Below are 72,089 nucleotides of genomic sequence, written 5' to 3' on the forward strand. Positions count from 1 at the left end.
GGGCCCGATCCAGGCAGGGCCGGGGGAGAGACTGAGCTCCAAATATTGCTGGAGCAGGGCCCCCAGCCCTGAATATTGCTGGTGCTCGAGCACCGCAAACATATAGAACCTGCCCCCTACAAACCCTGGGCTGCTGGCTGCCGCGGCGGCGCCCTGACCCAGGGGACACCCTGGGCTGCCGGCTGCGGATGCTGCCGGCAGCTCCGAGTCCCTCTCGATCCCAGCAGCAGCGACCACTCAACCACTTAAAAAAAATTGGGGGGCGCTTTTTGGCGCCCCCAAATCTTGGAGCCCTAGGCAACCGCCTAGTCTGCCTAAATGCTTGCACCGGCCCTGAGGACAACACAGAAGATTCGGAGGAGATGAAGTGTGTAATAGAAATCTGTGGTCTATAAATTCCACTTAGAGTACGCTGGGGAGGCATAAAGTCTGCCTAGTATTGTTGACAATGAGTGCTTGCTGATCATGCTTGATTGGTTAAACACGGTACTGTAGGCACTAAAACTGGAGCAGGATCATATTTTGCCACTAATATTTCTTATGGCTTTTTAGGCTGTGGCAAAACTGACAGGCCTAGAGTTAAAGGCATATGCAAAAGCTGGTGCTGTGGCTGATGAAGTGCTGTCATCAATCAGAACAGTGGCTGCTTTTGGTGGGGAGAGGAAAGAAGTTGAAAGGTTTGTTCAGTCACATTTCTATGAGGTTTCTTATTTCTTTAGATTCAAACAATAGGTTTAAACTAAATAAATAAATAAATAGGTTATCATAAACCCGAAGGCCCTGGCAATTAGCCTGACAACTACAAAATAATGACCTCCCAACAGCATTCAAAAAACATACACGTAGCTAACCCATAAACTCAGCCTGCCAGCAACAGCATGCAGTCATAAACTTTGACACCTTATAACTCAGCCAGCCAGTGAATAACTCCTTTCCACCTGCCCACCACCTCCAGGACCATACTTACAGCCTTCCCCCAAACCCTGGTAAATATGTGGCTTTTTCAGGGTTCCTGGAAAGTCGTCAATGGCAAGCTATTTCAAGCCAAGCAGGGGGGCAAGTTCCAGCCACAGGGCCCTTGCAGAAAATGCCCTTCCAGCAGCCCTGTCTCTTCTATTTCTTTGAATTAACATTCCAAATGGATAGATATTGATGCATACTGGTACTGTTTCATCCACATTGCTCTAAATAGCAAAAGCCACTTTGCCAATACAACAGCCATTATCCCTGTTGTCATTCCCACTTAAAGACAGCTGTTTATAAAATAAGACTATATCTATGTCTTTAAAATGAGCTTTTCAAAAGAGATTTTAGAAATACAGTTACAATATCTCCATAAGATGGAGTAGTGTAGGTGTCTTTCAATGAGAAATGACTTGAAGGAAATGCAGCCTGTTTGAAAGACTGAAAACCCAGTATCTCAATATGTGAAAAAGGCAGCAGATTGATTGAGGTACTGTAAAGTACATTATATGATTGTTTAGAAATTAACAAGTTTTAATTACAACAGTGATCCATAGCAGATATGAGCCATTATTTAAAAAAATCAAGGATGCTCAGCTCAGTGTGCTCCAAAATAAGGGTTCTTCATCGAGTGCTTGCTCATATCCATTCCAATTAGGTGTGCGTGCGCCACGTGCACGTTCGTCGGAGACTTTTTACCCTAGCAACACTCGGTGGGCTGGCAGGTCGCCCCCTGGAGTGGCGCCGGCATGGCGCCTGATATATACCCCTGCTGGCCCGCCCGCTTCTCAGTTCCTTCTTACCGCCCGTGTCGGTTATTGGAACTGTGGAGCACGGCTAGCTGTTCTCCACCTCCCTAGCGATTCACTCCTGTGTAGTATCGTGTATATAGTTCTTTTATCGTAGTTATAGTTGTAGTTAGTGTTAAAATTAGTAATTTGTAGTTCTGTATATAGTTATAGGGGATCGGGAATTCGCCCCGTTTCCTCCCCCCGGTACCGGGGCCCATGCCCGGTTCACTGGGCTTCAAACCTTGTGAGGCCTCTCATCGGCCGATGCCCACAGGAGATCGCACGACTCCTGTCTGAGGTGCCTAGGCGAGTCCCACCTTGCGGACAAGTGCCGGATCTGCAAGGTGTTTAAGCCCCGGACAAAGAAAGAGCGGGACAGTCGCTTAAAGCAGCTCTTGATGGAGGCAGCGCTGACTCCCCCATCGTCGGCACCGACTCCGGCACCAGGACCAAGCGTTTCCTCCACTCCGGACCACCTGGCACCGACAAAGGCTTCGCTTTCCCGCCCGGCACCGGCCCAACACCCCAGCCGGCACCGCTCCCTCTCCCCGAGGAGCAAGAAACACAGGACTCCTGCGGCACCTACAACTGCACCGCAGTCGGAGCGTGCTTCCAAACCGGACCGCCTGGCACCGTCATCTGCCGCGGCACCGAGCACTGTCGCACCGTCGATTCCAGCTCCTCAGGAGCCGTTGAGTCTGGTGCCTCTCAGCTCCCCAGCACGACCTGCGGTTGAGCTCGTCGCACCCTCCACGCCGGAGACCTTCTCCGTGGCACGCAACCTCATCGCTCTAACAGAGCCCGAGCTGCCCCAACCCCCGGCACCGCCGGTGCAGGTTATTCAGTCGATGGGCAAGCCCACCATGGTGCAGCCGCGTTCGCCGGGCGCTACTGAGCACCGTCAGTCCCGCTCCAGATCGAGGGGCTACTCTCAGCATCGTCGAACAAGATCCCGGTGCCGCTCGCAGTCCCGGTACCGTTCCCCGCGGCACCGGTCATACTTGCGGCACCGCTCAACATCCCAGTCGCCGTCGTACTACTCCCGGCTACGGTCCAGATCGCGGCACCGACGCTCCTACCACAGCCGTTCCCGGCACGACAGCACATGGCACCGGTCGACTTCCCAGCACCGAGCTGGTAGCAGGTCCCGGTCCCGATCGAGATACCGCCACGACTCCCGGTACTGCTCACCGGCACCACGCAGAGGCGAAATCTATGGGCGCAGAGGCCTGGCACAGTCATCGTCAGCTCCTCCGTGGCCTTCACGTCACTCGTCCGCCTCTCCACACTCAGACAGCGCCTCCTACGGGGGTTTGGATGCACAGGCCCACCCGTACCATGGACCACCGCAATGGTCCTTTTGGACGCGTTGGGCATACCACCAAGCCCAGGGCGAACCATTGGGCCCAGCACGCTCCACCCATTCGGAGCACCATGCACCAGAGGCCACAGTCAGCCAGCCTCCCCCCTCAGGTATGGAGGAAGACCCTGCGCATCCCCTGGCACAGCAGGATGTCCCAGAGACGGAGGTCCCTCAGGACGAGGCTTCCGTACATGAACCACTCCTCCCTGGGTTATCTTCTTCCTCTTCCCCAGATGAGGCGGTAGTGGGCACATCATCATCGGGGCCCCCGCCGATTGATCTCTGGGCACATCAGGACCTTCTGCGGCGCGTTGCCCAAAATATAAACCTTCCTGTAGAGGAAGTCCCTGTAGTGGAGGACCCGGTGGTCAGCATACTTTCCGCAGAAGCGCCGACCAGGGTGGCCCTCCCCTTCATCAAATCCATCCAGGCGAAGGCGGACACCATATGGCAGTCTCCGGCCTCCATTCCACCCACAGCCCGCGGAGTGGAAAGAAAGTATATGGTGCCATCCAAAGGGTATGAGTACCTCTACGAACACCCCGCCCCCTGCTCGTTGGTGGTACAATCAGTCAACGAGCGGGAACGCCACGGCCAGCAAGCTCCTGCGCCGAAATCCAGAGAAGCCAGGCGCATGGACTTGCTGGGCCACAAGATTTACTCTGCGGGAGGCCTTCAGCTCCGTGTGGCGAACCAGCAGGCCCTCTTGAGCCGATACAGCCACAACACCTGGGCGGCTGTCGGCAAGTTCACTGAACTAATTCCCCAGGACTCACGCCAGGAATTTTCAACTCTCCTGGAAGAGAGGAAGAGGGTCGCCAGGACCACACTGCAAGCGTCCTTAGATGCCGCAGATTCGGCAGCCAGAACGCTGGCATCTGGTGTAGCCATGCGTCGGATATCGTGGCTTCAGGCTTCTGGACTACCGCCCAAGTTGCAGTATACGATCCAAGACCTGCCATTCGACAGATCCCAGGCTACAGATCCCAGGCTACAGAGCCTGAAGGATAACTGGGTTATCATGAGTTCACTGGGAATGCACACACCCCAGACTCAGAGACAGCCATTCCGCCCACACCCTCAACGTCCTTACCCCCCACCTCGACCCAGACAGGACTTTACCCGGAGACGAAGCCGCCCGAACCGCAGACGACAGTCGGGTCCTCAAGGGGGTAACAACTTGGGGTCCGCCAAACCACCGCAGGGACCCAAAGCAAACTTTTGAGGGTGCGCCCGAGAGCAGTATACCAATCCTCTCCCTGGATCCTCTTCATTTTCTCAACCGCTTCCACCCCTTCCGCCGGCGTGGTCCCAAATGACCTCGGATAGTTGGGTCCTGCGCATGGTGGAGTTTGGATACCATCTTCAGTTTATTTCTCCACCCCCCTCCCATCCTCCCTCCTCGTCCCTCTTCAGGGACCCCTCTCATGAGCAACTTATCATCCAGGAGGTTCGCAAGCTCCTATTCATCGGAGCTATAGAGGAGGTGCCGAAGGAGTTAAGGGGCAGGGGTTTTTATTCCCGGTATTTCTTAATCCCCAAGTCAAAAGGGGGCCTTCGACCCATCCTGGACCTGCGAGGACTGAACAAATTCATCAAGAAGTTCAAGTTCCGCATGGTATCCTTAGGAACCATCATTCCTTCCCTGGATCCCGGAGATTGGTACACCGCTCTCGACATGAAGGACGCATACTTCCACATTGCGATTTTTCCTCCGCACAGGAGGTATCTACGCTTTGTGGTAAATCAGGATCACTACCAATTTACTGTCCTCCCCTTTGGTCTCTCCTCGGCCCCTCAGGTATTCACCAAATGTATGGCGGTCGTTGCTGCTTCCCTGCGCTGTCGTTGTATCCACGTCTTCCCTTACCTCGACGACTGGCTTATCCGAGGCACTTCGGAGGCGCAGGTGATCGGCCACGTCACCATCATCAGGGAGCTGTTTGTGAGTCTAGGCTTGACCATCAACCCAGACAAGTCCACTCTGGTGCCTACGCAGAGGATAGAGTTCATCGGGGCAATGCTGGACTCCAGCCTTGCGACAGCCAGTCTACCCCTGCACTGGTTCCAAGCCATAGTTTCCCTAGTCAAAGGGCTACAAGCCTTTTCGACCACGTCAGCTCAAACTTGCCTGGCTCTCCTGGGGAACATGGCTGCATGCACCTTCGTCACGAGGCATGCAAGACTGCGCATGCGCCCGCTGCAGTCCTGGCTCGCATCGGTCTATCGACCAGGCAGGGACGCCATAGACACAATCATAACAATTCCACCGACTATTCTAGGCTCCCTCGACTGGTGGACGAAGTCCTCCCAAGTGTGTGCGGGCCTACCATTTCACACCCCCCAGCCCTCCGTGTCCCTGACAACGGACGCGTCATCGCTAGGCTGGGGTGCACACCTAGGGACCCTGCGCACACAGGGTCTCTGGTCGCCAAAGGAGCTAACGCTCCACATCAATGTGCGTGAGCTGCGGGCAGTCCGATTGGCGTGCCAAACGTTTCAACGCCATTTATACGGCCGTTGTGTTGCGGTGTTCACAGACAACACAACGGCCATGTATTACATCAACAAGCAGGGCGGGACTTGGTCCTCCCCGCTGTGTCAGGAAGCAATACGCCTGTGGGACTTTTGTATAGCCCACTCTATTCATCTAGTGGCCTCCTTTCTCCCGGGAGTGTGGAACACGCTTGCGGATCACCTGAGCAGGTCCTTTCTATCCCACGAATGGTCCATCCGTCCGGACGTCCTTTATTTGGTTTTCCGGAGTTGGGGGTTTCCCCGAATAGACCTGTTCGCCTCCAGATCGAACAGGAAATGCCAGGTGTTCTGCTCTCTACAAGATCGCTCCCCGGGCTCCCTGTCGGACGCGTTCCTGATCCTGTGGACGGGACGTCTTTGTTACGCTTTTCCACCCTTCCCTCTCGTCCACCGAGTCCTGATCAAGATCCGGAGAGACAAAGCCCGCCTCATCCTGATCGCTCCGGCTTGGCCGCGGCAGCCCTGGTACACCATGCTGCTCGACCTGTCCCTGGCGGACCCAATCCCCCTGCCTCCTTGGCCGGATCTGATCACACAGGATTTCGGCAGGATGTGCCATCCGGACCTACAGTCCCTCCATCTGACTGCATGGCTCCTGGCTGGTTAAGCCAGTCGGAGTTGCGCTGTGTTGCTGTGCAGCAGAAAACCTTCCACGCGTTCAACCTACCTCGCGAAATGGAAGCGCTTCTGCTACTGGTGCAACCAGCACCGCCACTCTCCACATTCCGTAGTAGTCCCCACTATTCTGGACTACGTGTGGTCTCTCAAGCAGCAGGGATTGGCGGTCTCCTCTTTACGGGTACATCTCGCGGCTATATCCACCTTCCATCCAGGCAAGGCTGGCAAGTCAGTTTTTTCTCACCCAATGGTGTCAAGATTCCTCAAGGGCTTGGAGTGACTACATCCTCAGGTCAAACGGCCTACCCCTACTTGGGACTTGAACCTTGTCTTAACCAGACTCATGGCGCCCCCCTTCGAACCTTTAGCCACATGCTCGCTGCTGTACCTGTCCTGGAAAGTGGCCTTCCTAGTTGCTATCACCTCGGCTAGACGAGTCTTGGAGCTTCGGGCTCTGACCGTGGACCCTCCATATACTGTATTCCATAAGGACAAGGTGCAGCTGCGACCACACCCGGCGTTCCTCCCTAAGGTCGTCTCCGCCTTTCATGTTAACCAGGACATCTTCCTGCCAGTCTTTTGCCCGAAGATGCATTCCTCCAGACGAGAGCAACAGCTCCATTCTTTAGATGTCCGAAGGGCTCTCACTTTCTACATTGAGAGGACCAAACCCTTCCGCCATTCACCTCAATTGTTCGTGGCAGTGGCTGAATGCATGAGGGGCATGGCAATCTCCTCCCAGTGTATCGCATCCTGGGTGACATCCTGCATTCGGGCATGTTACGACTTGGCCCACGTTCCGACGGGTCCTCTTACCGCCCATTCTACCCGGGCTCAAGCTTCATCTGCCGCGTTTTTGGCCCATGTCCCCATACAGGAAATCTGCCGCGCGGCCACCTGGTCTTCTGTACACACCTTTGCATCACACTATGCACTGGTCCAGCAGGCTAGAGACGATGCCGTTTTCGGTGCAGCGGTTTTACATTCTGCAACGTCTCGCTCCGACCCCACCGCCTATGTAAGGCTTGGGAATCACCTAATTGGAATGGATATGAGCAAGAACTCGAAGAAGAAAAGACGGTTACTCACCTTTGTAACTGTTGTTCTTCGAGATGTGTTGCTCATATCCATTCCACACCTGCCCTCCTTCCCCACTGTCAGAGTAGCCGGCAAGAAGGAACTGAGGAGTGGGCGGGCCAGCAGGGGTATATATCAGGCGCCATACTGGCGCCACTCCAGGGGGCGACCTGCCGGGCCACCGAGTGTTGCTAGGGTAAAAAGTCTCCGACGAACGTGCACACGGCGCGCGCACATCTAATTTGAATGGATATGAACAACACATCTCGAAGAATAACAGTTACAAAGGTGAGTAACCGTCTTTTTTTGCTGAAGACCCAATAGAAACGATTCCATGATTTTTAAAAAATTCTGTATGGGTTGCAAATGATGTAAGGACTGTATCTGAAAACACATACATAGGTTTCTTACATTGCTTGCAAGCCAAAAATAGCTTTATGGTACCTGAGAAAGGGAAAGTGAAATTGATTACAAGCAATTGTGAAACTGACTAATCTAATTTTGTTGACCAAATTGGGAAAAATGAAAATAGTAAATGAAAGGTATAAATACTTAAAAGTAAATTAGATTTTTTTAAAAATCCTTCATGTTAATAATGTGAAGTGTTATTAGTCGCCAAAATTTGCTTTTTGAAAATATCTCTATAAATATACCTTAGCTTATGGAATGTAATGAACAGTCAAAACAAAATTTTATTTAGAAGTTGCCAAGACATTCATGAACAGTTTTTCCCATTATTCACCCAGGTCTAGTAAAGACATTTTTTAAATGTATGATTTTAACCTAACCGATCTCTTTAACAATAACAACAACAGACCACCCTAAACCTTAATAGAACCTTGGCGTCAACTGCTTGTCTTAGTCACTCAGGTGCTGAGCTGCATTTCAAGCATCATTAGACTGCCAAGATGGCAGATTCCTGTTTAATTAACTTGATTATTTATATGTTTTTCAATGATTTACTCTTTGTAATTAGATATAGTGAGTTGTTGGTATTATACTGCAATTCTCTTTTAAACTAATTTAAAATACAGCATGGTTGCAGGTCTGTCACAAATTATCCAAAACTTCTGCGTCAGAACAACACGAATTTTTTTGGGCAGGTAGTTGCAGTAATTCTGATATTTTCCTATACTTATAAATGGACATTTTACAATTTTAATGTCTGAGGTTGCTACTATAGCCATTCAAATCATTAGCATCTTTGCAGTTAATTTCAGTGAGAGCAGCACGGGGCCCTTACTGCAGAGTAGTAAATGCTAAATTTTTTATGGTATCCACTGTATAACTGAAGGAACATCCCTCCATGAAACAATCTCATTTTACTGGTCTTTATTCATCCTAGTTTTCTGTTAAATGCACTTTGTCCACTTTCATTTTTATTCTTTCCTTAGATATGATAAAAACCTAGTGTTTGCACAGCGCTGGGGAATTAGAAAAGGAATGATAATGGGATTCTTCACTGGTTACATCTGGTTCATAATCTTCCTGTGTTATGCATTAGCCTTTTGGTATGGCTCAAAACTTGTCCTTGAAGAAGATGAGTATTCACCTGGGACTCTCTTACAGGTACTGGTTATAATACTTGCTCCTTTCATATCTGATAGTTTTTCAAAAGTATCCCTGAACATGTACATTAGTTATCACCTAGTTTTCAGAGTGGTGACTACTATCTGACCATGCTTTTCTTTTCTGTGCTTTGCTGTCGTATTTAGTTGCCAAATATAAAATGGCAAATCACCCTATTTTTTCCCTGAAGGACCTTCTTCTCCACTACTCCAGGATTCAGCTGCTATTTCTGTCTGTAAAGTTCAAACTCTGGTTCTTGTAGTGGTGTGCTGGAAGCACATTGTGCCAACTTTTATGCAGCTCTGGAAGCTGTTAGGTGAAGTAGAATGGCTGTTCTAGAAACCAGTGGTTTAAATGTCATGGAACCTGAATCCTTAGATATTTTAATTATTCTCTACTGCTGGCAGATGGCCCTCAGATGGAATAACCTGAAATTACACTTGGCACTAACAGGTCAATGCAGTGATAAAGCCCACCAGAGATTTCCTTGACTTGCACCCAATAACTGTAGTTCCACATTTCCAACTGGTAAATGGCAACCAGCGGGGAACTGGCAAACTGTAGCCAGCATTGGAAGGAAATATCTCCAGTGCTGCCTTTCTTTTCTCTGCTTTCTGAGTTGCCAATCATCTTTCTTTCACTTCAAATTTCTCACTTAGCGCTCTAAACATATACGCTCATTCTCCAAATATTCCTTTCTGGGACATTGAGAGGTTGTGCTGAACACCCATCCAATTAATTCAATAAGGGTTAACCAAGCAATGCTTTCCCTTGTTATAATCAAAACCATTGGGCCTGGTTCCCTCTTGCTTACTCTGATTTTACAGCAGTGTAGCTTGGATGAGTTCAGTGGATGAGTTCAGTCTTGATTTATAATAGTGTGAATGAGAGGAGAATCTGCCCCTCTGTATTTTTCATTCTCCCCGGGCAATCGAGTTTACCTAACAAAGGAGGGGGAGAACTGCAATTTCCACAATGCACTGTTCCATCCAGCATGGGCACAACATGGCTGTATCCTGTTTGGTATCTTGATGGTGAAGCCCCTCCTGGCTGGGCTTGGATGTCGGTGGAGAGTGAAGCACCAAAGGGGAGGGAAGAATCCTCTGAATGAAATTTATGCAGCAAAAAACTACTGTAAATAACTTTTGGGGTAGTTTAAAAAAAAGGTGGTTAAAAAAACCAAAAAATCCCCAACCCGCTGCCAGCCTTTCCTTTACACATGCCTGTCTGCTGGTCTCCGAAGGCTAGCTGAGTCCTTGACGGCTTCTTGCAGAATTCCACAGACATCACCAAACTAATGTAAATGGTTACACATAATCCTTTTCACATTTTTTTAATTGTTTCCAAGCTGATCAGTCATAACAGAGCAAAAAGATGGGCCAAAATCAAAGGGCATGTTCATTATTTGCTACATCAAGCTACCATCTGAGTGATAATAGCCAAGAAAGGATGGCGTAAATCAAAATAAGTTCTAAACAAAAGTTTAATTCTAATGAGGGCAATTTGTACTGTAGCAACAGGAAGAAGATGTACCAGATTAATATTACATAGAATATATTACTGCCCAGTTCCTTGAAATAAAAGCAGCAAAGTAATGAAGAACCCTTCCCCCGTCCTTGATCATTAAGAAAGGGATAGATAATGTAACAGAAAATATCATATTGCCTCTATATAAATCCATGGCCCACATATTGAATACTGCATGCAGATGTGGTCACCCCACCTCAAAAAAGATATATTGGAACTTGAAAAGGTTCAGAAAAGGGCAACAAAAATTATTAGGGATAGGGAACGGAGAGATTAATAAGTCTGGGCCTTTTCATCCTGAAAAAGAGACGACTAAGGGGGAATATGATAGAATTCTATAAAATCTTGACTGGTGCGGAGAAAGTAAATAATACATAATACAAGAACTAGGGGTCACCAAATGAAATTAATAGGCAGCAGGTTTAAAGCAAACAAGAGGAAGTATTTCTTCACACAACACACAGTCAACCTGTGGAACTCTTTGCCAGAGGATGTTGTGAAGGCTAGAACTATAACAGGGTTCAAAAAAGAACTAGATAAATTCATGGCGGATAGGTCCATCAATGGCTATTAGCCAGGATGTTCAGGGATGGTGTCCCTAACTTCTGTTTGCTAGAAGCTGGGAATTGGCGACAGGGGTTGGATCACTTGATGATTATTTGTTCTGTTTGTTCCTCTGGGGCACCTGGCATTGGCCACTGTCAGAAGACAGAATTTTGGGCTAGGCGGACCTTTGGTCTGACCCATTATGGCCATTCTTATGATCTCTGTCCTGCAGTGTCCTATTCTTTGAGTTCCCCACCCCTGATTACAATGACCATCACTTTAAGACTTGGGTGCCTACAGTTAGGCACATAAATGTAGATTTATGCACCTTAATAAAAGTGGTTTGATTTTCAGAGAGACTGAGCATTACAGCTCCCAGTGAAGACAAGTTCTGGCAAATGCTTTCAGCATTCTGGCCTCCTCCCCAGCTACCCTGCCAGGTCCTGTTGGGCTCTTGGAGTGCAGTATCTTCAGCCCACTGGTGTTCGCCCTTGCTGGCTGAGCTCTCTAGTGATCCCTTCAGAGGAGGAATGTGGGTATGCTCTAGGAGTGGAGTTGCGGCTTCCACAAATACAGCAGCTATGAAGTGATACAGCATTCTGCCAAAAGGGCCTGTATGCTGGCCCATCCCACATTTGCTCAGTTCAAGCACTGGCAGGTGGAGTATGGATTCTGATGGCATAGGCACTACTGCTGTGGTCGCTTTTATGTGTCGAGGGGAATCCTCTCAGAGGCAGGAACCTGCCTTGTAGCAAGGTTTGCAGGTGTGATACATATATAGCCATTGGTCCCACATTAACAGCAACAGTACTTCAATCAAAGAGTATTTTAAAGCTGCTGCTCGAGCATAATATCAAGTAACGCAATGCATTTAAAACTCCAGATACAGAGGGCACATCACCATGCAGTCCTATATGTTTTCAAGCATTGGAGCATCAACTGTGCTTGCTGGCCCCAAACATGTCCAGAAGGCTAAGTCCTTATCTAGTTACCACCCAGGTTCTGTACCAGGTTGTTTTCTAAGCTCTAAGAAAAAGATTAACATAAAGTCGTTAATGTCTTCCCATGTTTTTTCAGGTTTTCTTTGGAGTCTTAATAGGTGCTTTAAATCTTGGTCAGGCTTCTCCTTGTTTGGAGGCTTTTGCCACTGGCCGCGGGGCTGCAACAAACATCTTTGAGACGATAGATGCAGTAAGTACGGAATTCCTAAGCTCTGTCAGTTTGCTGTGAAAAATAGTTAAATAAGCCCCACGCAGGGTAGGCTTTTATTAGCAGTGTAAATGAGAAAAATAAGGGTAATTAAGAAACAGCTGACTGCACAAGAAAAAGATCCAGCTGCAATTTATAAAGAGGGCATTGAAGCAACATCTTTAAATGTTTTGTTTATGAATATTCAAGTTTTTAACCAAACACTGATATTTCATGCTCAGGTCTCATAAGTGCAGCTAATGATCAGCTATGAATTAAGGCTAAAGGCACAGAAGAAGGTCTTAATATTCATACTGTAGCCAAGCTCCAGGAAATACCAAATCTCCAGCTGATGTAAATGGATGTAGCACCATTGATGTCAATGGGCTATGCAAACTTGCACCAGCTGAGGCTCTGTCTCTCAAAGTCTGTCTGCGTGTTTAGAAGAGAAATGAAGTTTGTGTTTTTAATGGTTGTTATGCTATCTTTATATGTTATTTAACATGATTCTAATAAAAAGTGAACTTACTCATAATTATACCATTGTGTGCTGTGACTTTTCCTTGAATATTTTTACCATGACAAAGTCACAATATTTCTAATGCTTTGCCATGAGAAACACCCAGCCTTTCTAATGGATTATCCCCAGTGACATAACAGACAGAGAGATCTGTGTGGCCCAAGCATAAGTCATTTCTCTTCCCAACTTTCCTCACCAGTGACAACCACATTGTCACTTTAGATTAGAGTCTTATGCTCCTGTAGCAGAGACTGTACTGCTTTGGAGTACAGCCCAGAGCTCTTCAAACTGAAATGTCATTGTTTTGTATGTTGGAAGGAATACTGTATCTACTGCAGCAAAGTCTCGGCTGTTTAACACCAAATAAATAACATGACAAATTCTACTCTAGAAACCTACCATTGACTGCATGTCAGAAGAGGGCTACAAGTTGGATAAAATAAGAGGTGACATTGAATTCCATAATGTAACATTCCATTACCCATCCAGGCCCGAAGTAAAGGTGATTATTCATCATTCCTCTTTTCAATAATTTACTGTAACTAAATAGAATATGCTGTTATGCCAGTAATCTATAAATTCCTATGTTAGAGCTTACTTTCCAAAAGCACAAGTCCTTTGTTTAAAAGTAGGCAATTAACTATTTTGGTGTCAACAGTGTTAAAAGTTGCGTAGTTTTCATTTCCAGCACATCTATGAGAATTCTTTTCTGTAGACTATGAGCTCAAAAAAATTCAGTTGGGTTCATCTGCATACTGCTTCCCTCCCTTAGACCATCACTGACAGGTGTTTATTCATCCTGTTCTTAAAAACGGCCAACGATGGGGATTCCACAACCTCCCTTGGACACTTATTCTAGAGCTAAAATATGCTTATAGTTAGAAAGTTTTTTCTTACAGCTATCCTAAATCTCCCTTGCTGCATATTAAGCCCATTACTTCTTGTCCTATCATCAGTGGACACTGAGAACAATTGATCAGTGTCCTCTTCATAACAGCCCTTAACATATGTGCAGACATACGAACATAAGAATGGCCATACTGGGTCAGACTAAAGGTCCATCTAGCGCAGTGTCCTGTCTTCCAACAGTGGCCAATTGCCAAGTGCCTGTGAGGGAATAAACAGAACAGGTAATCATCAAGTGATCCAGCCCCTGTCGCCCATTCCCAGCTTCAGGCAAACAGAGGCTGGGGACACCATCCCTGCCCATCCTGGCTAATAGCCATTGATGGACCTATCGTCCATGGATTTATCTAGTTCTTTTTTGAACCCTATTATAGTCTTTACCTTCACAACATCCTCTGGCAAAAGCTTGCTATCAGGTTCCCCCTTAGTCTTCTTTTCTCAAGACTAAACATGCCCAGGGTTTTTAACCTTTCCTCAGAGATCAAGTTTTCTAAAACTTTTATAATTTTCATTGCTTTCCTCTGGACTCCGTCCAATTTGGCCACATCTTTAATAAAACGTAGTGCCCAAAACTGGACACAGTACTGCTGCTGAGGCCTCACCAGAACCGAATAGAGCGAGAGAGTTGTGTCCTGTGTCATACATACAACACTCCTGTTAATACATCCCACAATGATATTAGCCTTGTTTGCAACTGCATCACATTGCTGATTTGCATTCGATTTGTGATTTACAAACATAACCCCCAGATCCTTTCTGCAGTACCATTGTTAAGACAGTTATTCTCCATCTTGTAGTTGTGCATTTGATTTTTGTTTCCTAAATGTAGACTTTTTACTTGTCTATATTGAATTTCATCTTGCTGATTTTAGACCAATTCTCCTATTTGTCAAGGTTGTTTTGAATTCTATCCTGTCATTCAAAGTGCTTGCTACCCCTTCCAGCTTGGTGTCATCTGTAAATTTTATAAGCATAGTCTTCACTCCATTATCCAAGTCATTCATGAAAATATTGAATAGTACTGGACCCAGGACTGACCCCTCTGGGACCCTGCTAGATACCTCCCCCACATTGACAGTGAACAATTGATAACCACTCTTCAAGTATGGTCTTTAAACCAGTTTTGCACCCACCTTATGGTATGGAAATCTAAACCACCTTTCCCTAGTTTACTTATGAGAATGTCATGTGTGTCAAAAGCTTTACTAAAAATCAAGCTATATCACGTCCACCACTTCCTCCCATCCACTAGGCCATTCACCCTGTCAAAAAAGGAAATTAGGTAGGTTTGGCATGATTTGTTCTTGACAAATCCATGCTGGCTATTCCTTACAACCATATTGTCCTCTAGGTGCTTACAAATGGATTGTTTAATCATTTGTTCCGCTATCTTTCCAAATATTGAAGTTAGACTTCCTGGTCAATAATTCCACAGGTCCTCTTTATCCCCTTTTGAAAGGTTGCTCTATGTGTGCCTTTCTCCAGAATTCACCCATTGTCCATGAGCGCTCAAAGATAATTGCTAATGGTTCCAGGATTGCTTCACTTAGCTCTTTAAGTACAGAAGTTGAATTTCATCATGCCTTGCTGACTGGATTATATCTAATTTATCTAAATAGTCTTTAACCTGTTCTTTCCCTATTCAGTCTTGCATCCCTCCCTCTTGTTGTTAATATTAATTGTGCTGAGTATCTGTCCATCATTAAGGTTTTTAGTGAAAACTGAAGCAAAATAGGCATTAAACACTTCAGCCTTCTTAAAACCATCAGTTATTAGATCTCTTTCCTTGCTAAGTAGAGGACCTACACTTTCCTTCTTCCTGCTGTCTTGCTCCTAGTGTACTTAAAGAATCTCTTCTTCTTAAGTCCCCTGCTACGTGTAACTCAATTTGTGCCTTAGTCTTTCTGATTTTGTCCCTAGAGGCTTGTGCTGTTCTTTTGTACTTCTCCTTAGCAATTTGTCCATGTTTCCACGTTTTATTGGATTCCTTTTATTTTTCAGAGCTCCTTAATCAATTATACAGTTCTATATATTTATGCAAAAATAGTATAGAAGGTAGTAAAACAAAATGAGAGGAGAGATTTTGTAATTTAATTCTTCCATTGTCCTGGGGAAGTGCAGTGCATTATACTGTAAAGTGCTAGGAAGAGGGAAATGGACACTGGCTGTATGTCCTCTTGCTTCACTGCTGCTGTGAAAAGGTCTGCTTGAAAAGAGTATTATTGGGCAAACAAATATAGCAGCCACTTCTAGACACAGCAGCATATTAAGTATCATATTATTCTTTACAATGTCTTTGGTGCAAACATAACATGTAGATTTTAGCAGGCACTCATAACACATATGCAGCATTTAGCAAAAGGTATTAGAGCTAAATTATCCTCTGGGATGTATCCAACTCCTCTTCATTTCAGTAGGAGTCTGACATAACCAACAAAAATCAGAATTTGTCTGTATATCTTTCATGGAAAATAATGCTCTTAATGAACTCTAATATCAAGCTTTTCAGTTTATTTAAAAATCCTTTGGTTCTCTTTTCCCCTCTTCATTTAAGATGAAAGGAAAACATGATGATTTCCAATCCATCTGTTTGGCTTCAGGAATTTTGTAGTTACAATGGATGGTCTCTCTTGTGCTTTCAGATTTTGGATAATCTTAGCATGGTTATTAAATCAGGGGATACAACCGCTTTTGTTGGACCCAGTGGAGCTGGGAAAAGCACCACAATGCAGCTCATCCAGAGGTTCTATGACCCCTCTGAAGGCATGGTGAGTGTCTGACTCCAGCAGGGTTTCTCTAGCCTGATTCACTTTAAGGGGTATCATCATTTTTACTCAAAGTTGGGAAGCAGGATTCTGGATTTTTTTAAAAACCCATTCAAAGAAACAGTGACTGAGGAAATGAGCAGGATGCTTTGTTTAGTTCTGTTCTGGAGTCTCCTGAATTATATAAACAGGGATATTTATGGGAAAGAAAAGAAGTGTTTAATGAGGACAAAAGTGGTTTCCCTACAAAGTAAGAATTAAATGCTAAGCTTCAATGAGAACTGCACTTATGCATATAAAGGTCATTTTTAGGGTAGGGAATCCAGAAGTGACAAACAGTTTTAAATCCTGAGAAATATAGTCTTGAGCACTTAATCATTATCCTATAATTAAGGCTAAGATTTAGTCACGGATATGTTTAGTAAAAGTCATGGACAGGTCTCAAGAAAAATTCATGGAAGCCGATTATCTGTCTGTGACTTTTACTAAAAATACCCATGACAAAATGGGGAGCTCAGCTGCGGGGTTCCCACACTGCCCTTAGTGGCTGGGCAGCTGAGGGGGGCCACTGGAAGCTCTGGAGACCCCCATCGCCTGTGGGGGCTCGGTGCTCTGAGGTTCCCCCATGCCCGTGACGGCCAGGAGCTCCAGGGTCCCACCGACACCCTGCAGGAAAATAAGGGAGGGAAATATAGAACTGAAAAACAAACAAAAAACTCTAAATTTTCATTTTCCAGTTTCTTAAAAAAAAACAAAAAATAACCCAACATTTTTTTAAAATCCTTTTTTTTGCATACATTTCTATTTTCTAAAATCCGTTTCTCATCCCAAAACCAAATCAGTTGAACTATTTCCACCAGCTCTATTACAAACACTGATTAGTTCTCATAACCAGCCCCTGAGATGTAGGTATAAGAAACTGAGGCAAATGAACTAAAATTTCAGTTTTGGCGGAAATTTACATTCTGAATTAGGATGAAAAGTCAAATGTAAAATTTTGAATGGGAAGCGATTTATCTTTAGATTTTTGTAGATTCATGGATTATAAAGCCAGAAGGGACCACTGTGATCATAAAATCTGGTCATAGGATTTCCCTGCATTAATTCCTATTTGAGCATATTTTTGGAAAAACATCCAATCTTGATTAAAGATTTCTATGATACAGTACAGCAAACATAATTGTGTACTTCACTCCGGGGTGGGAAGCAGTCATCTTCTTGCCGGGTTGAGCCCAGTATTCTCATTATTTCTTTTTATAGTTTTATTTTTGAATCTATAGTCTGTAGTCCAAATAAGGCTGGTTTTGATCTCTCTTGTACCAGAATGACTCTGGAGTAACTCCATTTGAGGCTGTAGAGTTACAGCACTGTGAGCTCAGCTGCTTTCTCGCTTTTAACTGGTGTTCTTCTGTAGGTTACCCTGGATGGCCATGACATTCGCTCCCTTAACATTCAGTGGTTGCGCTCACTGATTGGTATTGTTGAGCAAGAACCAGTCCTGTTTGCCACCACAATTGCAGAGAATATTCGCTATGGCCGTGATGATGCTAGTATGGAAGACATCATCAAAGCAGCCAAGGAAGCCAACGCCTACAACTTTATCATGGATCTGCCACTGGTAAATTTTGTCTGTTAAAACATTTCATTGATGAATAGTGAGAAAATTCCTCTTCCTTTCCCTCTGCAACCAGGACCAGGACTGGAGAATGGCAAACATACTACTATCTTTCAAAAAGGGGAAAAAAGAGGACCCAAGGATTATAGACCAGTCAGCTTAACTTTGATACCTGGAAATATATTGGAACAAATGATTAAACAATCAATTTGTAACCACCTCGAGGATAATAGCAAACGATGTGAAGAACAAATCATGCCAAACCAACCTAATTGCCTTCTTTCACAGTGTTATTGGCATAGTGGATGGAGGGGCAAGCAGTGAATGTGATATATTTTGATTTTTAGTAAGGCTTTTGGCACAGTCCCACATGACATTCTTATAAGCAAACTAGGGAAATGTGGTCTGGATAAAATTACTATAATGTGGGTGCAAAACTGGTTGAAAGATCATACTAAAAAAGTAGTTATGAATGGGTCATTGTCAAACTAGGGAAAGGTATTTAATTGGGTCCTGCAGGGGTCAGTCCTGCATCTGGTGCTATTCAATATTTTCATGAATGACTTGGATAATGGAGTGGAGAGTATGCCTATACAATTTGTGGATGACACCAAGCTGGGAGGGGTTGCAAGCACTTTGGTGGACAGGCTTAGAATTTAAAACAACCTTAACAAATAGGAGAATTGGTCTGAAATCAACTAGATGAAATTCAATATAGATAAGTGCAAAGGAGCAATCGTCTCAAGTTGAAGTGGGGGAGGTCTAGGCTGGGTATTAGGAAACACTATTTCACTAGGAGGGTGGTGAAGCACTGGAATGGGTTTCCTAGGAAGGTGGTGGAATCTCCATCCTTAGAGGTTTTAAGGTCAGGCTTGACAAAGCCCTGGCTGGGATGATTTAGTTGGTGTTGGTCCTGCTTTGAGCAGGGGGTTGGACTGGATGACCTCCTGAGGTCTCTTCAAAACCTAATCTTCTATAATTCTAACTACATTTAAGAATTAAAAATCAAATGCACAAACATAAAATGGAGAATAACTAGTTAGACAATAGTACTGCTGAAAGAATTTGGGGGTTATAATGAATCACAAATTGAATATGAATCAACAATATGATGCAGTTGCAAACCAGGCTAATATCATTGTGGGGTGTATTAACACGAGTGTTGTATGTATGGCATGAGAGTCAACTGTCTCGCTCTATTTGGTTCTGGAAAGGCCTCAGCAGCAGTACTGTGTCCAGTTATGGGCACCACGTTTTATTAAAGATGTGGCCAAATTGGACAGAGTCCAGAGGAAAGCAATGAAAATTGTAAAAGTTTTAGAAAACCTGACCTCAAAGGAGAGGTTAAAAACACTGGGCATGTTTAGTCTTGAGAAAAAGAAGATGAGGAGGGACCTGACAGCAAGTCTGCAAATATGTTAAGGGCTGTTATGAAAAGAACACTGATCAATTGTTCTCCGTGTCCACTGAAGGTAGTACAAGAAGTGATGGGCTTAATCTGCAGCAAGGGAGATTTAGGTTAGATAGTAGTAAAACTTTCTAAGTATAAGGATAGTTAAGCTCTTGAACAGGCTTCCAAGAGAGGTTGTGAAATCCCCATAACTGGAGGTTTGAAAGAACAGATGTGGCAAACACCTGTAAGGGATGGTCTAGGTATAGTTGGTCTTGCCTCATCAGGGAAAACAGGGGCTGGACTAGATGACCTTTTGAGAACCCTTCCAGCCCTACAGTTTTGTGATTCTATGTGCAACCTGTTGGGTACTCAAATGGATGGGGACAAAGCATAGAATGAATGAGAACAATAGAGTTACAGACATTCCTTTGAAGTGACTATATAAAGTGTGCTACATGTATTCGGCCACGTTTGAGAGTAAAGATGAATACACTCCCCAAGAAACATACACAGAACATTCAGTACCAGGGGAAATCTAGACCTATATGGTCATAGTCAATACATCAAAGAGAGGAAAGGCAGATTTTCACACTTCCCAGGTCTGTTTCTGCCCAGGCAAAAAGCTAGTTAGGATTCAGTCCTCCCACTTACCTAAATGTTTTTCTGAATAGTCTATGAAGAAACTTCCCACCCCTGTATATTAATATCATCTGGCATATGGAGGTTCCCTGCCCCCTGAACCCCAACCTCCTATAGCTGTTGTTTTGTTAGGCCCAGTAACCTTTGTGCCCCCAGCTCATATTAATTGTCACTTTAGTCTCTCAGGATATTATTTAAGTATCTGACTGGCCTAAACAGATTCCTGGACAGGGTTAAAATAGTTTCCTTATGGCTAGGATTAAAATACAATTAATTTGCCCAGAGGCATACATTTTATCATCCCAAGATGCTTTCCTAGGTTCCCAGGTGGAGTAGATAGGCCACGTTAGAAGGACTGCAATACACACATAGCTTGCAGCATCCTTGGCAGTAGAGAAAAGGCAGAATTTGGTTATAAGTGAATATATGGAGATTCTACATTGGGGCTATAGGACATAGACAAGGCCATAGCTGGCTCTCTAGCTCCCAAACTAACTCCACACAAGCTGTGCAGTCACCTAAATCCTGACCTGGACTAAACAGTGCCCATGTGCCTGACATTGCTACACTACCGTCATCAGTCATCTAAGGCCACATGAGTCCCTTCCATCTACAGACAAACCCAAACTGCTGGAATGTTAGCTGGTGAGCTGCCCAGTGGAGTGGGAGAAATGGGTAATTTTCATCCATGGTGCAGTTCTTGCTAATTGAATTATACTGGGTCAAAATGAACCTTAGGTTTTATTTAAGTATATAAGTTTTGTTTGGGACTGGCACACATGAGAAGCCCAGTTTGGGAAGAAAAGGTTTGTTAAATATGGAGGCGTCTGCTCTACAGCTCTATGAAGGATCTAGAACCCTAACACACTGTACATGTCTTCCAAAGGTTGTTATTCATTTTGGGCCTGCTTCCATGGAAATCTATGAGAGATTTTTACTATTGACATCAATGGGAACAGAATAGAATTCTTTGTTATTTATTCCATTTTTCTCTTCTACCCAGCAATTTGACACTCTTGTTGGAAAGGGTGGAGGCCAGATGAGTGGAGGTCAGAAACAAAGGATAGCTATTGCTCGAGCCCTTGTCCGAAACCCTAAAATCCTGCTACTAGATATGGCCACGTCAGCACTGGACAATGAAAGTGAAGCTATTGTCCAAGAAGCACTTCATAAGGTTTGCTATGTTATATCAGTAGTCAGTATTAATGGGACAGAAATACATTTTCAAAGCATTGTGTGGAAGATACTTTTGTACTGTTATAAATTATTGTTTGACCTTTTTTTAAGAATCTCAGCAGTGACAAAGAATTGCTGTTCACATTTTCAATCTAGCTAAAATATTAAAAAAAAATATGTAGAGCTGTCAATAAAAAGTTCTAATTCTTTATATTAAAGTTCCAAAGCTGGCATTTGAAATTATACACAAGAAGAATGATTTTATATAAATGAGAGATGTTAGTCATTGTGCACAGTCTATCAATATGAAAGTCCATAATATAGCTTTTCTACACATTTCAGCTGATGACTATTTTGGAATCAAAATGTGAATGAACATTCTTATTTTGAGCTTATATGTAAAAAGCACCTTTTGCTCAGAAATGATCCTCCTTTTTTCTTCAGAAATCAGCTTGATCTTGGGGGTCCATTTATGAATGAAAAATTCATGCAATGTGATAAAATTTGTAGCTAAATGAAATAAACGAAATAACTAAATGAATAACTAAATGAAATAACTCAGATTTTAAGTAGTTTTGCTTTTCACTGTGAATATAGAAACCATTTTACCATGAACAAACTGTGATATATTTTTGTAAACAGAGACCAAAATTTTCAGTTGCTTCAAGTCCAAGGTCTGCTGTGCTGAAGGGGTCACTGAATATCCTCAGTGGTTCATGGCCTATAGAGGTCTCAGGAAACTTCACATACGCTTAGGGATTTCTTCCATGGACCAGATGGCATTTCTTTTCACAAACAACATGGTTGCAATGGATTATCTGAACAGACAAATGTTCTCTGTCCCCTTCGTTAGGTCAGGAAACAATGTGTCTGTGGGAATGGTGCATTCAGAGCAAGGTAAACATGTCTGCAGAGCATCTGTCAAATGCCAAACATACTACTGCCAATAATCTGAGTCAGAAAGGGGTCGATCAGTGTGATCAGTCACCCAGGTCCTCACTGCATATCTGATTTCTGCCAAGTGAGGTTACCTGGCTTTGGACTTGTTTTAACTTGTAGCAAACAGTTGTGTGAGACTTTGGTCCATGACAGGCAAGGACCCATGATGCTATCAGATGCTTCTTTCACACTAGAGGGAAGGCTTCCTCTGTGCCTTTTTCTTCATTTTGTTTCATTCCCTAGGAATTAAGTGCAAGGCCAGGGTGAACTCTGTTGCTCTGATAGGAGCCTGACAAACTTGCTTTTCAGCTGTGCTGGCTCTTTCCAGGGACCAGCCTTGCATTCTTCCCCTGAGCCAAGATCTTTTGCCCCAGCAGGGAGATTGGGTAATGCACCCAAACATCAAGGGCACCTAGGTCAAGATGACACTTCTTCCAGAGAGCAAATACAATGCTGCTAGAGTCCAGAAAGTCTCCACAGGGGAAATAATTATGCTTCCAAGCAGACTCTATTTAAGAAATTCATCCAGAACAAATATTTTAATCCATTCTCTTGTCCATTTTTGGCTTCCTTTAATCTCTGATGTCTAAGAAGACGAAGGGGTTCCTCACCAAGGTAACTCTTGCTCTCTGATTATACTGGTTCTCCAGAGCAGCATGGACCCTCCTTCCTCTTCTCTACTTCAGCGCTCAAGTTCTAAAGCTCCTGGAGGTAGAGAGGAACTGAGGGACAGTTTGAAGAGGCATGTTATTTATACCTTTGATCAGTGGAATATAAGGGTCCAGGGAGCTGTGTGTGACACCTAACTGTCAAATACTGCTTTAAAAAGTTCTGTGGTGCACAGATACTATGGTGATGTGGGCCCTTTACACACCCAGATAGATTGGCTACGTGCTAGGCATGTTTCCTACAGAGTGGTTCTGAGGAGGCAATAAATTCACAGAGCATGAGTTACCTTGGTAAGTGATCACTTTTCATTGATTGCATGATCATTCTTGAAATCAGAGTGCTTATCAGTTTCCATATGCACCTCAACTCCAGCTTTGCTTTATATTAAAAGCCTTAAACCTTTTAATTACCATTCAAACGAGCATTCATTACCCTTAGATGTAGTATTTTTGGTAATAATTATTTATATAGCATTGCAAATGTATGTGGTGCTCTCTAATACATTCAGAAGAACTTACAATCCAAGGGCTGGGTCCTGAGAGATGCTGATGTCAGTGGGAGAGATTGGTGCTCAGCAGGGGCTTGATCTAAAGCCTATTTAAGTCAGTTTTTTACTTATGGATCATGCTCCAGGTGCTCAGCTCAGCATCTCTCAGGCAGGAGCGGCACCAGGGTTTTTGGCACCCTAGGTGCAGGGCCGGCTCTAGCCATTTCGCCACCCCAAGCATGGCGGCACGCCGTGGGGGGCACTCTGCCAGTTGCCGGTCCCGTTGCTCCGGTGGACCTGCCACAGGCGTTCCTACAGAGGGTCCGCTGGTTCCGCGGCTCTGGAGGACCTGCCGCAGGCGTGCCTGCGGATGCTCCACTGGAGCCGTGGGACCAGCGGACCCTCTGCAGGCACGGCTGCGGGAGGTCCACTGAAGCCGCCTGCCACCCTCCCATGCTCCCAGTTGGAGCCGGCTCTGCCTAGGAGGGGGTCCTTCCTGTGCTCTCTGTCGGTGGCAATTCTGCGGCGGGGCGGTCCTTTTGCGCTCTTGGTCTTTGGGGCACTTCAGCGATGGGTGTCAGAGTGAGTGAAGGACCCGCTGCAGAATTGCCGCCGAAGACCCAGAGCGCGGAAGGACACCCCGCTGCCAAATTGCTGCCGAGGGCCACAAAATGCCACCCCCCCAAAGCCTGGCACCCTAGGCAACCGCCTAGGTCGCCTAAATGGAAGTGCCGGCCCTGCTCTCAGACAGGGCCAGCTCTACAGTTTTCGCTGCCCCAAGCAGCGGGCGGAATTGCCTCCGCGGTGGAGGCAGTCCATGTGCCCTTAGGGTGGCAGGCGCGTTTCCGTGGTGGCGGCAATTCGGCAGCAGCTTCTATGTTTAGCTGAAGCCGCCCCGGACAGCTAAACAAAGAAGCTGCCGCCGAATTGCCCTCACCGCGCAAACGTGCCTGCCGTCGTAAGAGCACACGGATTGCACTCGCCCTCCATGGAGGCAATTCGGCATGCTGCTTGGGGCAAAACAACAGGGACTGCTGCCCCTTGCAGAATGCCGCCCCAAGCACCTGCCTGGAGCCAGCCCTGCTCTCAGGTTATCAGGTTGCTGTCCTAACAATAATGTTGTTCCTCCTTTCTCTCTCAGGCACGCCTTGGGCGCACTGCAATCTCAATAGCTCATCGTCTGTCCACAGTCAAAGCCGCTGATGTCATCATTGGGTTTGAGCATGGAAGGGCGGTTGAGAGAGGAACACATGAGGAGCTACTGGAAAGGAAAGGGGTTTATTTCACTCTGGTGACCTTGCAAAGCCAAGGAGACAAAGCACTTACTGAAACAGCAGTGGAAAGCAAGTTTTTAATTTTGTTTTTATGAAATTAAGTTAAATCCCACAGAACACAGAGCATCTATAGATTCCTTTGTTAGTGTTAATTGATTATTCTCCATTGGTTTTTCTCAAACCTGAATTTTAGTATCGATAAAAGTGATATACCGATAGCACTGGTCAAAATGTGCTTTTTGCACATGTGTGCTGAGCAACCTTCCTCATACAGATCTGTCAGCATATACCTTTTTTGATCCTCAGTACCCTGGCATTTTATATCTTCTTTACTATTGATACTTTGGCGATGTTGTATACGAAAAATAGACAAATTAGGGAATATGCCAAGGCCACCCTATTTGTTTTAATAGTGATCTGAGGCAGAAGTAAAAAGCTATTATAGTGATCAGTTATACTGCTGTGAAACAATAGACTGTGATCATCTTTGAGGATGAAAGCATTTCCTGCCCCTTAACAACCTGTAGTACCAAAATGTTGAAACACCCATACTAGTCACATACACAGTTTCAAAATATGATTGTCATGGGATTCATATTAAATTTACCTAACTTTACTATGTCAAATATAAATTACCAGTAATATAAAATGTATAGTAATCTAAGACATAGTGGCAAAGATGAATTGCATTCCTTTTGCTAATGTAGTCTACAAAATATTCCAGCTATGAATTGGAGATATTTTTTTGTTTTGCAAATAAACAATTGGTTTAGCTCAATTTTAATACAAACTAAGTAGCTTCTAACATTATATTTTACAATTGCAGAAAATAACTTGCTTGTTACACCAAACCTTAAGAAAGACCAGTCATTTAGCCGTGGGAGCTATCAAAGCAGCTTGCGGTAAGCCTTTAAAACACTGACACTTCTTGATACATTTCCAGACATTTGTATTCTTTGGTGACTTCCTAAATCACATGGTGCTGAGGTGGCAGTGCCGTGGATGGTGCAGAACAGGGTGAGCGAATGCTGCAAACACCTTCACTAAAGCACAGAGAGGCATGGCAGGTGTGGAAATGTATAAACTGCATACTAAGACATCCAAACCCATGAAGTCAATGAAATGACTCCTACATTTAGCTTCTCTCCACCCTATGTGCATTCTAATCTTATGGCCTCCTGCTCAAAGGGTGTAGGATTTGGGAGAAAACTGGGGGTGGCCATAGGTGGGTTGTCTTATACCTTTCTGGGCTTCCTAATAAGGCACAAAGTGACCATCAAACAAGACAACATAAGAAAATAAGAATGGCCGTACCGGGTCAGACCAAAGGTCCATCTAGCCCAGTATCTGTCTACCGACAGTGGCCAATGCCAGGTGCCCCAGAGGGAGTGAAGCTAACAGGCAATGATCAAGTGATCTCTCTCTCCTGCCATCCATCTCCATCCTCTGATGAACAGAGGCTAGGGACACCATTCTTTACCCTTCCTGGCTAGTAGCCATTTATGGACTTAGCCACCATGAATTTATCCAGTTCCCTTTTAAACATTGTTATAGTCCCAGCCTTCACAACCTCCTCAGGTAAGGAGTTCCACAAGTTGACTGTGGGTTGTGTGAAGAAGAACTTCCTTTTATTTGTTTTAAACCTGCTACCTATTAATTTCATTTGGTGACCCCTAGTTCTTGTATTATGGGAATAAGTAAATAACTTTTCCTTATCCACTTGCTCTACATCACTCATGATTTTATATACCTCTATCATATCCCCCCCTTAGTCTCCTCTTTTCCGGGCTGAAGAGGCCTAGCCTCTTTAATCTTTCCTCGTATGGGACCCTCTCCAAACCCCTAATCATTTTAGTTGCCCTTTTCCGAACCTTTTCTAGTGCCAGAATATCTTTTTTGAGGTGAGGAGACCACATCTGTACACAGTATTCGAGATGTGGGAGTACCATGGATTTATATAAGGGCAATAAGATATTCTCTGTCTTATTCTCTATCCCCTTTTTAATGATTCCTAACATCCTGTTTTCTTTTTTGACCGCTTCTGCACAACGCGTGGACATCTTCAGAGAACTATCCACGATGACGCCAAGATCTTTTTCCTGACTCGTAGCTAAATTAGCCCCCATCATACTGTATGTATAGTTGGGGTTATTTTTTCCAAGGTGCATTACTTTACATTTATCCACATGAAATTTCATTTGCCATTTTGTTGCTCAATCACTTAGTTTTGTGAGATCTTTTTGAAGTTCTTCACAATCTGCTTTGGTCTTAACTATCTTGAGTAGTTTAGTATCATCTGCAAACTTTGCCATCTCACTATTTACCCCTCTCTCCAGATCATTTATGAATAAATTGAATAGGATTGGTCCTAGGACTGACCTGTGGGGAACACCACTAGTTACCCCTCTCCAGTCTGAGAATTTACCATTAATTCCTACCCTTTGTTCCCTGTCTTTTAACCAGTTCTCAGTCCATGAAAGGACCTTCCCTTTTATACCATGACAGCTTAATTTACATAAGAGCCTTTGGTGAGGGACCTTTCAACGGCTTTCTGGAAATCTAAGTATACTATGTCCACTGGATCCCCCTTGTCCACATGTTTGTTAACCCCTTCAAAGAACTCTAATAGATTAGTAAGACACGATTTCCCTTTACAGAAACCATGTTGACTATTGCACAACAGTTTATGTTTTTCTATGTGTCTGACAATTTTATTCTTAACCATTGTTTCGACTAATTTGCCCGGTACCGACGTTAGACTTACCCGTCTATAATTGCCAGGATCACCTCTAGAGCCCTTTTTAAATATTGGCATTACATTAGCTAACTTCCACTCATTGGGTACTGAAGCCGATTTAAAGGACAGGTTACAAACCTTAGTTAATAGTTCCGCAACTTCACATTTGAGTTCTTTCAGAACTCTTGGGTGAATGCCATCTGGTCCCGGTGACTTGTTAATGTTGAGTTTATTAATGAATTCCAAAACTTCTTCTAGTGACACTTCAATCTGTGACAGTTCTTCAGATTTGTCACCTACAAAAGCCGGCTCAGGTTTGGGAATCTCCCTAACATCCTCAGCCGTGAACACTGAAGCAAAGAATCCATTTAGTTTCTCCGCAATGACTTAATCATCTTTAAGCGCTCCTTTTGTATTTTGATCATCAAGGGGCCCCACTGGTTGTTTAGCAGGCTTCCTGCTTCTGATGTACTTAAAAAACATTTTGTTATTACCTTTGGAGTTTTTGGCTAGCCGTTCTTCAAACTCCTCTGTTGGCTTTTCTTATTACACTCTTGCACTTAAGCTGGCAGCGTTTGTTCTCCTTTCTATTTGCCTCACTAGGATTTGACTTCCACTTTTTAAAGGAAGACTTTTTATCTCTCACTGCTTCTTTTACATGGTTGTTAAGCCACAGTGGCTCTTTTTCAGTCCTTTTACTGTGTTTCTTAATTTGGGGTATACATTGAAGTTGGGCCTCTATTATGGTGTCTTTAAAAAGGGCCGATGCAACTTGCAGGGATTTCATTTTAGTCACTGTACCTTTTAACTTTTGTTTAACTAACCCCCTCATTTTTGTATAGTTCCCTCTTTTGAAATTCATAGATTCATAGATTCTAGGTCAGAAGGGACCAATGTGATCATCTAGTCCGACCCCCTGCACAAAGCAGGCCACAGAACCCTACCCATCCACTTCTATAACAAACCCCTAACCTATGCCTGAGTTATTGAAGTCTTCAAATTGTGGTTTGAAGACCTCAAGCTGCAGAGAATCCACCAGCAAGTGACCCATGCCCCATGCTGCAGGGGAAGGCGAAAAACCTCCAGGGCCTCTGCCAATCTACCTTGGAGGAAAATTCTCTCCCGACCCCAAATATGGCGATCAGCTAAACCCTGAGCATGTAGGCAAGACTCAACAGCCAGCACTCAGGAAAGAATTCTCTGCAGTAACTCAGATCCCATCCCATCCAACATCCCATCACCAACTACTGGGCATACTTATCTGGTGATAATCAAAGATCAATTGCCAAAATTAGGCTCTCTCATCATACCATCCCTTCCATAAACTTATCAAGCTTAACCTTAAAGCCAGATATGTCTTTTGCCCCCACTACTCCCCTTGGAAGGCTGTTCCAGAACTTCTCTCCTCTAATGGTTAGAAACCTTCGTCTAATTTCAAGTCTAAACTTCCTAGTGTCCAGTTTATACCCATTCGTTCTTGTATCTACATTGGTACTAAGCTTAAATAATTCCTCTCCCTCCCTAATATTAATCCCTCTGATATATTTATAAAGAGCAAGCATATCCCCCCTCAGCCTTCTTTTGGCTAGACTAAACAAGCCAAGCTCTTTGAGTCTCCTTTCATATGACAGGTTTTCCATTCCTCGGATCATCCTAGTGCCCGTCTCTGAACCTGTTCCAGTTTGAATTCATCCTTCTTAAACATGGGAGACCAGAACTGCACACAGTATTCCAGGTGGGGTCTCACCAGCGCCTTATATAATGGTACTAACACCTCCTTATCTTTGCTGGAAATACCTCGCCTGATGCATCCTAAAACCGCATTAGCTTTTTTAACAGCCATATCACATTGGCGGCTCCTAGTCATCCTGTGATCTACCAGTACCCCAAGGTCCTTCTCCTCCTCTGTTGCTTCCAACTGATGCATCCCCAATCTATATCTAAAGTTCTTATTATTAATCCCTAAGTGCATAACCTTGCACTTTTCACTATTAAATTTCATCCTATTACTATTACTCCAGTTTACAAGGTCATCCGGATCTTCCTGTATGATATCCCGGTCCTTCTCCATGTTAGCAATACCCCCCAGCTTTGTGTCATCCGCGAACTTTATTAGCACATTCCCGCTTTTTGTGCCAAGGTCGGTAATAAAAAGGTTAAATAAGATTGGTCCCAGAACCGATCCTTGAGGAACTCCACTAGTAATTAAATGCCACAGTGTTGGGCTGTTGAGGTGTTCTTCCCCTCCACAGGGATATTGAATGCTATTGTATTATGGTCACTATTTCCAAGTGGTTCTGCTATAGTTACCTCTTGGACCAGCTCCTGCACTCCACTCAGGATTAAATCTAGAGTTGCTTCTCTCCTTGTGGGTTCCTGTACCAGCTGCTCCATGAAGCAGTCATTTAAAGTATCAAGAAATTTGATCTCTGCATTTCATCCTGAAGTGAAATGTTCCCAGTCAATATGGGGATAATTGAAATCCCCCACTATTATTGGGTTCTTAATTTTGATAGCATCTCTAATTTCCCTTAGCATTTCATCATCACTATTAATGTCCTTGTCAGGTGGTCAATAATAGATCCCTAATGTTATATTTTTATTAGAGCATGAAATTTCTATCCATAGCAATTCTATGGAATATGTGGATTCGCTTAAGATTTTTACTTTATTTGAATCTACATTTTCTTTCACATATAGTGCCACTCCTCCCCCTGCACGACCTGTTCTGTCCTTCCGATATATTTTGTACCCCGGAATGATTGTGTCCCATTGATTGTCCTCAGTCCACCAGGTTTCTGTGATGCCTATTATATCAATATCCTCCTTTATCACAATGCACTCTAGTTCACCCATCTTATTATTTAGACTTCTAGCATTTGTGTACAAGCACTTTAAAAACTTGTCCCTGTTTATTTGTCTGCCCTTATCTGATGTGCCAGATTCTTTTTTATGTGACTGTTTATCATCTGGTCCAGCCCTTACATTATCCTCTTCCATCTTCTGTTCCTGACTATAACCTGGAGATTCCCTATCATCAGACTCTCCCCTAAGAGAAGTCTGTGTCCGATCCACATGCTCCTCTGCAGCAGTTGACTTTCCCTCATCTCCTAGTTTAAAAACTGCTCTACAACCTTTTTAATGTTTAGTGCCAGCAGTCTTGTTCCACACTGGTTTAGGTGGAGACCATCTTTCCTGTATAGGCTCCCCCATCCCAAAAGTTTCCCCAGTTCCTAATGAACGTAAACCCCTCCTCTCTACACTATCGTCTCACCCACGCATTGAGACTCTGAAGCTTTGCCTGCCTACCTGGCCCTGAACGTGGAACTGGGAGCATTTCTGAGAATGCCACCATAGAGGTCCTGGATTTCAGTCTCTTCCCTAGCAGCCTAAATTTGGCTTCCAGGACATCTCTCCTACCCTTGCCTATATCATTGGTACCTACATGTACCATGACCACCGGCTCCTCCCCAGCACTACACATAAGTCTGTTTAGATGCCTCGAGAGATCCGCAACCTTTGCACCAGGCAAGCAAGTCACCATACGGTTCTCCTGGTCATCACAAATCCAGCTCTCTACGTTTCTAATGATCAAATCTCCCATTACTAACACCTGCCTTTTCCTAGCAACTGGAGTTCCCTCCCCTGGAGAGGTAACCTCAGTGCAAAAGGCAACCCCAGCACCATCTGGAAGGAGAGTCCCAACTATGGGAAGTTTTCCCTCTGCTCCCATTGACTGCTCTGCTTCCCTGGGCCTTTCTTCCTCCTCAACAGCACAGAGGCTGTCTGAGCGGAGGTGGGACAATTCTACAGTGTCCCGGAAAGCCTCCTCAACATACCTCTCTGCCTCTCTTAGCTCCTCCACTTCCGCCACCCTGGCCTCCAAAGTCCGTACGTGGTCTCTGAGGGCCAGGAGCTCCTTGCACCGACTGCACACATACGCCACCCGCCCACAAGGCAGGTAATCATACATGCCACATTCAGTGCAATAAACTGGATAGCCCCCACTCTGCTGCTGGGCTTCTGCCTGCATTGTCTCCTAGTTAATGAAAGGGTGGGTTAAAGAAAGGGGTTTTGGAATATGGTTTGGATTATAGATTTTAAGGGGACTACAGGGGAACAGGTAGGACCGACAAGGGACCCGTCCTCCCTTCCCACTCCCCGTCCAAACTCCCTTGCAAAACTCCCTGTTAGCTTGTGCATGGCTTTATAAAGCCCTGGCCTGAGTTAATGCCCCTCCCACTGATTAAGGATCAGCCAATTACCAGAGGCTTCGAGCTTTCAAACCTTCCTTTGAAGCTCACAGCCTCCAACTGCCAGCCACAGCACACGGTCCTTCAAACAAACAAACAAACAAACAAACAAACAAACAAACAAACAAACAAACACAAGCTCAGCACACAACAAGTAACCCCCCAAATACAAACACACACACACTACAGACAATCACTTACCCCACAGATGCTGTATTTGCTCCTCTTTCACCTGGAGAACTCCCTTGCAAAACTCCCTGTTAGCAGCCCCTGTTCACAAGCCAAGCCAAGTATTACTGTTGCTTTACAACAGTATATGAGGCTGGGGAGTGGGACTGGTATCTAGTCACATTAATAGCTAACTTTTTTGCACTCATACAGCAGACCTTCGTTTGTGCAAGTGCAGGATCCGGGGCTTTAATTTGGGTAGCCATTTATGTTTACTGTACAAGCCTTCTCATTCATCTTATACTATAATGACTGATGAAGATGACCACTGTGTTGAAGATATAGGCCCAAATCCTGCCCTGTGATGCACAGGTAATGGAAGATGGTATCCAGTACTTCTTCATCTCACACTGAAGGCAGTCGGGATTCTGGCTTAATGTTTTCATATTTATGTACTATGCCTGTGCATATATTCATGTGTATTCTAGTTAAATCAATCCAATAACATGGAAAAAATTACTTGCTGTGGAATATATTGATAAATTTGAGGAACCTTGACGTTCTGTCTGAGAAGACACATCTTAGTGTTAACACCCAAGGGCATTTTTGTTACCAGTTCTTCCCAGAATCAAGCATTAAAGATTATAATTAATGGACCAGATCCTGAGAGGAGCAGCCAGCCCAAAATTTCACTTACCTTAATGGGAGTTGTGAGTGCTCAGCTGCTAATTTAGAAATAGATTCCAAAGGAACTGATACCCTTCTCTTCTGCATTGCTATCAAAAAGTCTATGAAAATGACAGCAGGGTCTGTTTGGATTTCACAACTCACTTCTCTCTCAGTGAAATCCTCTTTCTATGCAACAAATTTTGGTTTTTTTAGACAGGGTTGTTTCAGGTGACACTGCCAAACCAGTGGCTGTAGACTAGGGCACCCTACTGTCACGGATAGGTGGAAAATTACAATATGCTGTTGAGTGCTCATGCTCCCCTACTGTGCCTGTGAAGTACAGCTACTATGTAATGACTGAAGGCCTGTGGTGAAACTGACTAGAGTACCGTGAGGGTGCAGGATACCCCCACTTTTCTGTGGCCTGGGCAAACGTATTGCAGGTTTAACAGGAAAACTCAACCACTATTTCCCTAATTTCCCCACAAATACAAGCTGCGTTTTCAGATATAAGAGAACAAGGTGCGGTATATGAACCTGAATAGAAGTATCTCTGTCTGCTATGGAAATCCTCCTTCCCACAGTTTAGGAGACTGAGGACGATGGCAGCATGAAAGGCAATCTTGGGCCTTTGCAGCCATAGCGTTTGCAAGTGTCCTCAGCTTTGCTGCAACAAGCTCTGATTTCAGGTTCTGATATAAGCCAGGATAAAAACTGACCCACTCTTCAAAATGCATATTGTGTCATTCAGCCCCTGAGGAACAGACTTTCACACACTTCTGTTCCACAGCGCTTCAGTTCGACAGCGTTCCAGGTCTCAGCTCTCTAATGTAGTACCCAGCCATCCATTATCAGTCACTGGAGACCAGTCAGACACTGTATATCGACTGCATCAATATGAAGAAGGCACATCTACACAAAAGGTCAGACATCATCATTCATTATTAGATTGCCGACAGATAAAGCATGTTTTTACATCTTGTGGCCCTGATAATAATATACAGTTAGGTATTTCTGTTATAGGTGGTTGTTGGTAGATATATCATCTTGCACGTATCTTTTTTTTTATATTTAAACAAAGATATTGCTCCCGGCCTCTACACTCACTGACCTAAGTGCTGCATTGGATGGCACCTAATATGTATCTATCCACATGCAAAGCCTAGCACAGAGTAAGTCTGGTGATCTGGGTGTAGGTGAGGTTGAAGTGAACATCTAAAATCAGGTACAGGTTACATGAGGGGAAATGCTCATTTTGTGGAGTATAACAGTTGCCCAGAGGTAGAAATTGCACTGCTTGTTCATTATGGAGCAAATCCCCCATATCCTCTGTGGACATGTGGTAGTCCTTAGATAGTGTAACCAGAGCTTCATTCTGAGGCCACTGAAGAAAATGGGAAAGTCTTGGTGACTTCCCTAGGCTTTGGATCAGTCTTCTGGTGGGGTTCTGCTGCATGGAGGATCGGGGCAGGATGCCTTTAAATGGACGGTTCAGAACTAACTATTCAGGAATATGCACAGTGGCTATTTACAAACCGCCCTGAAGCTGCCAGCATCAATTCCTAGCACTTCCTAGCACTCCTAGCTCTGTATAGGGCAGTGTGGGAAGTGGCACTGTTGCTGCCAGCACTGTGCCAAGGTAAACAGAGGACTCCAGTCATCAGGGCTGTGGCTCTGGCACCTTTGGCTTTCACCAACCTCAAAGGAAAAAGGAAAAAAACAGAACATTCTTTTAAGGTAAGGACCCATTTGATGATGAATCTTCTGCACTTACTAGCAGTAATTATGAGCATTCTTGTACCTGGCATGAGGACAATCCACATAACGTGAGGAGTAATTAGTGTATAACTCAGAGGCCTCCTTTTTGTTCTAATTGTAATGGATGCCTATTCATCTCCCACACAGTGTCTAATCCATGCCTACAGCCACCATGTTTTGAAATACTACTTAAGAATTTGCCATGAACAATACAAGAAGACACCCTGTGAGGAAGTAATTTGAGAGCTCTGTAATGGATTCTGGAGGGAGGAGAGGGTGAACTGCCTGAACTGCAGTGGCTGGAAGCATAATGGCAGCAAAGGGAAGCAGCAAGTGTAAAGATCTTCTTGACCCTGGTGTAACTCCACTGGAGTCAGGGAATTTACCCCAAGGATCCATGCCCCATTGTCTCCTGACATGTTAGAGGGAATGTGTTCTGAGGCCCACCTGTGACAGCAGGCCCCAGCAGGGAGCACAAGGCACTCTTATTATGGCTGTTTCCTGTGCACAGACAATGGAAAGAAAATGGCTCCCTCCCTGCACTTTTTCTTATGGCCACTGAAGCCCTAAGTGTGGCAATTATAAAAATTAAGAGACATACTTACATTTTACTATTGAGTAAGGATTTTACTACCAGTGAGTGGCAGAGAGAGAGATTACTATAAAGCCTTTGAAATATCAGTTTGAAAGCAAATATATACCATAGAAATGATGTGTCTGTGTTCATTTTAATACTTCTCAAAAGAATTTCAGCTTGCTTTTCAACCTTGACAGCATGCTATTTCTCTAAAGGGCCTAGGCCTCTCTTGAGCACTGAATCCTATGAAAATCTATGAGTGGATGGCTCAGCTGCGAGCACACGATTTTTCTATACCTCCCTCTTGGCTCTGCTTTCACAACTAAGAAAACCTAGGACCACCATTGCCTAGGCCTTCCTGGCTCAGTCATATTTGCTCATAGTACAAGTTGTAGCTAAGAGAGACACAGTTATCTGATGATCTGAATACAGAGAGTACAATTACGCTCCCAAGAGCCATGGGAGCCCCTGTGTGTGGCTCTTACTAACTTCCATACAGTAGTAGGGAGTGATCTGCCTCTGTGGCACTGTCCCTTCTCCTTCTGGGTCCTAACAGAAGACTCTCTGTAGGGTCAGGGTTTCCACAGGTTATGGGGACTGTGCAGGCTGGGGCTGGGAGTGAAGGCTTAGTGATAGGTGGGTGCAGAGGCTACGCTTCATTCCAGCACCAACCACTCAAATATTTCCCAGGAAATACACTCTGTGTATGGTGTGGGGTTGTTGATTGTCAGCCTGCTCAGAAGCAGCACGACTATGATGCCACGCTAATAAAAACACAATTTAAAAAAAAATCTGACCATGGTGAAGTAGCATGCTGAAGCTATAGTGCCTGGAAATTCTCTGCAGATGTGCAGTTCATAGGTCTGAACAGGGTGATGGGCTGTGAAAGTGGAACTTACAAAAGGCACCCTGATGTGGGGAGATGAATCCCTTATAGGTGTCATTAAGGGAATGTTTATGCTTCATAAACCAAATATATTTTGTTGGCAGACATTTGAGGAGGAAGAAGAGGAAGTGGAGCCTGCACCAGTCACCAGGATTTTGAAATACAATTCTCCAGAGTGGCCTTATATGTTGTTTGGATCTGTTGGCGCAGCTATGAATGGGGCAGTCAATCCACTCTATGCACTATTATTCAGTCAGATTCTTGCAGTAAGTCATGCTAATATTTTAAAATTCATACAGTAGTGTTGGTTATTACTCTTACACCTTTAGAGCTTATAGCAGGCAAGAGCGGATGAACAAACTGCAGAGGAACTACTAAATGCTAATCTCAGCACTGATGTTGTCATCTTGGGAAAGTCTTTTAACCTCTCTGCTTCATCTTCCGAGTCTGGCAAGTGGGGATAATTCTTCTTACCTACCTGATCAAGGTGATCTGATGAGTAAGAACCTGTTCCGGTTCTAGTCTATTCTACATAGCTTCTTATGCCACTACAGTCACCATAGTATCTAATCAACTTTGCAGAAGCACATTACGCAATATGACTAACATCTGTCAAGTGTGGTTCCTTCTTTCTGTCAACCTCTCCCTAAGGGGAAAAAAAGTATTTGTGCAGTGTAATGTAATGGGTTGGTATCTTGGGGTGTTTTGTATATGTATATGCTGCTCTGTGTTCACATAAGAGGTGGCGTAGTCAAGGAAGTGTGCCTTACACTTGGAACAGGAGATGGTGAGGTTTGTTATGGTTCCTGCAGAAGTTTGTTCCACAGCCTTGGATCGACCCCCAAGAAAGCTCTATCTCCTGCTCAGATGAGCTTTACCAAATTAATTAGGGCATGATTCATGCTCTTTCTGAAGTCTGTGAGAATTCTGCTATTGACTTCAATAAGACAATGATTCAGGCTCTAATTAATTCATTCATGTTTGTAAAGTGCTCTGTATGTTGAAACTGCTAGTGTTAATTAAATTGCTTCAAATACCATTTTTTTCAGGTAAAATGAAAAAAATGTGAGAAAAGTATCTATAACAAAATATTATTTCAGTTTTTAATTGTTTCTTAATCTGTCCTTCACCCTCAGCAGGAATTTGTGTGTTACATGAATGTACTAACAGGGCCAAGGACTCTTGGTTTACTTAGCATCCACTCAGTGAAGATCACAGCTAATACAAATTCCTGTCTAGAAAATAAATTACTGGGAAAATGGGGCCTAGTCCCTGCTAAACCTTACCTATCTGTGTAGTTCCACTCTCCTCCCATGGAAAATCAATGGTTTTCAGGATCAGGTCTATATTTTGACCACAAGCGTCAAAATGTAATAGAATATAGAGCAAAATTAAAACACTTCAGAATATGAAAATACCTTAAGGCTCTTGGCCAGAGCTCTTCCTGCAAGGTATTGAGCACCTATCTCCCTGGATGAATCCCTCATCTCAAAGGATTGGGTCCAGTGGGAGCTGAAAATGCTCAGCACTTTGCTGGAGGCACTGTGCGTCCTGGAAGAATTGGGCTCCAACTGAGATACTTTAACAACCAACAGCCATGCTTTATTATCTATAGCCCTAGAACGTTTTTTCTCTGCTAGTGCAGGGCCAGGCAGACAGCCTGCTAATAGATGGAGCACACATCCTCGTGCTGGTGGGGGAGTGGCAGTATATGTGAAAGAGAGCATAGAATCAAATGAAGTAAAAATCTTACATGAACTAAATTGTACTATAGAATCTCTATGGATAGTAATTCCATGCTTGAAAAATAAGAATATAGCAGTAGGGATATATTACAGACCACCTGACCAGGATGGTATTTGTGACTCTGAAATGCTCAGGGAGATTAGAGAGGCTAGTAAAATAAAAAACTAAATAATAATAATGGGGGGCTTGAACTATCCATTGACTGGGTACATATCACCTCAGGAAGGGAGGCAGAGATAAAGTTTCTTGACACCTTAAATGACTGGTTCTTGGAGCAGCTAGTCCTGGAACCCACAAGAGGAGAGGCAATTCTTGATGTAGTCCTAAGTGGAGCACAGGATCAGGTCCAAGAGGTGAATATAGCTGGACGGCTTGGTAATAGTGACCATAATATAATTACATTTAACATCCCTGTGGTGCGGAAAACTCCACAGCAACCCATCACTGTAGCATTTAATTTCAGAAATGGGAACTACATAAAAATGAGGAGGTTAGTGAAACAGAAATTAAAAGGTACAGCACCAAAAGTAAAATCCCTGCAAGCTGCATGGAAACTTTCTGAAGACACCATAATAGAGGCTCAACTTAAATATATACCCCAATTTAAAAAACATAGTAAGACAACCAAAAAAGAGCCACCATGGTTAAACAACAAAGTAAAAGAAGCAGTGAGAGGCAAAAAGGCATCCTTTAAAAAGTGGAAGCTAAATCTGAATGAGATAAATAGAAAAGAGCATAAACTCTGGCAAATGAAGTGTAAAAATATAATTAGACCAAAAAAGAATTTGAAGAACAGCTAGCCAAAGAATCCAAAAGTAATAGCAAACGTATTTTTAAATGCATCAGAAGCAGAAAGCTTTCTAAACAACCAGTGGGGCCACTGCACAATCGAGACGCTAAAGGAGCACTGAAAGACGATAAGGTCATTGCGGAGAAACTAAACGAATTCTTTGCATTGGTCTTCACTGTTGAGGATGTGATTCCCAAACCTGAGCCATTCTTTTTGGGTGACAGATCTGAGGAGAAACAAACAAGGAGTACTTGTGGCACCTTAGAGACTAACAAATTTATTTGAACATAAGCTTTCGTGGGCTAAAACCCACTTCATCAGATGCATGCAGTGGAAAATACAATAGGAAGAGATGTATACACAGAGGACATGAAAAAACGGGTGTTGCCATAGCAACTATAATGAGAGTAATCAGTTAAGGTGAGCTATTATCAGCAGGAGAAAAAAATGTTTGTAGTGATAATCAGGATGGCCCATTTCCAACAAGAATAAGGATAAAATGAGCTATGGCAACTATTGTAGGTTGCATCAAGAGGACAAGAAGTGCAGCAGATGCACCCTTATATATTATGCTCTTATTATGATGGATTAATGAGAAGAAGTGTTATTTTTTTAAATAAATGAAATTAAGTCTGGCCAAATCATATGCTCTACTGTTGAAAGGTAATGGCAGAGCACAGACATCCGGAGCAGACTTTAATCTCTCAACACTAAATGCGAACGAGGCATCATTGTTTTGGATTTTGAAGGGTTTGTTGCCAGGGAGCTGATACTGAAGGTTAAAAATTACTTTGAAGAGGCTTGCCAGTGGAGAATAACCATCTCTGTGCAATTCCTATTCCAATTCCTTCCAAACAATAATTTTTATAGATCACTGCTGAATTATAAATACATTGGGGGTGGCCTTTTAAGACGCAGGCTTAAATGAATTTTGTGGAATTTTATTTTTGCGTCTGTAATTAAGAAGAAAATTCCAGCAGCCCTTTCTATTGTTAGCTATTTAGTTACCAGAATGTAAGACAGTTTAGACCCAAGTCTTAAAGATCAAATCTGCAGGCTCTTTTTAACCGACCCCAAGAGCTGAACCTGTTGCTTTCCTGGAGGATTGGCAGATGTATAGAGATTTGATTTGTGAAACCCAGTTAGAATATTAGAACTATTGTCATTTTAGCAAAGAAGTCCAAATATAAGTCCTAAGATAATTAACTGGTAGGTATTTCAATTGACAGTAATTCCTATGAACTGGAACTGCTAGAAGATGACTAGTGAGATTTGGACCATTACTTCATCAGCCATTAGTTTCATAGCAGTAGATAAAAAGATCAGACATAAAGAGAAGAGATAAAAAAAACAGCATTAGGGAGGTAAAAATGTTCCTAATTTGAGCTCTGGACATTTTTTCTAATGGATTCTCTTCCCAAGCCACACTGACAAGAGAATGACTTGTTTTCACATTGGTTCAACAACAGGTGGGACCTACGTTCTCCCTTTGAAGTATGCCTATGTCTTCTATTAGCAGCATCAGTGAGAGCTGTTCACGTGTACCAAAGGGCAAATTGTCCTGATTTGCAAGTATGTACTTGGAACATAAGTGCTTGATTTTGTACTTCCCAATGAGCCAACAGCTGTCATAGATTTTATGGGTGTTAAGGGAGTTGCCCTATTGTTGCTTTACAGAAAAAAGAGAGTAATTGAGTCCACTAATCTTTTCCACACTCTTGTGATTTCAGCCAGTATTCTCTGGATCACTGTCAGAACCCCTAACTCCTTTTCAGAGTAGGGAGGAGAATTGTTTAGGCTGTACCTAGCTATGTGCAGCAAATGGTCTTACGCTCAGTGACTGCACATCATATCTTTTGCCTCTGTTTTTATTCTTGTTAACCCTATAGCAAGCCTTAACCAGGAAGAAAAGGCCAGACAAGGAGGGAGAAAATTTGTTCTTCCTAACCTCTGAGGATAGGACAAGAAGCAATGGGCTTAAATTGCAGCAAGGGAGATTTAGGTTGGACGATAGGAAAAACTTCCTGTCAGGGTGGTTAAGCACTGGAATAAATTGCCTAGGGAGGTTGTGGAATCTCCATCATTGGAGATTTTTAAGAGCAGGTTAGAAAAACACCTGTCAGGGATGGTCTAGATAATACTTAGTCCTGCCACAAGTGCAGGGGACTGGACTAGATGACCTCTCGAGGTCCCTTCCAGGCCTATGATTCTATAATTCTATGACTTTGTTTAGGAAAATAAAAACTGCCATACTAATCTTAACAATGCCATCCAGTAGCCTGTCGCTTACACTAGCCACTATGAGATGCTTCAGAGAAAAGTGTAAAACCCATATAAAAGGTAATTATTCCAAGGGAAAATTTCTTCCAGCTTGTTGCTTTACAGTAGCAATTGAGGTTTATGGTTTTGGGGATAAGTTCTTGTTCATTGGACACACTGTAGTAGCTGTAGAGAGAGTACAAACAATAGCATGCCCTCAAGCTCTAGGCTGATACTTATGAGTTTGCAAGAGTACAATAAGGATCATTTGCTTTTACTTCTATTATACAGAGAGATGGTCCTGAACAGGAATATTTGAGAAAATCTGGATCTGGATTTGGATCCATGCTTTGTGGCAGCGGTCCATCTCTACAAAGTACATCCAAAGTAGAACTTACTTCAGATCATGATCTGGATCTTATCTTTACACCTCAGGCTTCCCTCTTGTTATATTGAGAGTCTGGCTCTTCACAAGAGACTGGGAAGTTGGGACTTTAAATAAATGCAACCTAACTCAGAAACTAAAACATTTAGCAAATTTATAAGGCCATTTTGTGCTATAAGCTTGTCATATAACTCAACAGAAATAAAATGAAACCCATCTACTGAAACTGTGGTATTTTGCACCTGGATTTCTCCTGGGGGTCTCTGTGAAAATCACAGAAACTCATAACCAGACCATGCAGGTTTTCTAAAGGCAAGACCTCACACTAGGACCCAGCCCTTACAATAGATTAGAATATTAATATAAATGGGAGTAATGCAGTGAAATGAAATCCATGTCCTTTCAAAATTTTAAAAGATTCTAAACAATTGGTTAAATTTTCTCTAGTATGTTTAGACAGATTCCATTTATTTATATAGATGTACTGTAGTTCCAATTGTGTGTGAAATAATCAAGTAATAAAGCCTGATTGAATTTTAAATTTAAGTATACAGGGCACCAATCAGGATAACTGTTTTGATTCCTTAATCTTATGAATTCAGACTAAGAAATAGCAGAATTTTACATTTGGGAATCACAGATTTCTATGAATGAAAACAGGGAATGCTCTCATAAACCTAACTGCAAAAATCTGTACGAGACAGTCAGCTGATGTAAATAGGCAAAGCTCCACTGAAGTCAATGAATTTGCACTGATTTATACCAACTGAGGATCTAGCCCAGGATGTTTTCATCTGACCCTGATCTTTAGAGGCTGATGTGAAAACTTTATACTATATTTCACTGGCATAGACAAATTCTGCTCACCTTATTCACGCTAATACTATCATTGACAATTTAATGTTATGACATTCTTTTTTTTTCCCAAAAGACCTTTTCCATGCCTGATAAAGAAGAGCAAAGAGCACTGATCAATGGCATCTGCCTGCTTTTTGTCCTTGTTGGAGCTGTATCATTTTTCACACAGTTCCTGCAGGTAATGGCAATTAATTAAACTTCTGCTTTGCTAGTTTCTGTTTTTTTCTGTTCATGTCTGGCTTTGTGTGCATATGTGTGTTCTGTATAATAAGTGTATTTGTTCTTATGCATACCAGGGATACACATTTGCAAAATCTGGTGAGTTGCTTACAAGACGGTTAAGGAAAATGGGTTTCCAAGCTATGCTAGGCCAAGAGATTGGTTGGTTTGATGATCACAGAAACAGCCCTGGTGCCTTGACTACAAGACTTGCAACAGATGCATCACAGGTTCAAGGGGTAAGAAACCATATAATAGGAATTATTTTGCTCCATGTTAATTACTGCATTACTATGGTATGTGATGTCACAAGAATTATCTAGTGTGTAAACAGTAATATAAATATATATCCAGGGGTGAAAGTAACTTAAAGGACTTACCAGTACGCTGGAGTCCTGAGCAGGGGCATGGCCTCAACAGGAAGAGGCGGGGCCTTTCACGATTTAAAGGCCCTGGGGCTCCAGCTGTGCCTGGGAGACTCAGGGCCTTTAAGTCACCCTGGAGCTCAGGAGCGAATTAAAGGGCCCGGGGTTCCAGCTGCCACAGAGCTCTGGGCCCTTTAAATCACCGTGGGAGCCCTGCTGTCAGAGCTCCGGTGGGGATTTAAAGGGCCCGAGGCTCCCCACAGTGGCAGGAGCACTGGGCTGTTTAAATTCCCACCCGAGCCCGGCTGCTGGAGCTCCAGCGGTGCTTTAAAGGGCCCGGGGCTCCCCGCAGAGGCTGGAACCCTGGGCCCTTTAAATCACCACCATGGAAGCCAGTCCAGTGCGGCACGGCGTACTGGCTCTTGCTGGTACGCCGTACAGTACAGTACCAGCTTACTTTCACCTCTGTATATATCTAATCTCATGGTCTCTACCCTCACTCTGCCTAGCTAAGCTGTTTCCAATGTGTGCTCTATCTATCATAGACTGGCACAGCAATTAGTTACTCTCCGTATAAAGAACTATATGCAGAACTAGAGACAGTTCCTGCTGTCCATTGTACCAGTGTAAATAGATCAGTGCCATAAAACTCACTAAAGTTACCACAAGTCACCAATATAACTGAAAGACGAATTCAGGACATAATCTTCAATTTCTCATTCCTGAAGGTGGAATTTTGCCATAATAACTAAATGTATATTTCTGAAACATATCACAGTCATTTTCAACCAAATTAATCAATAGTAATATCACTGATTAAACAGAATTTTCAGCGCGGTGTGGAGTTTATTACAGGTGGCTGTTGTGATTTATGCTAACAATCCATTTAAGAAAAGCACTCCCTACTACTACAAGGGATGCCATTTTGGGATCAGTCTCAGGCCTTCATGGACTAATATTGCAGAAGTAATGCTCTTATTTTTTGGGAAGGCTGCCTGTTAGCACCATATTTTAGCACCCCCAACTGGTTGAAGGTATGTGCTGATGAGTTATGTGTGTGGTCAACATTAGCACTGATACTTGGTTCTAAATTTAAAGCAAGTAATTTTGTTTCTACAAACACAGAAAGAAATGTATGGACTTTTTTAAGCTGGTAATAGGAGTTTTGCTGGACTTTTTCCTTCTTGGAGTTTTACGGAATTTAAAATAAGAATGGGAGAGAAAGAAGAAAAAGTTGCAGCCTACAGCTTCCTGTCAGCAGCAAGCTGTCAATATTTCCCCAGCATCTCAGAAATCAGCAGCCATCTCCCTCCCCCTTCTTACAGTTACATTAAGCTGCAAACACTTACATGTTCCATTTTAATTTGCATGCACAAACTTCTTAACACCAACTCTGCCTTACCGTAGCTGCATAAGAGAAGGCCTTGTCCTAGGCTAACGCAGTATTCTCTGCCTTCTCTGAAGATTCTAGTGACTGCACTATACACAATAAACACAGCTGTGAAATGAGCAAAGCCAAAAACTTTTCCCAACTCTTGGGTTTAGTTTCAGTTCCATTATTAATAAAAGGTCAAATAATTAAGCTCATCTGGAATTTATTAATCAGTGATTAACACAACCCAATACAGAATATAGAAAGGCAGGCTATGGTTACCAAACCAATCTGGAAACTGGACAAGTTACTGCAGCTCGATTTACTCCTATCTAAATGCAATGAACAGTGTAAATAGAAATTAGGTGAACCAAAAATGGTTCCCTGCTAGTTAAGAGCTTAACAAAGGAATATCAAGGGTTTTATAAAATAAGTATTAACACTTTCTCCAAGGAAAAAAGACCACAGGTCCCGCGTACCAGAAACTAAAAGAATTACCCTAAGGGTAGTAGACCCGCTTGCAGCAATTACCATGGCGACAACCACAGAACCTATTTCATGTCCAAAAGTGGAATCAGGACCAAAGAGTGGACTCATCCCTCTTTCAATACCCAGGACTTTAGTTAATAACATACAATTTATACATAAATCTATGGTTTTAAATTAATTACATTAGAATATGGCACAAATTGAAATGTATAAAAATACTGTGTCTAGATTATCTGCTTCTATACCAATTGAAAGACAGGCTGCATATCCATGAGCAAATAAGGGATGCTATTGGGAGTCAGAAAACTCAGGCCTACTCTGATATTTTTAGGACACAAGAGTTACAAATAGGGCTGTCTCATAGACTTTAGGGTCAGAAGGGACCAATATGATCATCTAGTCTGACCTCCAAGTGATTAAAAATTAATCATAATTAATCATGTGATTTAAAATGAATCATGATTAATTGTTCAATTAATCGCACTGTTAAACAATAATAGAATACTCTTTATTTAAATATTGTTGGATGTTTTCTACATTTTCAAGTATATTGATTTCAATTGCAAGTGTACAGTGCTCACATTGTATTTATTTTTATTATAAATATTTGCACTGTAAAAAGCAAAAGAAATAGTATTTTTCAATTCACTGAATAAAAATACTGCAGTGCAATCTCCTTATCATGAAAGTTGAATTTGCAAATGTAGAATTATGTACAAAAAATAACTGCATTCAAAAATAAAACAATGTACAACTTGGGAACCTGCAAGTCCACTCAGTCCTACTTCTCATTCAGCCAATCTCTCAAATAAACAAGCTTGTTTACATTTGCAGGGGATAATGCTGCCCGCTTCTTGTTTATAGAGTCACTTGAAAATGAGAAAAAGTATTTGCATGGTAGTGTGGTAGCTTGCGTTCCAAGGTATTTACATGCCAGATGCACTAGAGATTTATATGTCACCTTCATGCTTCAACCACCACTCCAGGGGACATGCATGCGGATGATGGATTCTGACTGATAATGATCCAAATCAATGCGGACTGACGCATGTTCATTTTCATCATCTGAGTCAAATGCTACCAGCAGAAGGTTGATTTTCTTTTTTGGTGGTTCAGGTTCTATAGTTTCTACATTGTAGTGTTGCTCTTTTAAAACTTCTGAAAGTATGCTCCACACCTCGTTTGTCTCAGATTTTGGAAAGGACTTCAGATTTTTAAACCTATGGTCAAGTGCTGTAGCTCACTCACTCACGAAATCTCACATTGGTATCTTCTTTGCATTTTGTCAAATCTGCAGTGAAAGTGTTCTTAAAAGAAACAACGTGCTGGGTCATTATCTGAGACTGCTATAACATGACATATATGGCAGAATGCAGGTAAAACACAGAGGAGTTGAGTCACAAATTTAATTAACACATTTTTTTTTAATGAGTGTCCTCAGCATGGAAGCATGTCCTCTGGAATGGTGGCTGAAGCATGAAGGGACATAAAAATGTTTAGCATATCTTGCAGGTAAATACCTTGCAATACTGGCTAAAAAAATGCCCTGTGTATGCCTGTTCTTACTTTCAGGTGGAATGTAAATAAGAAGCAGGCAGCATTATCTCCCAAAAATGTTCACAAAGTTGTTTGTCTTAAGGATTGGCTGAACAAGAAGTAGGACTGAATGGACTTGTAGGCTCTAAAGTTTTACATAGTTTTGTTTTTGAGTGCAGTTACGTAACAAAAAAAAATCTGTATTTGTAAGTTGAACTTTCACAATAAAGAGATTGCACTAGAGTACTTGTACGAGGTGAACTGAAAAATACCATTTCTTTTAGCATTTTACAGTGCAAATATTTGTAATAAAAATAATATAAAGTGAGCACTGTAAGACTTTGTATTCTGTGTTGAAATTGAAAACAATATATTTGAAAATGTAGAAAAACATACAAAAATATTAATAAATTTAAATTGATATTCTATTGTTTAACAGTACAATTAAAACTGCAATCAATTGTGATTAAAGTTAATCACATGAGTAAACTGCGATTAATCGACAGCCTTAGTTACAAAGCAAAAACAAATTATGGGATCTGTTTTAGGACTTTTTAAGTATATCAGTTAATATAGAGTAGATTTTCAAGACATAAAAAAGACATGTCAGCTACATTAAATATGCTGGGGCTAACAGTGTTTCACCAGTGACTGATGGACTTGCGAGTCTAGCTAATGAAGATAGGAACACTGTTAAATATGCATGACATTGCTCATTTGTTTAAATAGACAGGCAAAAGAATCAATGAATTGGTTAAAGTTAATAATAAGAAAGCAAAAAACAAAGTGGGAATGAAATTCATTTGTACCACTTATGGTGCCTACACATTGGACAAGGTAATCAATACACTAAGAAATGTTGAAATTGTAAAGGTGCCAAACCTTATTGATAATAAACACCTAAATAAATAGTATTGTCCCAAATATACAAAAGGAACTTCTGTGAATTGGCAATGTGTTAAAGCATATAAACAAATTCCTTTTAGCACTCTTCAGAATTTGGGCTCTGTGATACCACATCCTAATCAAGGCACATCTTATTCTAAACAATCTTGTTGAATGTCAGACTCTGTGTATACTGTATTTATGGTATCTTTACCAATAGTAAACCCAAATATGGCAATAGTTAATAAATTAGGCACAGTAGAAGGTTACCTAAAAACAGGAATCTACAAAGAACACCTATATCTACATGGATCTGCTGGTGCTTTATTAAGCAACACAAATGGGGGGGAAGGGATAGCTCAGTGGTTTCAGCATTGGCCTGCTAAATCCAGGGTTGTGAGCCATTTGGGGCTTTAGTTGGAGATTGGTCGTGCTTTGAGCACGGGGTTGGACTAGATGACTGCCTAAGGTCCCGTCCAACCCTGATATTCTATGAACCTGGTAGGCACCACCTATGGCTAGTTGCTCCTCCAAAGAGCTATTAATACGTATGGAGGTGTGATGAATTCAACATCACAACACCTGTATGTGGTCATGCCTGCCAGACCCAGCCCAACAAGACAGATGAGCTAGCTGCCACTGTCTCCTTTCCTATAATACTCACCAGGTGATGGCTCCCAGCAGTAAAATGGCCTGTTATTGTCCAAACTACAGTTATGCCTGTACCAGCATTTCAGAATGAAACTATTATTCAAAGTGAATCCAACCATAAAAAAAAAGTTGAAAATTACATATTATTGATCCACTGACCTTAACTATAAAAACATTACTAGCTTGAAAAAATACTTATGTTGTTCAAATTAGCAATAATATGTATAAAGATGTAGAAGATTTCACATATAATGGTGACATGGACCTATTTATTTCTAATATATGGATAGAAGTTATCTCTAAAGTATTAATTGTTTTACAAATAGTGTTAGGTTTAGTTGTGTTAATTTTGTATTGTCGCTTGCATATTTTGTCCATTTCTCATCTCCTAAGGTGAATTTGTTTTGAAACATTTTTAAGGCAAGTCCTGTAAATTTTTTCCCCTGTCTGCATGTGATTTATTACTTTTCATGACACTGAATTATCACAAATTAAATACTATGGTTTTCACAGTGCTGATTGCCAGACAGCGGAGTTTACAATTCACAGTAAAGGATTTATTTTCTCTTCCCCTCACCATTTACACATCTTGTTTTACAAAGAGTTAACTTTTCTTTTAAAACAAAGGAAGGGTGCAAGGGGGGTAGAGACAAGAGAAAACTTTAAGCTCAAATTCACACACACAAATCAGAAAACACTGTAGTTACTGAATTAACAGAACACCGGACCTGCTCAGGAGATTGCTCAGTTATGCCTTGCTAGGCAATAATGTGGCAGGTTTTCTAAATTCTCCCTTAGAAAGAAACAAACAAATAATCCACTTGCCAAACTGCTGCTTACTGTGTGCCTACTCTGTCTCTGCTTCTGGCTAGCCCTCAAGATTTCCCTCTCTTTACAACTTCATTTTCTAACAGAAATAAAACACACTTGCCTTTCCACTGCTTCTGAGAATGGAGAGAAATGAGCTGTGAGGAAGGGAAGTCTTCTGATTGGACAACTTCCTCATCAGCTTAGGGAGTGATATATAAACACATAAAAATACATAAATAGAAATGTCTCATCTAATGTACACCTTAGCCATGTGAGGTAAATCAGAACGAAATAGGGAGAAACAACCTTAGGTACATACAGGTATAAGGCCAGTCACCGGGTTCAGAGCTGAATGTATATCCAAACTTCCCTGGATTTCTGTGGAGCTAACTGTTCCCGTTCAGCATCACCTCTAAGTATCTGACATAACAGTTGCAGCCACTTTGTGCTATGTATGTGGCATGTTATAGCCAGAGGATCCATGTAGGAACAGAGCCTGTAACCTATCTCATTGTTGCACTCCACACTGACCAATGTAGAACCCACAAAGAGACCCTTTCCATGGTACGCAGTGGGGATGGAGACTCCCAAAACAGCCACTAGTCCCAGTCCTCCCCCAGTCCCTGGAGCTCTAGTAGAGAGGTAAAGTAGTGCGACAAACTGGAACTGGGTGTTGGCATGCCACACCTGGGTGATGAATTTCACACCTAATGATTTAAGAGCTCAAACTTTTTTTAAATATACAATTTAATTCCCATTTAGTGAAGTTAAATGTTTGTTGCTGCTGAGACAGACCAACCAAATACAGTAAAATTGTCAGAAGGAAAAATGTTCCCATAGTGCACAAGGCAAAGATAAAATTACCAAAGGTATTTTTAAACTTTATCTGAAATAGGGATAAATAGCAACTGTGATTCATCCCTTTTTAAATCTTTGCCAAGTACTTGTTGTTTTAAATCTTTGCCAAGTACTGTTTGATTATTTCAGCGCAGCTGGAATTTTGCTCTATTTCTAGCTATATGTTAGGGTTCATAGAGCCTATTATGGGCACCTCTTTACTATTCAAAGATAAATACATACATAAAACAAATAAATATTTGGGCCAAATGCCACGTACTGATGCACATGAGCAGCTTCTATGGAAGTCAAAGGGAGTCATCTAAATGATAAAAATTCACCCCTAATTACATCTTTACATCTATTAGCATTCTTAGAGGCTGTTTTTCTTTCCTAGTACTTGGGAAGGCTTGTGAGTCAGGAGAACATTTAGGGATTGAGCCTGCGGTCTTTGTTTTGACAAAAATTCTCATTTGACTCCAGTGGGAAAGAGGACAGCTAGACTGGGCTAATACCTATGGAGTCAATCTAAACATGCTAATCCATGCCATGTTATTTTAGTAGCTAGAATGCTCCAAGCTTGATGGGAAGGTATTTGATTGTCTTTTGAAGCATATATGATGATTGATGTTACTGTGGGAATACAAGTCAGTAATCTACTTTTGTTTTCTTTTAAGGCTACCGGCTCTCAAATAGGAATGATTGTCAGTTCCTTAACCAACATTGGAGTGGCCATTATCATTGCTTTCTACTTCAGCTGGAAACTAACTCTAGTTATAATGTGCTTCCTGCCCTTTTTAGCCTTATCTGGAGCTGTGCAGGCTAAAATGTTGACAGGATTTGCCTCGCAGGACAAGCAAGCTATGGAAACTACTGGGCAGGTAATGTTTTCTGAAAACTAATTTTAGATTAGCAGGCATTTGGGGCATGTGTGTGTGCCAGTCATGGCTCATGCAGTTGGAATTATCAGTGAGTCAGATGCTATAGAAGTGGCAGAGATAAACATGGGGCAGTATTTCTGCTTGTCAGTCCACTGAAATTTCATGGTGACTTTCCCAGCTCTAAAAGTACTTACTACTTGGAATGTGACTTCCTCCTCAAAAAGGCTATGACCTCGGACGGTAAGATATGAGTCTCTAATTCCAGTCTCTTTTATAGCTTATTGCTTTTAAAATGCATATCTGAAGGCACCCTCTTATGCTCTTTGTAGCCCATCAGGAAACAATGGTCATGTGCATTAAGAAATCATTGAATTCTAGAATTCAGCACTAACCCAGAAAACAGTATCTGCTGATTTTAAAGACAGCTGGGTTGTTTTTGTAGTGAGCTGTATTCTGCAACTGGATGGGCTAGATTTTAGGAGCTCACTGTTTCCACATCAGTTGGATTTTCTAAGCTAGAACATAGCACAGTAAAGCCTTTCCTATGTAAACTTTTTTGGTTTGACTTTTTGTACCATGCAGCATGTCTTCCTCTGCTGTCTCATTTTGATACCAAACAAAGTGTACATTATAACTGCAGTATGTGTTCTCCAAAGTGAAATAGATACAGGTCAAGTTTGTTAAGCAAGTCATCACAGGAGTGAGAGCCTTCACGGGGAGGAATAAGTTGTATGTGCAGTGTTCCCTGATTGTCTGCCTTCTTTCAGTTGCTCCCACTCCCATTCTCTCCCTATTTCCCAGTTAGAAAACCTTCATGGTCTTTTGGCAATGAACATCTAGGGGATGCTTCACATGCGGTTCTTAAAAGGGGTCTCTGTGGCAAGGTTATAGGCACTCAATCAGATCAGTAATTACTTAGAGAGCATTTCAGCCAAAGCCACTAGCTGCATTTGCTGGAAGACCTCTAGTGTATGTAGCAGCAACTGAGGCGGGAAAGAGACAGAGAATGGCAGCTGTCCTTTCTCCCCATTCCTAGTCAGAAATGGAGGTGAACAGGGCAGCTGCCCTGACAGCATTCATAAGATTCCTTGTCTTAAAATCTGTCACTGATGCTGCCAGCCACATGTTGCCAGTAGCCAGAACTGGATCCATTTTAAAACGTACCTGGTAGAACAGTGCAAATACTGATCTGCACCAAGAAAATGGGGACAGTTGGAGGACATGGTATTAGAAACACTCCTCGTTTAGTAATTGTGCAGACTTCCTTTTTTCCCCCTTATGCAGAGGAAAAAAGAGATTATGGAATGATTTTTTTCATAGAAGTAGGCTTGCTGGCAGAGTTATACAGCACAAGTCCTCCATCTCTGGGACTGAGGCCAAACAGTTTGTCAGACAAACAGGGATATGCAGTCTAAATAAATTAAACTGTAGAAATGAATAAGTTCTACAAATTTAGATTATCCTTACATGTTAACAGAATTCCAGGAAAACTAAAAAAAAACAAAAAACATGCCTGTATACAACACGAATTAAGATAATTAACACCTCATGGTGTTGATAACACTAGTTCAAACAAAGACACCCAAAGTCTAGGAAGAGTTAATGCTGACTATTCTCTCATTCACAATGGCTAAATTATTTACAGCAAATGATCAATCAGAACACCATCTTGAAATTGATGTAGAGACAGGAACTTGACAAATGGCCAGTGCATCAGCCATTACTCAATGGAATGACCCAGAGGCTAGGAAGAAAAGGACATTCAATGCTTCAATGACTGATTATGTCTGGTGATATTTTCCAATTTATTCAGCAGCCTAGCATCTAAATACAAAAGGGTTTGTTTAAGTCTTTTCTACAATGCTTGCTTATCTGCCATTTTAAAATATAGAAAGACAGTCTGTACTCATGTTCGCAAGGCCTATTTATTCTCTCCTTCAAGGTACATGCTAATGCTCCAGCACTAATTCTACATGCTAGCCTGGAAAAAATATGATGGAAAATTGACCTAAATCATTTTTAAGTATTCATATTCAGGTCACTTCCTCTGTGCTGCATGCAGAAAGCTTTCATAGGCAATGAAACAAAATTTAGTAAGAATATCTATACATAGATAAGAGAAGGCAAAACAGACTGAGCCATTACAAATGGCAAGGCAAACAGCAAGTATATTGAAACATGACAAACCTGTGAATTAAAATACACAAGACAAATTGAATGAAGCAATAATCTGGTATAGAATAAACGCTGTATGCCTTCCACTGATGAAAATATAGCTCCACTATGGGTTGAGACTAACTTTATAAGCTACAAAACTAGATTGTAATCCTTACGAGCCGACAAAGTGGGTATTCACCCACGAAAGCTCATGCTCCAAAATGTCTGTTAGTCTATAAGGTGCCACAAGACTCTTTGCTATCCTTACAATTAACAGTCATCTCAAAAAAGTTTCCAAAGCAGAGAAAAAAACAATGGGGAATTGATACCAGCTTCCTGCACTGCATCATACTGTTATACAATAGATTGTACATGCAGTCAGGCATGGGATTGCTCCTTCTCTACCCTCTGATTGAAATCCTGGTCCCACCAAAGTTGATGGGAGTTTTGCCATTAGCTTCAGTGCAGCCAGGATTTTACTCTCATCTGTATGTTCCATCTAGCCACTTTTCTTGAACATGAACTGGCAAGGTATTAATGGAAAAGATTAAGTAGTAAATTCAGCTGCCTTTAATTTATAAAAGGATAGGCTCTGAAGAAAGAGAACGGGACACTATCACCCTTTCCCCCAAGACCACTGGTTTAAGAAAAAAAACAGAAACAAAACAATTGAAATAAAAACATTCTTAAAAAATGCAAACAAAAAAAAAATCCACGTTTCATCTATGATTAACACCAGCATTCCCACAGTTCCATATATATAAAAATATTTAGCATTATGGCATATTCAGTATTGCTCAGTTTAGCTAGAGATTGCTGCCTAAAATGCCATTGTCATACTAAGATATATGGTACAAATCCCTAGTCCTACATTCAGCCAGACAAGCATTTCCCAGCACAACACAATATCAGCATGGGAAGTTGAGGAAGGCCAGGTTTCAGCTGATGAGAAGGTCTGCCAGAATAAACACACTTCTTTGTTTGGAGTTGGACACAGTAAGGAATAGTGGTGCCGGTGACATATACAAAGTGAAATTCACCTATGTGTAAGAACCCAAGCAAGGCCATCCACAGCTTGAATGTTTTGCTGGAGTCTAGTCCGAGGAGGGTTGACTTCAGAAAAGGTCCTGTTTGAGGTTTGTATCAGTTCTTATTGTATCTGAAACAATTTGTACATCATTAGTTTCTATAATTTGCCAAACAATCATGTTGCCCTCTCACTGAAAAGTGGGATAAAGAGAAGGTCTTCCCACTTTTTCAGAGTGATTCCTAAATGTTTTACCTGTAACCTAAATTTTTTCTTCAGATTTCCAGTGAAGCCCTCTCTAACATTAGGACTGTAGCTGGCATAGGGAAGGAGAGAAAGTTTATTGAAGCATATGAAGAACAGCTGGAAATCCCATACAGAGCTGCAATCAGTAAAGCAAATGTTTATGGAATCTGTTTTGGCTTTGCCCAATGTATAGTGTTCATAGCCAATTCAGTCTCTTATCGATACGGAGGTTTTTTGGTGGAGAATGAAGGACTTCATTATAGCTATGTGTTTAGGTAAGAAGATACTTGCAGACAGGCACATGCTATACTACAGAAGTATGTTGTTTACAATAAAATTCACAAATTTACAGAACACACGAGCTAAAAGCTTTCATTTTCGACTGCAGGGTGATATCTGCTGTTGTGACCAGTGGCACTGCTTTGGGAAGAGCTTCTTCTTATACTCCAAACTACGCTAAAGCAAAAATATCTGCTGCACGTTTTTTTCAACTGGTGGATCGGGTTCCCCAAATCAGTGTTTACAATGATAGCGGAGAAAAATGGGTAAGAGTAGACATGAGTAATGCAGGTAATGTCATTATTCAGCCCAATGATATAGGTATTGAAACCCCAGTAATTATGGATTATTCCATACACACCTCTGTTTGTGAGCAAGGTAAATTAACATCAGAATATTTGCTAGATATCCTTGCTTTTGGGAAGTATTGAGCTATGTGCTATAATGTAAGCATGAGACATGCAGTCAAATTATTCCCAGTCTGCCAGAAATTTCACACAGAGTATCAATAAATGGTGAATACATACTAATAACTGATCTGACAGTTGGGAGTGGGATGGATTCACTGGATAATGAGATTTTCTTCCACCTCTACAACAGTGATTTAAATCCAGATGGGTTCAGTTGCTAAGCATGTTTATAATCTCCTGGTTCTTGTATAAGCATATCACAGAAACACCATCAAATTTGGCATTAATTGGCATCTCTGTTGGCAATCACAACCTCTGAATGGAGTTGGAGAATGAACTACCATCTCAGCTCAAAAGTTAGTCCCTTTCTATGTTTAGGCTAGTTGCAGTGCAGTGTGGGGAAGCTTCCACTGATAGAATGAATGAATACAGCAGCATAGTTCTGGCTAAATAGAAGACTCCTGTCCCAGGACAGTCAAGCCTTTTCGGGTTCCTCAGTCTCCAGGGTTATTTCACAAGCACTTAAGTCAGTCACAAAAACTAATAGTGGAAACAAGAATCATATTTAATGTGTGGAGTTTTGTCACTCTTTAGAATTCAGTTCTTAGCACTTTCTTTCTTACTTTTTCACCAGGACAATTTCAAGGGAAACATTGAATTTATCAACTGCAGGTTCACGTATCCTTCTCGGCCTGACATCAAAGTTTTGAACGGCCTCTCAGTGTCTGTTAAACCTGCGCAGACACTTGCACTGGTTGGAAGTAGTGGATGTGGCAAAAGCACTAGCGTCCAGCTTCTGGAGCGCTTTTATGACCCTGACAAAGGACGTGTGGTAAGCAGCTTTAGCTACATGGATAGTTTTAGTGCTTGCCAGCTGCAGAAATCTTCAGACTCCAAAGTTCTTCTCCAATGTTACCTAGGAGATTTTGCCAAAGAGGCACTAAGTAACATTTGCACAGCTGAGGATCACTTCAGTGGATTTTCACACCATTCACAATAAGGTGTAGCTCTCCTGATCTTTCCTCAAATTTACAGTCTAAAGTTCTCCAATGATCCAACCTAAGTTAGTGAACCTTGGTTGGTTCTCTCTGCTGATGCTCAGTAACAATCATAAAGAGGCCTTAGAAGAAGGTAATACACTTCTATGCAGAAATCCAGGCACACAGATGGTGTCATGGAGAGCAGCACCTTTCCTTTTTGATACCCTCCTGCCCCTCAGAATCCACATAGCCCAAGTGTAGAGACATCTGAGAAAGTTAGGGAGGGAAAATGAGACTTGCCTCTTCAAGAAGATCCACCTAGAATGAGCTGACCCTTGGTTTTTGCTCACTCTTCTTGTAGGCAAAATTCTCATTGAAATCAGCGGGAGCTTTGCCTGAGTAAGAACTGAGTAGTTAAGGTCCATGTATCATACTATCAGTTGTGAAATCTGCTTAAAAGTCAATGCACATGGCCTTGAGTAAAGACTTCAGCATTTGGCCTACTATAGTTCTTTGGTCACAATGGGCATACAAATATTTTGTGCCTGTTGCTCGCCACTCAGAGAATGCACTACAGGGCTGGCTCCAGGCACCAGCGCAGCAAGCAGGTGCTTGGGGCGGCCAACAGAAAGGGGCGGCATGTCAGGCTCTTTGGCGGCGGGTCCCTCAGCCCCCATTGGAGGGAAGGACCTGCCGCTGAAGTGCCGATCACAGCTTTATTTATTTATTTATTTTTGCCACTTAAGGGGCGGCAAAAACCCTGGAGCCGTTCCTGGTGCACTATAATGTTACCTCCTTGGACCTGTATAATTCCATAGATTTCAGAGCCAGAAGAGACACTTGTGATCATTTTGCCTGATCATAACACAGGTCATAGAATTTCACTCAGTAATTAGTGCATCAAGCCCTTAACTTCTGTCTGAGTTAGAGAACCTCTCTTAAAATGAATTCAGATTTAAACACTGTGAGTGCCTAAGAACCCACCACATCCCTAAGTAAATTGTTCCCACCATGGTTCATTCCTCTCAATGCTAAAAATGTGCATCTATGTCTAGTCTAAATTCATCTGACTTCAGCTTCTAGCCACTGGATCTTTTGATGCCTTTGTCTGCTAGATTAAAGAGCTATCAGAAATCTTCTCCCCATGTAGGTACTGCACAATTTAGCTTGTTTTTCTTTTCCATTTGAAAAAAAAATAATTGGAGTAATCAAAGAGTTCTTAGTTCAAGCACATGCTTAAATTCCAGTTGACTTCAGCAGGTTTATTCACCTGCCCAATGTTAAGCATGGGTTTAAGTTCTTTGCTGGGTCAGAGACACAACCAATATATGTATTTAGTTGCTAAAAACAAAGATGCTAAATCTAAACAGTATTCTCATTCTAGTTACTAACAGTAGTGTGATGTTTTGCAGACTTCATTTTACAAAGCTGTATATATGTAGAGCCTTGTTGTTGTGACTATTTTGTTTTAGCAAAAGCTATTCATTCATTGTATGTCACAAGTCTGAAATGATGTATCATATTCTGTCTTTTTTACTGGTAGTTAATAGATGGCCACGATTCCAAGAAAGTAAATATACAGTTTCTTAGATCTAAAATTGGAATAGTGTCTCAGGAGCCTGTGTTATTTGACTGTAGTATTGCTGATAATATTAAATATGGTGATAACAGCAAAGAGATCACTATGAAAGAAGTTATAGAAGCAGCAAAGAAGGCCCAGCTGCATGACTTTGTCATGTCCCTTCCAGATGTAAGTATATTTGCAAGGACAGTCAAAAACTAAAAACCAAAATCAAACAAATGCTATGATGGGGCCTAAATATTGGGACTACAAAAGACAGCTGAGAAAGGCAAGGTATTCATTGTAATGAGATTTCTCACCAAAACAAATTAGACCTTTTCATGTGCCAGCACTGATCTTTTTATTTTCACAGATCTTGGTGGTGAATGGAGAATGGCATAATGTTTTGTCGTGATTTATTTTATGGGGATTTGGGGTTTGATTTTTTTGTTTTGTTTTTTGTTTTACTGTTGGGCAAATACTTTAAAAATTAAATATCCAGCAGAAAGCAATATTTTCAAAATTTCAAAATCTGATAGGAGACAGAAAGGAAAGGTTCCAGCGTTACCAAACAGAAAGGAGAGGAAGCAAAAAGCGTTACCAAACAGAAAGGAGACTCATGACCCACTCCCCATGAGGCACCACAATATTGTCCCAGTTTATCTATTGTTGTAATTGCAGACATGCTCATTTAGGATTAAAATTTCCCCTGTGGTATATTTTTCAGAAATATGAAACTAATGTTGGGGCTCAGGGATCCCAGCTTTCTCGTGGGCAAAAGCAACGCATCGCTATAGCTCGGGCCATCATACGAGATCCTAAAATTTTATTATTGGATGAAGCAACATCTGCCTTAGACACAGAAAGTGAAAAGGTAAATGTGCAATAAAAGAGAATGAGCGATGTGCAGTATTATTATCTAGTTGTGTTCTCATAAAAGAAATGTCCACAATAATAAAATTTAATTTTAATTTGTTTCTGTCTGATACAGAAACCTTAGAAAAGTACAAGATAAAGAGATAGTATTTTTTCTTTGAGTAAATTCAGCCCTAAAACACTATTTTTAATGTTCTATTATGTAAAAATACAAAACCAACCAGCAATAGCTGCTCTTAGACTTAGACCTTACAGAGGTCACCTCTCTCAGTGTAGTTCACACTAGTTCCATTTTCAAAGCATTCAGTAACCAAGTTTCACATGCACAGCCATTGTACACCAAAAATTACATATTAGAACAAAGGTACAGTAACTCCTCACTTAACGTTGTCTCGAGGTTAATGCTATTTTGTTGTTACGTTGCTGATCTGTTAGAGAACACACTCATTCACAGTTCTGCAATGTTCCTTATAATGTTGTTTGGCTGTGTGGGCTTGGAACCAAGGTCGGCCGGCAGCCCCCCTATCAGTGCCCCTTCACGTCCCCCAGCGCCTCCCATCCACCTGCGGCCCTGCAGATCAGCAACTCCTCCCTCCTTCCCTGCACTTCCCTCCTGCAGCAATCAGCTGTTTCGCGCCATTCACGAGGCTGGGGTGGCTAGGCGGGAGGAGTGAGGATGAGGCGTGCAGCCTGCCCCCTCCCCCCCAAATGCCCCCAAACAGCTGATTGCTGCAGGCAGAAGATACAGGGAGGGAAGGAGGAGGCTGCGCGTCGCATCCTCCCCCTCTCCCCCAGCCTCCTGAACCCAGCAAAACAGCTGATTGCTGTGAGCTGGAGATGCGGGGAGGGAGGTGTGAGGATGCAGCACGCTTGGGAGGAGGGAGTGGAGCAGGGGCAGGAAAAGGTGGGGTGGGGGTGGAGCGGGGGCAGGCTTAGGGAAGAGCTGGGGATTGAACACTCCCAGGCACTTTGGAAAGAACAGCAAGAGGAATAGCCAGACAATCCACCCTCTTTCACCCTCTGACTCCACCACCTCAACCAAACTTCACAATCTTCATTGCTGAGTACAGTATTAAATTGTTTGTTTAAAATTGTTTAAAACTTATATTGTATATGTATATAATGTCTTTGATCTGGTGAAAAAATGTCTCTGGAACCTAATTCCCCCTATTTACATTAATCCTTATGAGGAAATTGGATTTGCTTAACATCATTTCTCTTAAAGTAACATTTTGCAAGAACATAACTACAATGTTAAGTGAGGAGTTACTGTATGCATAAAGGGCTTGAGCATGCAGTAATTTCATTAACTTCAATTAAAGACTGCAGCACTGGGACTCAGAACTCAGGCAAGGATTTGCATGGCTTTCTTGCACCTTGAGATGAAAGTAACACTGGCAGTTTTAAACCACGTCAGCACTAAAATGACATTCAGGATGTAACTGAAGGACTCATGTATAATTTCTAGAGTTATGCATATTTGCTAATACCCCCTATATATTCCATCGGTTTAATTCAAGGGTCAGCCAAGCACATCAATAACTTCACCTTTCATTCAGCTTTGGTTCAAATGTCCAACAGTAAATTTTAGAAATGCTGAGCCATCTGATTATTGGTAAAGACTAATCAGGGATTTTTCCAGATCTTGATCTCCATTTTAGCTGGCACGTTTTCATTCTGATACTTTGTCTATTGTCTGCAGACCGTGCAAGATGCATTGGATAAAGCCAGAGAAGGACGGACCAGCATTGTCATAGCACATCGGTTGTCTACAATTCAAAACTCTGATATCATAGCTGTCATGTCTCAAGGAATTGTTGTTGAAAAGGGCACTCATAATGAACTGATGGCCAGGGAAGGAGCTTATTACAAACTTGTCACCACTGGAGCACCAATTAGCTGATTTACCACAGGCTCTGTGTAAACTTGAAGGATGATAGTTTTCTAAATGAGAACTCTGCAGTTGGTTTGGCAATGTTGGTACCCCTTTAAGTTGTTGCATGGTACAAAACTCTGTCATATGATCAGTTACATGGGACACTATCAAGCCTAAAATGTATCTTGCCTTCTGGAGTCAGCAAGCCCTGTAGGATCATATATGGTGACTACAGAGTAGGCTGATTTGTTCAAGAGATAGCCTAGCCCATTGTGCAAGGGAGAAAAGGAATTTCCTGGTAAGAAAGCTCTTTATCTGGGAGTTGTGGAGCTATTAGAGGGTAGGGAGCTCGTGTAGTAGTCCGGCTGCACAGTGCCTTACTTGCTGGACTAAATGTTAGTCAAGGAAGAATCCACCCTGAATATTAGCATGTCAGAGCAGGGACTGCTTCTTTTGGCAAGTAAAACATAACACCAAGTACGATACTAGCTTCTATTTTAGTGGTGGGATCAAATATTTTCTAACCTGAAGGTTTTACAGACAGAATTAAAATCGATACTCTCAGTGTGGTTATAGAAAACTTTTTTGCCTCATTCTTTGGCTCTCTTGTCTATTCAGCTTGTGAGCTCTTCCAGGCAAGGACTGTCTTTTACTGTGTGTGTTGTATGGTGCCTAGCACCAGGGAGCCCTGACCTACAGTGGAGGATCTAGCTGCTATTTGGGACATAAATAAAAACTAATAACAATGAAGTCAGTTTCACGCCACTATGCTAAGGAAAGAGATTGAGACGAGGAACGAAAGCTGGTAAAGATTAATTCTTCTAAGTTAGCCACTTTATTAAAGGGCCTCTGCTAACTGATTTGAATATGAATAAATACTCAGTTAAATCAAGTAACACAATAATTATTTTTCACTGTTATTTAATTTCTTTCTTACCTTGAAACTGTGCTAGATAAATAGAGGAATATCACATTTTCATCACTGGTGACCATATCATGCCATTTATTTTTAAGGAGAATGTAAAAATTCTGTAAAGCTTAAAGAATAAAAAAGCTTTCCATTTCTATTGCTCAAGGAGAATGTTCCCAGTTATATTAGATTGAGCTGACCTCTGTACATATAAACTATCATGCTTCAAGGCATAAGCCAAATACTAAGTGAAGGTTAGGAACAGCCTTCCTCTGGAGGAAGGTTATTCTATAAAAGACGGTTACTCACCTTTGTAACTGTTGTTCTTCGAGATGTGTTGCTCATATCCATTCCAGTTAGGTGTACGCGCCGCGCGTGCACATTCGTCGGAAAACTTTTACCCTAGCAACTCAGTGGGCCGGCAGGTCGCCCCCTAGAGTGGCGCCACCATGGCGCTCCATATATACTCCTGCCGGCCCACCCGCTCCTCAGTTCCTTCTTGCCGGCCACTCCGACAGTGGGGAAGGAGGGCGGGTGCGGAATGGATATGAGCAACACATCTCGAAGAACAACAGTTACAAAGGTGAGTAACCGTCTTTTCTTCTTCGAGTGATTGCTCATATCCATTCCAGTTAGGTGAATCCCAAGCCTTACAAAGGCGGTGGGGTCGGAGTGAAATGTGGCAGAATAAAACTGCTGAGCCAGAGGCTACAGCCTCTCTTGACTGCTGAACCAGGGCATACTGCGAAGCAAGGTATGGACCGAGGACCAATGGAGCTTCGCGACAGATCTCGTGGGTAGAAACACGAGCCAGCAAGGCGGCAGATGAAGCCTGAGCCCTGGTAGAATGCACAGTGATGTGGCTTAGGGAAATATGAGCCAAATCATAACAAGTGGGGATGTCCGCCATCACCCAAGATGAGATCCTCTGAGAGGAAAACAAGTAAGCCCTCCCTTTGGCCCGCTACCGGGGCAGAGCTGGGGCACCTTAGGAAATGATTCTGTCAATATAATGCGAGCACTCCACAGATGCCCAAGGAGTGCAACGGTTATGCCCATTGCGTTAAGCTGTGGGTAACATGAAAGGCCAAAACACCTTAGGGAGGAAAGCCGGGTGCGGTCATAACTGCACCTTGTCTTTGTGGAACCTAGTGTACGGCGGAACCCCCGTAAGGGCTCTGCTCTCAGAGACCTGTCTGGCCAAGACTAGGTTGAGGTCCCAGGGCGGGGCTGGGCGGCGCACCCGAGGGTGCAAGCGCTCCAAGCCCTTGAGGGACCTCGAACCCATAGAGCGTGGGACACTGAACGTCCATCTTAGCCTGCTGGAAGGTAGAGATGGCTGCCGAGAGTATCCTCAGCGATGATACCGCCAGGTCCTGCCGCTGAAGGCCAGAGGCAGGCCAAATAGAGGGGATCGAGACCTCAGCAGGAGCAAGATCGAGCGTATTGCAGCTGTAAAGGAAACGCTTCCACCTGGCCCGGTACGTTGACCAGGTGGAAGGCTGCCTGTCACCCCGACTCAGGTACGCAGGAGCCACCGTGAGGCGAAGAGGCTGCAGGTCCGAGCGACGAAGTCTGTCGTTGCCCTGAGTGATGAGGTCTGGGCTGACAGGCCGAGCAACGTGGTATGCCAGTGCTGCCTGGACCACTCTGGAGTGATCATGATGATGCGCGCTCTGCCCCTGCGGAGTTTGAGCAGGACCTAATGAACCAGTGGGAACAGTGGGAAGGCATAATGCAGTTGGCCTCTCCACGGCATCAGGAATGCGTCCAAGATCGATTCCGAGGAGAGACCTTGGAAGGAGCAGAACACCTGGCATTTCCTGCTCTCGCGGTGAGCGAACAGGTCTGTGTGAGGAAACATCTCCACTTCCGGAAAGCGGGACGCCTCACATGGGGCAGAGTGATCACTCGTAAGACAGGAAAAACCTGCTGAGTCAAAGAGTTAAGACGTTCCGAACGCCTGGGAGAAAAGACGTCGCCAGCTCCATCGAGTGGGCCATGCAAAAGACCCGGAAATGGATGGCCTCCTGACAAAAAAGGGGGGAGGACTATGTCCCCCCTGAATACTTATGAAGCACCTGGCCCTTGTGTTGGCTGTAAACACCGAGATACAACGGCCAGCTTCTTAGAAGACCAAAGGCCTTAAGCTCGGAGGCGACCATGAGCACTCGAGCAGAGAGATGATACGTCCGCCGTCAGGGGCAGTGAGGGCTGGGGCGGATGAAACCGCATCCCTGTCCACACCAAGGAGGGAGTTAGCCACCACTCTAGGGAGCCTAAGACGTTCGAGGGAACGGTGACTACCATGACCATTGGCTCCCTGTCCAAGCGGTACGCCGAGGTGGGCCGGACTTGGAGAGGACGGAGGCGGAGCTTGGCGTGTTTGGTTACAAACTTGCGGGCAACCATGGACCCAGGAGACTGAGACAAGAGCGAGCTGAGGTCGTTGGGAAGCCTTCAGACCTCAGATGATTGTTGCCCTCGCCTAAAACCGCAGTTGTGATAAGCAGGCTCCGGCTAGGTAGGAGACCAGGATAGCCCCTAGGAAGCCCAACCTCTGCGTGGGAACCAGAGTGGATCGCTCTATAGTAATCATCAGGCCTTGATCTGTGAATAAGACCGTGACGATGCCCACGGCTGAGCGGTTTGTGTCTCAGTCTCCTCGGATAAGCGAATCGTCCAGATACGGAAAAACGCATATCCGACATCAGCGACGGAAGGCGGCGACTATGGCCGTAAACCGGGAGTATTCACCACTGGCTATAAAGCGGAGGCATCTCCCGTGTGGAGGGAAGATGGCACTGCGAAAGTACGCGTCCTTCATATCCAGGGCGGCATAGTAGCCCCCAGGAGGCAAGGATGGAATAATGGTTCCCAGGGATACCATGTAGAACTTCAACCTTATCCTAAACCGGTTGAGTCCATGCAGGACCAGGGAGGTCGGAGACCTGTGTTCGAGTGGGGGACTAGGGCATAACGGGAGTAAAACCCCTTGCCCCTTTCGTCCGCTGAAGGGGGACAGGGCTGGAGCAAATTAAAGGTGGTACCTATGCTCCATCGTGCGCAGGACCCAGCGATCTGAAAGTAACTGGGGCCATGCCAGGAGAAAGCGGGATCGGGATCCCGTCCTGCGACTGGTACACCGCCCTCCGGCGAACCTTGGAAGGTCCGTCTTTGGTCCCAGTGGTAATTGCGAGGGACCTTGACTTTGGCTTTTTAGGGGGCTGACGTTTGTCTGCAACCACCTTGGCCTTGCCGTTTTCCAGAGTTCTGCCTCTGGCTAGGCACAGAGTATGGCGGCTGGGGCCATAAAGGCCTGCGTTTGGTCGCTGGCGTATACATGCTGAGACGCATTAGGACCCTATTGTCCATCAGGCTTCGCAGTCTGGGGCTGTCTCTGCTGAGAAGATGCCTTACCCACAAAGGGTAAATCCTGAATGGCATACTGCAGCTCCGGCCGGAGGTTTAAAACCTGAAGCCATGAAATGCACCTCATGGCGACACCCAAGGCCAGAGTGCTGGCCGCAGAGTCTGCTGCGTCCAACGAGGCCTGGAGGGATGCTCTGGGAACCTTCTTTCCCCCGTCCTCCAAGACGGCAGCGAACTCCAGGTGGGAGTTTTGAGGGAGAAACTCCTTCACCCAGGTGTTATAATTATCGCAGCTAAGCAAGGCTTGTTGCTTTGCTACCCAGAGCTGCAGGGCCCCTGCAGAGTACACCTTGCATTCGCCAAGCCTCTTTCTGCTTCGGGGCTGGCGCCCGCTGGCCATCATATCAGGATCGTGGTCCTGAGCATAAAATCTGCGCATATGGGATGACACGGATGCGCGTCCGGACTGCCATGGGGGTACTAAAAGAAGGCACGGGCAGAGCCTCTGACTCACTCGGACCTTGCCCAACTCGGCACCGGGGACCGGCATCGGGAGGCGTATCGGTACCTGGCACGAGATCCAGACCCGCACGGTGTCGGGAGGTCGACCGAGATCTCGAGGCTCGGAGAAAGGCTACAGGAGTCAAGGTACCTGCCCCGGTGCCAGATGTCGGAACGGTGCCGATAGCGGGTCGGCGAACGGGATACCGACCGGTGCAGCGAGTGCGACCAGTACCGAGGAAACCAGCACCGGGACTGCCAGTGGTGTCCGGCGTGCCGACAGGACTTGGAGTGTCTGCGGGACCGTGACCATGAACGGTGCCGCTCTGCTGTACTGACAGGGGACAGTCCCCTGAAGAGACTGTATTACCCGTACCGGCGGTGCCCGGGTCAGGCAGCACTGACTCTGTCATGGCACTGAGAGCCCTCGCCGTTGGTAACATCTCCGGCGTGAAGGGAACAGCAGGCTCAACCACAGTGTGTACTGGGGAGCTACCAGGCACCGGATTCGACGGCCCTCGTGGGACCGGGATCCACGGTACCGAGGTCATCAGAGCTTCGGTAGGTGCCGGTGCCGGGCGAACCTAGTTAGATAAGTTGTCTAGCTGCGGTGCCGTCAGCACTGAAGCAGCGGGAGTAATACGCTCAACCACGGCGCGTGCCGGGGAGCCGTCGGACACCGGATTCGATAGCCCTTGTGGGACTGGAATCGACGGTGCCGATGTTGTCGGTGCCTGAGGCTTCGGTGCCGGGCAATCCGACTTAGACTAGCCCTCTGGCTGCGGTGCTGTTGGCATGGAAGCAGCCGGAGCAGGAGCTCAACCACGGCGCGTGCCGGGGAGCCGTCAGGCACCGGATTCTACGGCCCTTGCGGGACCGGGATCGACGGTGCCGACGTCATCGGTGCCGCAGCAGGTGTCGGTGCCGGGCGATCCGACTTAGACTAGCCCTCTGGCTGCGGTGCCGTTGGCACGGAAGCAGCCGGGGCCTTAGCTCGACCACGGCGCGTGCCGGGGAGCCGTCAGGCACCGGATTCTACGGCCCTTGCGGGACCGGGGATCGACGGTGCCGACGTCATCGGTGCCGCAGCAGGTGTCGGTGCCGGGCGATCCGACGTAGACGAGCTCTCTGGCTGCGGTGCCGTTGGCACGGAAGCAGCCGGAGCAGTAGCTCAACCACGGCGCGTGCCGGGGAGCCGTCAGGCACCGGATTCTACGGCCCTTGTGGGACCGGGATCGACGGTGACGACGTCATCGGTGCCGTAGCAGGTGTCGGCGCCGGGCGATCCGACTTAGACGAGCTCTCTGGCTGCGGTGCCGCTGGCACGGAAGCAGCAGGAGCAATACGCTCAACCACGGCGCGTGCCGGGGAGCCGTCAGGCACCGGATTCTACGGCCCTCGTGGGACCGGGATCAACGGTGCCGACGTCGTCGGTGCCGGGCGAGCCATCTTAGACGAGCTGTCTAGCTGTGGTGCAGTTGGCACAGAAGCAGCAGGAGCAGTAAGCTCTACCACGGCGCGAGCCGGGGAGCTGCCAGGCACCGGATTCCATGGTCCTGGGGGACTGGAATCGACGGAGCCGAAGTCATCGGTGCCTCTGCAGGTGTCGGTGCCGGGTAACGCAACTTATGCGAGCTCTCTGGCTGCGATGCAGGTGGCACGGAAGCAGCGGGAGCAGGGGGCTCAACCACGGCGCGTGCCGGGGAGCCGCCAGGCACCAGCAGGAATCGTAGACTCTCTCGACCTCGGAAGAAGGGAGCGGTGCCGAGTCGACCTCGGTGCCGGCGACGGTCGGTGCCGAAAGGCCTTGGTAGTACCGGCGGGGTCCGGTGCCGAGGAGGCGCTTCTGCCCGCCGCTTGAACATCGCTCAGCGCCCAAGGTGGAGGGGTAAGTGAAAGTCCCGCACCTTTTTGTTCTCGGCTTAAAAGCCTTGCAAATGGGGCACTTATCTGTCAAGTGTGATTCCCTGAGGCACTTCAAACAGGAGTCATGTAGATCTCTCTTCGGCCGCGGCTTCTGGCAGGCCGGGCCCCTTTTAACCCGGTGAGCCATGCATGGCTCCGGCACTGGGCTCATGGAAGGGGCTACTTCCTGAACCCCGCTAACTAAACTAACTATGTTAGCAAAGAAAACACGTATAACCATACAAATATATAAATAAAAGTGTTATAACTGCATAATTAAATACGAGAAAAACGAGTAGCTAGGGAAGTGGAGGTCAGCTAAGCCGCGCTCCACTGTTCCAACGACTGACACGGGCGGTAAGAAGGAACTGAGGAGCGGGTGGGCCGGCAGGAGTATATATGGAGCGCCATGGTGGCGCCACTCTAGGGGGCGACCTGCCGGCCCACTGAGTTGCTAGGGTAAAAGTTTTCCGACGAATGTGCACGCGCGGCGCGTACACCTAACTGGAATGGATATGAGCAATCACTCGAAGAATTTTCCATTATGAGGTTTATTGCATCTTTCTCTAAAGTGTCTTTTTTGGCCTGCTTAATTATACTTTTACACTTGACTTGCAGAGTTTATGCTCCTTTCTATTTTCCGAAGCATATTTTGACTTCCAAATTTTTAAAGGATGCCTTTTTGTCTCTAACTGACTCATTTACTCTGCTGCTTAGATGGTGTCATTTTTTATTTTTATTTTTTGGTCCTCTTACTGTTTTCTTTTGTAGTTGAGGTATACATTTAGTTTGTGCCTCTACTATGTTTTTTTAAAATAGTTTCCATGCAGTCTGCAGATCTTTCACTCTTCTAACTTCCATTTAAATACCTGTCTTATTTTTGTATAGTCCCCCTTTCTGAAGTTGCTACTGTGGTGGGTTTCATTGTTACTTTCCCACTACATAATTACATTGTGGTCACTGTTACCAAGCAGTTCAGCTATATTTTAGATTGCCAGGCACCTGGTTTTTAACCAAAACACCTGGTCGAAAAGGGACCCTGGCAGCTCTGGTTAGCACCACTGACCGGGCCATTAAAAGTGCATTCGGTGGCACACCGATGCGAAGGCAGGCTGCCTGTCTGCCCTGGTTCTGGGGAGCTCCCCAGAAGCGGCCGGCATGTCAGGCCCCGAGGCAGTGATGAGCTGCCAAAATATTAACAAAAGGTTCCCTCCTCCTCACCCCCCTTCTCTGTCCCCTGCCACCCCATCCAACCCCTCCTCTCATTCCTGATGGCCCCTGGGGACCCCTGCCCCATCCAACCACTCCTTCTCTCTGTCCCTGACTGCCCCCCACTGCCCCATCCAACCCCTGCTCCTTCCTGACTGCTCCCCAGCACCCTTGCCCCCATTCAATCCCCCTGTTCCCTGCCCTCTGACCGCCTCAACCCCTATCCACCCCCCCTACAACCCACCGAACTCCCCTGCCCTCTTCCAACACCCCCTCCCTGCTCCCTGCCCCCTTACCACACTGCCTGGAACTGCTCGGCAAGGGCTGGGTCCGCTCGGCCAGGACCGGGACCGGCGCCACGGGGCCCAAACTGAGCCGGACCAGGTCTGCTTGGCTGGGACCGGGACCGGCACCGCAGGGCCTGACTTTCCAGGCTGGGCTGGGCCAGGCCGGAGCCACTTGGCTGGGACCAGGACCGGGACCGGTGTTGCGGGGCCTGAGCAGGGCTGGGCTGGAGCCGCTCGACCGGGACCGGTGCTGTGGGGCCCGGGCCAGGCCGGGCCAGAGCTGCTTGGCTGGGACCAGTGCTACCGGGCCCAAGCCAGGCTGGGTCGGAGCCACTCGGCCGAGACCAGCCCCGGCGCCCCGGGGCCTGAGCAGGGCTGGAGTCGCAGGGCTGGAGCCACTGGAGCCAGAGCTGGGGGTGATTGGCCAGGACCGAGCTGGGGTGCTCGTCCAGGACCAAGCCAGGGGCCAGGCCGGAGGGAGCCGCTCAGCAGAAGCTGGACTGAGCCACGCCAGGCCTCCCTGGAGCCCTCCTCGCATCCCCCTGCTGCAGCTTACCTGCCTGCTGCTTGTTTCAGGCTTCCCACAAACATTTGATTCATGGGAAGCAGGAGAAGGAGGGCGGAGCGTTCACGGGAGGAGGGGGATGTGAGCTGAAGCCGGGGGCCAGGTGGACAGCTGCCCAAGTTTTGTTAAATTTAAAAGCTCTTTTAGAACTGGTTGTCCTGGAACAACCAATTCTATAAGGGCTTCTAAATTTAACAACTGATTCCTGCGAACCGGTGGGAACCAGCTCCAGCTCACCATTGCCTTTAGGTGCAGGAGTGATCAGGGAAGCTGTGCTTGCTGCGCCGGCTCCGCAGCTCCCATTGGCCAGGAACTGTGGCCAGTCGGAGCTACGGGGGCAGTGCCTGCGAACGCAGGGAGCGCACACAGCTGCCTGGCCATGCCTCCGCCTAGGGTCTGGATATGCCAGCCACTTCCAAGAGCAGAGCAGAGCCAGGGCAGGCAGGGATCCTGCTTTAGCCCCACTACACCACCGACCAGAAGCTGCCTTCCCCAGGTCAGACCCCTCCTACACCCTAACGCCCTCCCAGAGACCACACCCATACCCCCTCCTGCACCTGACACCCTACCCCAGCCTGGAGCCCCCTCCCACATCCTGAACCCCTCATTTCTGCCCGCACCCTCCAGCTGGAGCCCACACCTCTATCCCAGCCCAGTGAGGGTGGGGGAGAGCGAGTGATGGGGGGGGCTGGAGTGAGTGGGAGCAGTGCCTCAGAGAAGGGGCAGGGCAGAGCTGGGGCAAGGGTGTTCGGTGTTGTGTAATTAGAAAATTGACAACCCCAGCTATAGTCAGTCTTCATTTTGTTAGGCTGTGCTCCTTGAGCCTCCTCTCATAAGGTAGTTTTTCTATTCCTCTGATCCAATGGGAGTCAAAGACAGAACGCTGACCTGAAGTGGTATGACAATTCCTATATTCATAAGTTCCCACTGATTTTAAGAACAGATTAAATAATGTGCAGGAACATTCACTCCTGGGGCTGATTTGGTGATGGAACTACCGCCCCCCCCGCCCGCCTCCAAGGGTTATGCCAAGAAGGGCTCCATTAATTTACTGCCAGGGCTCCATATACCTCTACCAGTTGTAGCTACACTTCATCTCATTGCAGCGAGGCATTTTCTAGCTAGCTAACCAACTTTCTGAATTGCACTGGCCAATTCTCAACACCGGAGACATGGAGGGCAGACTTCCTGTTTAGTTTTCACTAGCAGACTGAGGGAATTAATCAAGCCCTTTAATCTCTTTATTCCTAATACAAACACAACAGGAAATTCATTCCCTGTGGCCCAAAGTGGGTTGAAGTAGGCCACCCATCATAATGTGCTAGTTGCACAAATTATTCAGCCAAAACTGCAATAGTTAAAGCTTAGGCATGCAATATTCTGAAGTAAATGAAGATACATCTAGTTATGCTAACTGAGGTTTTGGCCTTTGATTTAAAATGGTCATGCTATGAAATCATAGCTGAAGTTTGATTATCCTCATTGCTTGGAAAACCCCAGTTCAGTTTGCATATAGGAAAATTCTGGAGATCTACAGTCTTCATCTGTTGGGAGCCTTTGGGTGCTGAAGCTGCTGATCTCTGCAAGAGCCTAGCTTCCACTCTGCAGCGCTTAGAAACTTCGCTAAATAAAGTCCGCAGCCTCCTGTTCTATCGATAACGTTCAGATAGTCTAGCCTGGTGGCAGTGAACGCTACTATAGACAAATACTTTTTAACACCTACGTCTTCTGCAGCCCAGCACAACTGTGGGAGGTGCTAGGTATGGGCTAGTCCCCTACTGTCTGCAGCTTCCAAAAGCACTGCAAAGCTATAGCATAGCCTATGCTAGGCATGCCCCCCCCCGTCCCCGCTGCCAGATCTTCTGCTTACATGGCAGCGGGCAGAGGCAGTTTTCTTTGCTCTTGGCACCAGCCCTCCAAGCATGTGCTTGGGGCGGCACTTTCTGAGGGGCTGCACTCCGCCCGCCTTTTTTTGTTGTTTTTATTTTTATTTTTTGGCCTGGGGTGGCATTGCCGGGAGCTGGCCCTGTCACAGCCACTCGCCCTGCCAGCGCGGGAGCCGGGATCCGCGCCCCCTTGCCCAGCCCGCTCGGGGAAACGCCGCGCCACCCGGGGGAGACTCAGAGCGGCAGCGGCAGCAGGAGCCTCCTCCCTCCCTCCGCGGCTCTTCACACGTTCCGAGAGCCCCGCTCGCCGCCGCCGCCGAGGAGCCGGGGTCCCCTGGAGCTGAGCCCGGGATGCGGCAGCGGCAAGACGGGCTCCCAGAGTCAGGGCCACCCGGGGTGGGAGCAAGTGGGGCAATTTTCCCCAGGCCCCGCAGGGGCCCCCACGAGTATGCCGGAGGCTCCCCCCCCCCCGTCTTCCCCCATCCCCCGGTGTCTCCGCTGGTAAGGGGCGGGGCTGCGAGCTGCAGCCGGGCGGCGGGAACCCAGGAGCCGCTGAAGACACCACGCCGCTGCAAGGTAAGGGCCGGAGCCGGGTACCCCCCCGACCCCATCCCCCCCAGCCCTGACCCCCAGCTCCGAGCCCGGCCCCTCTGAGCCGGGCACCCCCCGACCCCATCCCCTCCCCCCAGCTCCGAGCCCAGCCCCTCTGAACCGGGCACCCCCCTGACCCCATCCCCCCCACAGCCCTGACCCCCAGCTCCGAGCCCAGCCCCTCTGAACCGGGCACCCCCCCGACCCCATCCCCCCCACAGCCCTGACCCCCAGCTCCGAGCCCAGCCCCTCTGAGCCGGGCACCCCCCGACCCCATCCCCCCCACAGCCCTGACCCCCAGCTCCGAGCCCAGCCCCTCTGAGCCGGGCACCCCCCGACCCCACCCCCCCCAGCCCTGACCCCCAGCTCCGAGCCCAGCCCCTCTGAACCGGGCACCCCCCGACCCCATCCCCCCCACAGCCCTGACCCCCAGCTCCGAGCCCAGCCCCTCTGAGCCGGGCACCCCCCCGACCCCATCCCCCCCCAGCCCTGACCCCCAGCTCCGAGCCCAGCCCCTCTGAGCCGGGCACCCCCCCGACCCCATCCCCCCCCCCAGCCCTGACCCCCAGCTCCGAGCCCGGCCCCTCTGAGCCGGGCACCCCCCGACCCCATCCCCCCCAGCCCTGACCCCCAGCTCCGAGCCCGGCCCCTCTGAGCCGGGCACCCCCCGACCCCATCCCCCCCCCAGCCCTGACCCCCAGCTCCGAGCCCGGCCCCTCTGAGCCGGGCACCCCCCGACCCCATCCCCCCCCCAGCCCTGACCCCCAGCTCCGAGCCCGGCCCCTCTGAGCCGGGCACCCCCCCGACCCCACCCCCCCCAGCCCTGACCCCCAGCTCCGAGCCCGGCCCCTCTGAGCCGGGCACCCCCCGACCCCATCCCCCCCCAGCCCTGACCCCCAGCTCCGAGCCCGGCCCCTCTGAGCCGGGCACCCCCCGACCCCATCCCCCCCCCCAGCCCTAACCCCCAGCTCCGAGCCCGGCCCCTCTGAGCTGGAAACCCCCCCGACCCCACCCCCCCCCCAGCCCTGACCCCCAGCTCCGAGCCCGGCCCCTCTGAGCCGGGCACCCCCCCGACCCCATCCCCCCCCCAGCCCTGACCCCCAGCTCCGAGCCCAGCCCCTCTGAGCCGGGCACCCCCCGACCCCATCCCCCCCCCCAGCTCTGACCCCCAGCTCCGAGCCCAGCCCCTCTGAGCCGGGCACCCCCCCGACCCCATCCCCCCCCCAGCCCTGACCCCCAGCTCCGAGCCCAGCCCCTCTGAGCCGGGCACCCCCTGACCCCATCCCCCCCAGCTCCAAGCCCAGCCCCTCTGAGCCGGGCACCCCCCCGACCCCATCCCCCCCCCAGCCCTGACCCCCAGCTCCGAGCCCAGCCCCTCTGAGCCGGGCACCCCCCCGGCCCCATCCCCCCCCAGCCCTGACCCCCAGCTCCGAGCCCAGCCCCTCTGAGCCGGGCACCCCCCCGACCCCATCCCCCCCCCAGCCCTGACCCCCAGCTCCGAGCCCAGCCCCTCTGAGCCGGGCACCCCCCGACCCCATCCCCCCCCCCCCAGCCCTGACCCCCCAGCTCCGAGCCCAGCCCCTCTGAGCCGGGCACCCCCCAACCCCATCCCCCCCCCCAGCCCTGACCCCCAGCTCCGAGCCCAGCCCCTCCGAGCCGGGTACCCCCCGACCCCATCCCCCCCAGCCCTGACCCCCAGCTCCGAGCCCAGCCCCTCCGAGCCGGGCACCCCCCGACCCCATCCCCCCCCAGCCCTG

At 45.4% G+C, this 72,089-nt stretch overlaps 1 protein-coding gene across 1 annotated transcript; it reads left to right on the plus strand.

Moving 5' to 3' along the window:
* Positions 1-605: 605 nt before the first annotated feature.
* Positions 606-60,073, plus strand: ABCB11 (ATP binding cassette subfamily B member 11). The gene is made up of 19 exons (XM_030580803.1): positions 606-677; positions 8,745-8,919; positions 12,070-12,183; positions 13,092-13,202; positions 16,249-16,374; positions 17,786-17,989; positions 21,022-21,192; positions 24,431-24,632; positions 25,390-25,465; positions 33,181-33,313; positions 35,716-35,877; positions 41,723-41,827; positions 41,946-42,107; positions 49,491-49,694; positions 53,158-53,399; positions 53,513-53,669; positions 54,448-54,645; positions 57,082-57,228; positions 58,933-60,073. Exons 2-19 carry the CDS (start codon positions 8,794-8,796, stop codon positions 59,131-59,133), a joined length of 2,841 nt encoding a protein of 946 aa, XP_030436663.1. The 5' UTR covers positions 606-677; positions 8,745-8,793; the 3' UTR covers positions 59,134-60,073.
* Positions 60,074-72,089: the final 12,016 nt, after the last annotated feature.

This window comes from Gopherus evgoodei, chromosome 11 (genome assembly GCF_007399415.2).
Source record: "Gopherus evgoodei ecotype Sinaloan lineage chromosome 11, rGopEvg1_v1.p, whole genome shotgun sequence".
Taxonomy (NCBI): Eukaryota; Metazoa; Chordata; order Testudines; family Testudinidae; genus Gopherus; species Gopherus evgoodei.

Bases quoted from the DNA above. Each gene is read 5' to 3' on its own strand.
- ABCB11 (XM_030580803.1), top strand. From the start codon at position 8,794: ATGATAATGGGATTCTTCACTGGTTACATCTGGTTCATAATCTTCCTG. The intron at 16,375-17,785 runs GTGAGTGTCTGA...GTTCTTCTGTAG, and splicing joins ATGACCCCTCTGAAGGCATG to GTTACCCTGGATGGCCATGA. The intron at 53,670-54,447 runs GTAAGAGTAGAC...CTTTTTCACCAG, and splicing joins ATGATAGCGGAGAAAAATGG to GACAATTTCAAGGGAAACAT.